Source organism: Drosophila obscura, unplaced genomic scaffold (genome assembly GCF_018151105.1).
Source record: "Drosophila obscura isolate BZ-5 IFL unplaced genomic scaffold, ASM1815110v1 contig_9, whole genome shotgun sequence".
NCBI classification, from domain to species: Eukaryota; Metazoa; Arthropoda; class Insecta; order Diptera; family Drosophilidae; genus Drosophila; species Drosophila obscura.
This window is the reverse complement of record NW_024542883.1, coordinates 4,526,338-4,595,378: the sequence shown is the minus strand read 5'-3', so window position 1 is coordinate 4,595,378 and position 69,041 is coordinate 4,526,338. Positions and strand designations below refer to the sequence as shown.

At 40.2% G+C, this 69,041-nt stretch overlaps 9 protein-coding genes across 15 annotated transcripts; 4 read left to right on the top strand and 5 right to left on the bottom strand.

Moving 5' to 3' along the window:
* Positions 1-7,533: 7,533 nt before the first annotated feature.
* On the bottom strand, positions 7,534-8,050 carry LOC121405296. Its single transcript, XM_041595913.1, has 2 exons — positions 7,961-8,050; positions 7,534-7,902 (listed from the first exon to the last, which is right to left on the bottom strand). Exons 1-2 carry the CDS (start codon positions 8,024-8,026, stop codon positions 7,534-7,536), a joined length of 435 nt encoding a protein of 144 aa, XP_041451847.1. The 5' UTR covers positions 8,027-8,050.
* A 4,257-nt stretch (positions 8,051-12,307) lies between these two features.
* On the top strand, positions 12,308-18,415 carry LOC121403772. The gene is made up of 3 exons (XM_041595912.1): positions 12,308-12,476; positions 12,531-17,834; positions 17,902-18,415. The coding sequence occupies exons 2-3, from the start codon at positions 12,799-12,801 to the stop codon at positions 18,413-18,415; spliced, it is 5,550 nt and encodes a 1,849-aa protein (XP_041451846.1). The 5' UTR covers positions 12,308-12,476; positions 12,531-12,798.
* Positions 18,416-29,781: 11,366 nt separating this feature from the next.
* On the bottom strand, positions 29,782-32,097 carry LOC111069214 (sorting nexin-21). Of its 2 annotated transcripts, XM_041595909.1 has the most exons (5): positions 32,001-32,097; positions 31,672-31,880; positions 31,465-31,605; positions 30,536-31,226; positions 29,782-30,476 (listed from the first exon to the last, which is right to left on the bottom strand). In XM_041595909.1, coding segments are annotated over exons 2-5 (969 nt in total). In that variant the 5' UTR covers positions 31,673-31,880; positions 32,001-32,097; the 3' UTR covers positions 29,782-30,340. The 2 variants fall into 2 exon arrangements, with proteins under 2 accessions (XP_041451843.1, XP_041451844.1); XM_041595910.1 differs by lacking the exon at positions 32,001-32,097 and having other exon boundaries at positions 31,672-31,896.
* Positions 32,098-32,449: 352 nt separating this feature from the next.
* LOC111069232 (gamma-secretase subunit Aph-1) lies at positions 32,450-33,371 on the top strand. The gene is made up of 2 exons (XM_022359204.2): positions 32,450-32,916; positions 32,975-33,371. The coding sequence occupies exons 1-2, from the start codon at positions 32,521-32,523 to the stop codon at positions 33,296-33,298; spliced, it is 720 nt and encodes a 239-aa protein (XP_022214896.2). The 5' UTR covers positions 32,450-32,520; the 3' UTR covers positions 33,299-33,371.
* On the bottom strand, positions 33,328-33,996 carry LOC111069234 (transcription initiation factor TFIID subunit 10b). The gene is made up of 2 exons (XM_022359206.2): positions 33,583-33,996; positions 33,328-33,525 (listed from the first exon to the last, which is right to left on the bottom strand). Exons 1-2 carry the CDS (start codon positions 33,934-33,936, stop codon positions 33,430-33,432), a joined length of 450 nt encoding a protein of 149 aa, XP_022214898.1. The 5' UTR covers positions 33,937-33,996; the 3' UTR covers positions 33,328-33,429.
* Positions 33,997-34,104: 108 nt separating this feature from the next.
* Positions 34,105-34,839, top strand: LOC111069233 (transcription initiation factor TFIID subunit 10). Its single transcript, XM_022359205.2, has 2 exons — positions 34,105-34,438; positions 34,496-34,839. The coding sequence occupies exons 1-2, from the start codon at positions 34,190-34,192 to the stop codon at positions 34,751-34,753; spliced, it is 507 nt and encodes a 168-aa protein (XP_022214897.1). The 5' UTR covers positions 34,105-34,189; the 3' UTR covers positions 34,754-34,839.
* LOC111069236 (histidine triad nucleotide-binding protein 1) lies at positions 34,805-35,514 on the top strand. 2 transcript variants are annotated; one of them, XM_022359207.2, is made up of 3 exons: positions 34,805-34,898; positions 34,951-35,092; positions 35,165-35,514. In XM_022359207.2, exons 1-3 carry the CDS (start codon positions 34,876-34,878, stop codon positions 35,432-35,434), a joined length of 435 nt encoding a protein of 144 aa, XP_022214899.2. In that variant the 5' UTR covers positions 34,805-34,875; the 3' UTR covers positions 35,435-35,514. The 2 variants fall into 2 exon arrangements, with proteins under 2 accessions (XP_022214899.2, XP_022214900.2); XM_022359208.2 differs by lacking the exon at positions 34,805-34,898 and having other exon boundaries at positions 34,905-35,092.
* On the bottom strand, positions 35,222-36,854 carry LOC111069231 (rab-like protein 3). The gene is made up of 2 exons (XM_022359203.2): positions 36,246-36,854; positions 35,222-36,179 (listed from the first exon to the last, which is right to left on the bottom strand). Exons 1-2 carry the CDS (start codon positions 36,331-36,333, stop codon positions 35,530-35,532), a joined length of 738 nt encoding a protein of 245 aa, XP_022214895.1. The 5' UTR covers positions 36,334-36,854; the 3' UTR covers positions 35,222-35,529.
* Positions 36,855-39,704: 2,850 nt separating this feature from the next.
* Positions 39,705-59,526, bottom strand: LOC111069246 (synaptotagmin 1). 5 transcript variants are annotated; one of them, XM_022359218.2, is made up of 11 exons: positions 59,469-59,526; positions 58,011-58,361; positions 52,888-53,148; positions 52,560-52,819; positions 52,407-52,502; positions 51,761-51,955; positions 51,527-51,703; positions 46,096-46,210; positions 44,674-44,807; positions 42,139-42,370; positions 39,705-41,791 (listed from the first exon to the last, which is right to left on the bottom strand). In XM_022359218.2, the coding sequence occupies exons 3-10, from the start codon at positions 53,126-53,128 to the stop codon at positions 42,164-42,166; spliced, it is 1,425 nt and encodes a 474-aa protein (XP_022214910.1). In that variant the 5' UTR covers positions 53,129-53,148; positions 58,011-58,361; positions 59,469-59,526; the 3' UTR covers positions 39,705-41,791; positions 42,139-42,163. The 5 variants fall into 5 exon arrangements, with proteins under 5 accessions (XP_022214910.1, XP_022214911.1, XP_022214914.1 ...); XM_022359219.2 differs by having other exon boundaries at positions 46,096-46,207; XM_022359222.2 differs by having other exon boundaries at positions 46,096-46,204.
* Between the last annotated feature and the right edge of the window lie 9,515 nt (positions 59,527-69,041).

Below are 69,041 nucleotides of genomic sequence, written 5' to 3'. Positions count from 1 at the left end.
AACTGTAACACGAATTCTGTACTCTCACTTCAACGGTCTGTAGCTTGTCTTCTGTTTTATGCATGCTAAAGATCTTAGTCTTGTTTTGTTGGTGAATCATTTAACTAGTTTTTTTTAATCATACGCCGGAAGAAATTTGCCAAACCAAAATGTAAAAATGTATTTTAAACAAATATTTTTATTAATAATTTTTTAATAATGTGTCTACAGCACTTTTAATTTTTTTTATTTCTCCTATGCGATTTGCCATTTTGTGGGTGTAAAGTTGCACCATTGCAGGTTGAATAGCGTACCATACATCCTTTTCCTCTCCCACAACTCCATCATTGCACTTGGAGAGACCGCATATTTCAGCAGCTGCGATTTTAGATGGTTCCATACATTTTAAAATAAGATTTATATCGGGAGATTATGGTGGATACTTCATGGACTTAAATTTTTGCCATGACACCCAATTTTTGAGATTCTGTTGCAGAATGCTTAAATATTGTTCCTTTCATACTATTCCAACAAATAACACCAAGGGACCAACTCCATAATTGAACCGCCACCGTGCTTGACGCTGACTTTAAGTTGGTTTTGGTGACTGGATTGTGGGATAAGTTTATATGGTTCAGATAAAACAAAAATTAATCGTTTTGAGTCAGACACTCCTGGTATTGGACTAGAGATCCCAATAACCAGTCCCCAAGTACTGTGCGGCAAACCGTTAAGCACGGTTGTGGCTCAATCATGGTTTGGGGCTGTATACATAAAAATAGAGTTGGTCCTTTGATTTTAATTAATGGTATAATGCGAAAAGAGCAGTATTTAAACATTCTGCAACAGAATCTGCCAGATGCGATCGGGAACATGGGTCTTGCTGCCGAAAAATGTATGACCCAAAGCACACGTCTATTTTGGTAAAAAATTCGATATTGAAGCAAAACATTTCAATGTATAAAGTGGCCACCACAATCTCCAGACATGAACCCAATTGAACATTTTTGGAGCCATGTCAAATCTCAGCTGGCGAAATATGCGATCCCTCCAACTGGAATGAGAGAGCTGTGGGAGAGGACAAAGGACGTTTGCTACACTATACCCCCTGAATTTGGGCAACGATACACCCAAAGTATGGCAAATCGCATTAAGGAACTCGAAAAATCAAAAGGGATGTGGACACATTACTAAAAAAATGTTAATAAAAATATTCATTTAAAATATAGCTGCAGTGCAAAACTGTAACATTTTTCTTTTTTTACATTTTGGCTTGGCATATTTCTCCCGGCCTATCAAACGGCAAGAAATTTTCAGAAAACATAGTAGACTTAATCACCAACAAAACAAGATTAAGATCTTCAGCATGCATAAAAGAGAACAGAAGATACATACCGTTGAAGTGAGACTACTGACTTCGTGTTACAGTTTTGCTCGTCAGTGTATGTGTAGGTATTTGCATATATTGAGTGAAAGAATTGCGCCTGAGTATTCGCACCAGTTTTGGATGTCTGTGAGAAGGGGGTCAATGTCTGTTTGGGTGTTTTTGTTTAGTTTTTTGAATATATGATAGTGGTCAACGTAGGCACAAAAGTTAAATTATTTGTGTTTGTGGATGATCGTGTTAAGTTTATTGAAAACAATAGGAAATAGGATTACTGAGAGTGGTGAGCCCTAAGGGATGAAAAGGAAAAGTGATTGTTGGCGTAAACTTAAATTTTTCTGTTCGTCATAAAATTCATGCAGTAGTTAATGATTTTAGGTCATATTTTCCACGATGTTAATTCATCTACGATTGAGTGAATGACAATTTTATCGAAGATCTTTGTCAATTGAAATATAGATATATAGATAGGGAGGAAGATATCAGATGGTCTAGGCTCTAGAACCAGTAGACTGTCAGATATTGACATTCCTTTTAGGAAACCTGTTTGCCGACTATCGATTGATCTATTATACATACATATAAAACAAATCACCATAGTCGATTGGCGATGACTTTTTCAAGAGTTTTTGCAAAGCAAGAGTTAAGAGATATGGGTCGGTAAAAGTGAAGAAAAGTTTGGTAAATGTTCAATATACGGGCCTATGCTCCAATAAAAACGAGAAGGAACGTGTGAGTCACTTCTGGGGACGCGACTCTATTTATACCCGTACTTAGTCAGTATATAAATTTTTGAGCTTAAGATTTTTTTAGAATTTTAGAATTAAAAAAAAATCGACTATGTATATTTTACATCTAACATGTAGATTATACATGTACCATTTAGATTCTACATCTCCTCCGCTATAAGGCGCTTGCGTACATAGCGAGGCAAAGTGTGCGAACGAGAAAGAAAACGAGAAGGAACGTGTGAGTCGCTTCTGGGGACGCGACTCTACTTATACCCGTACTCAGTCAGTATATACATTTTTGAGCTTATGATTTTTTAGAATTTTAGAAAAAAAAAAAATTTTACATTTTACATTTTTTTGCTACATCTCTTATCTACATCTACATCTGCAATGTATATTTTACATCTAACATGTAGATTGTACAAGTTCCATTTAGATTCTACATCTCCTCCGCTAGGGGTTGCTCGCGTACTGAACGCGGCGAGTGTGCAAGCGAGAAGGAAAATGAGTGGCGTGTCGTTGGATGGATTGGGCAGGGGAAGCAACTGAAAATGAATTTCTTCATTCTGGCTATAATTATGATCCGATCTTATTCAGATTCGGCAGTCTCGTAGATATGGTCATTCTCTACGATACTGAGTTTTTAGTTTTATCGTATCTTTAAAATTGTGCCTGCCACAGATTTTCGTCCTTTAAGGGGGCGGGGCGAAACTTTGAAATTCACTTGTAGCAGTGTAATATCACATGAGTCTGGAAATCAACTTTGGTTGCCCTAGCTTTTATAGTCTCTGAGAGCTAGGCGCTCATCAAGACGGACAGACGGACGGATGGACGGACACGGCTATATCGACTCGGCTATTGATGCTGATCAAGAATATATATACTTTATGGGGTCGGAAACGTTTCCTTCTCTGCGTTTCACACATCCACTTTTACCACAAATACAATATACCCCTTATCAAGGAAATGATTATGTTTGATTACATGGGGGTGGGGGGGTCTTGGACAATGATTACGTTATCATTTTAAAGAGTTTTTTTTATTTAAAGTATTTATTTAAACATTTATTTCGCGCCGATTATTCCGCCAATAAGTACCAAATGCAACCCTATAATAAAGTCGATATACATATTCTACCATTTGTATATCGAAAATCAGCTGTTCGTTGTGAAAGTATGTGATTCAACGGAATCTATTTTAAAATTTCGGCTGTGACATGTGTGCTCTGGTGTTTCACAATGGAATCTGAACTAAATGCACTCTTTCAAACGTTTTTCAAATCATACAAACTGCGCTATCCAGACAAAGGACCGTCAGTTTGCCAAAAAGAAGCAACTGCAATATGGAAAACAGCAAAAAAAGAACAAAAAGAGTTTCACAAATATATAAGTGACTTAATAAAAAGCTATGAAAAGCAGGTGCAAGAAAAAAAAAAATCAAAACTATGTCCTTTTTTATGAATGCTTCAAAGGTATGTACGATATATTTAATCTATTCAATTTGTTTCGCCATGCATAGTGTTTGTGATATATTGTGACTCCAAGCACATGCTTTGCATTCTGGTGGACATATTACTATACATTTTTTAACTATTTACAGAATATATATACTCCTAAAAACGATATTCCTCAATCAGCGATCGATTCTAATGACCATTCCATCGATCTAACGTCTGAAAATAGTAAGTAACTAATAAACAAAAATATTTTAATATTAGTTAACAGACAAACTAAATCACTTAAATACTTTCATATTGTAGATGAAGAGACAAAAACTAATGTCAGCAGCGAAAGAAGCTACCCAAAGCCTGCGCAACAAAAGACAAAGGAAAATATTATATCTTTAACTCAGAAAGCATCTATCCTAGTGCAGGCAAATAATTCCACAATGTCTAGCGAAATCCAAAAGGAGCTTGCGCAAGCAACAAATTGCAGAAGCTCAACATAAATATAGGCAGAATAAAAAAAAAAAATTGTGCAGCCTATTTGAAAAAATTCCAGATGCTCGAAGTCTCTGGAACCAACGATCTACAGCCGGCAGACCCCCGATTGAAGACGATCAACCGTTTCTCCATAAAACTATTTTGGAGATAGCCATGTTTGGAAGTGGAGCTGATGAAAGGAGGCGCACTAACCTCATCAGAAGTGTAAAAACCTTGTCTGATCTCCATGAAGAGCTTAATAAAGAAGGGTTTAATTTGTCCAGAAGCTCAACCTATCTAAAACTATTGCCCAGAAACTCTTCCTCGATTGAAGGAAGACGCCATGTTAGAACGGTACCGGTAAAGCTTTGTCGAGCCCAGGCAGATTATCACAAGCAGCATGTAGATGGATATTTTGCTACAGCATCCATAAAATATCTTGAAAGCATAGCATCTGTTCTCGGCCCTGCTCAAGTTTTTTTTTTGTCAAAAGACGACAAGGCTTGGGTGCCAATCGGTTTGACTGCTGCAAATAAGCAAGCACCTCTGCTCATGCATCTTGAATACAAGGACAAGGTGCCAGATCACGATTGGGTGGTTGCCCCAAGGCATAAACTAATCCCATCAGTTTATGCTGGGGTAATTATAAGTCCTGAAAAAATGGGAGACCCGAAAGCTGTCGGTTATTCTGGCCCCACATTTATCAGCATAAGGAGTGGGAAGCACTCGTCATCTACCGCAGAAACTCATGCCAAAGATTTCGACAGTATTATTAAGCTAGAGTCCTTTCAATCAATAACAAAGACCGATAAAGGACGAGTCAAGCCTGTGGTTATAATAACTTCCGATGGTGGCCCTGATGAAAATCCCAGATATGGGAAGGTTATTTCCCATGCAGTACAACATTTTAAGGCATACAATTTGGATGCAATTTTTGTTGCCACAAACGCTCCAGGTAACATGTTTTTCTATGTCTAAACTAAATTGTTTTATAAATTCCATTTTTATTTCAGGAAGAAGTGCTTTTAACCGAGTAGAAAGGAGAATGGCCCCATTAAGCCGGGAGTTGTCTGGGTTTTGCCGCATGATAAGTACGGAAGCCATTTGGATAACCAAGGCAAAACAACAGACTTCGACTTGGAGGAAAAAAATTTTGAATTCGCTGGGAGAACATTGGCCGAAGTCTGGGGCAACCTGGTCCTCGATAACTTTCCTGTGACTGCAGAATATGTTGCACCTAACGAAGAAGAGGCAGAACTGGATGACATTGATCAGTACTGGTATCAAGAACATGTTCGAGAAAGCCAATACTTTCTGCAAATTGTTAAATGCCGTTCCGAAAAATGTTGTGGTGAATTTAGAAGTGGATTACTTCAAATTCTACCAGATAGATTTTTCCCCCCTCCTGTACGTGTTATTCAGGGTGTCTCAGAATTAATTGTTTCCGAGGACAACGAGAAGGGAAATTTTCTGGACCTAATGCAACGCAGAGCTCTCGTGATATCAATAAATGATCAAAACAAATATCTGCAGGTAAGGAATTACTACATTTTATTTATTGAATATGCTAATATCACAGTCTCCACTTTCTTTCTAGATTCCCTACGACTTGTATTGTTCGTCGGTACAAAACCAACTTAAAAAGCGCATATGTAAGACGTGTGGTTTGTATTTTGCATCCCAAAAATCAGCAAATCTGCATGCAAAAATCCATAAAAATGTATTTTCAAACTTGGATTGCAAAGCAAAGAAAAATCTTTATCGTGTGGCTGGGCGGCGAAAGGGAGAATGTCTAGTGGTTCAATCACACGAAGGATGCGAACACCTCGAATGGCTTGACGAAGAGTATGTCCGAGATGATATCAGCGCAGATGTACAGAATTTGACATGCCAAATTCCAATAATAAATAATATTAAAGATTGGATTGCATCTCCGTTTGAATCCACAGATTAAAGCAACAAATTTGTTTATATATTTTTTTTTTTCTTGTGATTACGTAATCATGGGGGGGGGGGTCAAAAATCATCGAAAACGTGATTACGTAATATATGGACAGCCCCTTTCGGAAAATAAGAATTGATAAATATTTTGTCGTGCCTGTGTGTACACATATACATTTGCAATTCTCGGCATGCTTTCGCATCTCGTCATGAATCGAACATGTCGAAAAAAGGCCGAACGTCTCAGGCCCACGAACCGAACGTCTCAGCACCACAGCCGAATGGTCACAGAAAACTCAGTTCCGACACGTTCGGTGTATGAACTGGCACATCTATATACTGTATGGTTAGTGGTACGGGTATAAGTAGAGTCGCGTCCCCAGAAGCGACTCACACGTTCCTTCTCGTTCGTTTTGTTTTGAAGGGCTGATGGTAGTGATCTGAGCTGACCTGCCGCAGCATAAATGAGGAATGTGCAGATTTGGTGGGGGTGGGAAATAAATACAACATATAAAAATAAAGGTTGTTATCTCTGCTCATCTCTCCTAAACTAAAATTATCTTGAAAATTAGATTCGCTAAAGCTCTGGAAAATGTTCTAGTAGATGTATACACATATTTTATTCAAAGCGTTCATAAAATATTTTTTAATTTTGCCACCTCTTTTCCCCACTGTAAATCAGGGGTCGGCACACAGACTCACACATTTTTTTGGTGCGTTTGTGTGCGAAAACAACAGACACAAATACGTTACTTATTTCTCTGCCGCTGCGAAAGCCGAAGAATTGTGCATAGGGCACACGAATGCTTCTCTGCCGCTGAGGCAAGCGGGCAGAATATGAAGCCGTTTGTGCATAGGCCGAAGCATGTTTCTCTGCCGCGACGTCAGCAGAGCAGAATAACGAAACTACACGAAGTCTTTACGCTGTACGTGTGCCGACTGCGCTGCCCGAAATTTTTTCCTATGCACAGTGCATACGACGCTGCCGACCTCTGTTTTAAAGTTTAAAACCAAAATCGACCTATTCAGGGCCAGATCAACCCTCAATATGGGGCCCTCTATTTTTTCTCGCCAGCTCCCTTCTTTTTTCATTTGAAATAAAAACTTATAAATTTTATGTTTGTTTGATTAATTTTTATGTTTATCAGTGGCTATTATATTTTTTATTCATTACTTGTAGTTTTGTTTTTTTCAACAAATTTTCCTTTTAGCCCTAGGGGAGCTAATCCGGCCCTGGACCTATTCCCGTCGTCAGACTTCATATTTTGTTGGTGTATTCTGTCGCTCGACTCGACGCGGGCCGAAGCATTGACGAAGCCGAAAGCAGAGGCAAAGACTAACCAAATGCTTCGGCTGCTCTATGTGGGACAAAGCGGCCTCAAAGCGGCCATTCAGGCCTCGGGCATGAATTTTTGGCATTTGTAAAGAGCTGGTCCTCTTGCTTGTTAAAAATTTGCACTGACAAGGTATTCATTGTTGAATGTTTGGAATGGAAGTGAAATTCTAAAATATTTTTTCAACTATATGTCACATACATATGTCAGGTCCTACTCTGATGATTTCAACCAGCACTTAAATCAAACATCAGATGCATCGTGGAGCAAAGCGAGGGAGACTATCATATTTTCTGGACCATGAGATACTAACATTGAAAAGTAATTTTCGACATCGAGCTGGGAGAACTGGTGATAAAAATACCAGTATCCCAGTTCGATGTCAACGTGATTATATTTTTTCAAAATTCTTATCAAATGATCCTGATCCCAGACCACCGGAAAGCCTCTATCAAATGCCGTGTGTAGGGCATGTTGATTAGCATCGTTGCCATCGGAAATGACGCCCAACAAGAGGTTATTCATTTTAAAGGCATGGATTTTATCCAGCACTTTTAAAATAGCGGCCTTCATGGTCCTCCTCCCCATCACCAATCCGACGGATCTGGGCTTCTAATAATTTAGGAGTAGATAATAGATATTGTTATACAAATGGTTAATGATTACTTACTACGACAACATACAAAAAACGGTTAAAATCGACATCGGCTGATTGTGCTGAAACGAAGTATATCATTTTATTTTAATTTTTTTATATATTAGATCTCTTTTCCACACCACCTAGAGGTAGAGATTTTGGCCGTTTTTTTTAAAGTGGTGTCCCCAAGAGGCCTAATCCACTGCTCCACCGTCAAATCCAACCCGCCTGAAAAATAAATTCATAATATATTCATTTATATTTATAGATATACACAAACTATTTACCTAATCAACCACATGGGCCATGTACCTCTCTAAATGGCCCGTTACGGTGGTTGACGCCTTTGAGCTGTCTTTTTGGGCGGGGGCGTTGGAGACCAGCATTTTCTTTTTTGTCCTAATAGCGGAGGCACATTGCCTTGCAGCTTTTTTAAGTTGGCCTTTACTAAGGCTAAGCAGCTGCGGCTGTTGTGTTGCCTTAGTCACAACCACCTGCTGTAAATGTCCGTCCGGTGCTGAAGAGAAGCAACAAAAGGATGTTAGATCTACAAAATAACTGTATAACTTAATCGCTACTTACCAGTTGTCATTGCCACTGTACGCTGCAGTTGTTGTGGCGGTGGCTTCGCTGGCGATACGCCCACCGGTCGCGGTGACATCTGTGGATGCGGTGACATGGTGGGCGGACGTGGCGACATTTGTGGCGATAGTTGGGGGAACGGCGCCCTGTACTGTGGCGAGGAGTTGAGCTGTGCCGCCGCCTGTTGATGCTTGCTCGAGGACATGTAGGGATGCGCAGCCTCGATTTAGTTTTAAATGACTTCTGATTCTTCGAAGAAATTTTATTAAATAAGTTGCGTTTTTACACGATTTTAATGTAAGTTAGTTAGAGAAAAAAAATTTTAGATAAAAAACACCGGCTGTTCAAGTTAAACAAAAGGAAAATGCGGAGCGCAAAACAAAAACACGTCTGGTCACTACGAAAGAGAACGATATTTATGTACATACCTTTCCAAGAAGAACTTGAAAATGTTTATGTCCGAGGAAGTTTTTGTTTGGTCCAGGGTTACTTCAAAGCTCAAAATCTTGTTGACCCTCTTCTTGACCGATGAGGGCATGACATGTATTATCATGCCCTCATCGTCGTTCGCCTCAGGATGGATATATATGTGCTTCATTTTTTTTAAAATTTGATAAAAAATCACAAAAAGGAAATTCAAACACGGTCCCGTTCGTTGCACCAAAAAAAAGCACTTGTCAAATCCTATTTCACTTTGTCATTACAGGACGGTTTTTTTTATACCAAACAAAAAAAAAAATACTTTTACTTTGGTCAGACTAGTTTCAGGATGGTTTTTGTCTTGGGAAAAAATAAAAGAAACGCATTCAAAATTTTTTCTAATATTGTGATTGTTTAGGCCTAAGAGCGCAAATTCACCACTCTTTGGCAACATCTTAGTTAAGGTTCATTTGTAAGAGTTGTAAGGAACATGAATTCAGATGGAAAATATAATTGAAGAAAAGAAGAGTTTTTATTCACCCCCAAAACAGTGATAAAATGGCTAAAATCAAATTATAGAGGCAATATATTATCGCTAAAAGACGAAAGAATATGTGAAATACTAATATGAAATATTGAAATAAAACATATCAGAAAATTAGATTCGCTAAAGCTCTGGAAAATGTTCTAGTAGATGTATACATTTATTTTATTCAAAGCGTTCATAAAATATTTTTTAATTTTGCCACCTCTTTTTCCCCACTGTAAATACACACAGTACAAACAAATAACAACTTTAAATTTTAAAGTTTAAAACCAAAATCGACCTATTCAGGGCCAGATCCACCCTCAACCGGGTCCTGGGCAACCATCAATATGGGGCCCTCCATTTTTTCTCGCCAGCTCCCTTCTTTTTTCATTTGAAATAAAAACTTATAAATTTTATGTTTGATTAATTTGTATGTTTATCAGTGGCTATTATATTTTTTATTCATTACTTGTAGTTTTGTTTTTTCAACAAATTTTCCTTTTAGCCCTAGGGGGCCTAATCCGGCCCTGGACCTATTCCCGTCGTCAGACTTCATATTTTGTTGGTGTATTCTGTCGCTCGACTCGACGCGGGCCGAAGCATTGACGAAGCCGAAAGCAGAGGCAAAGACTAGCCAAATGCTTCGGCCGCTCTATGTGGGACAAAGCGGCCTCAAAAACATGCGGGCATGAATTTTTGGCATTTGTAAAGAGCTGTCCTCTTGCTTGTTAAAAATTTGCACTGACAAGGTATTCATTGTTGAATGTTTGGAATGGAAGTGAAATTCTAAAATATTTTTTCAACTATATGTCACATACATATGTCAGGTCCTACTCTGATGATTTCAACCAGCACTTAAATCAAACATCAGATGCATCGTGGAGCAAAGCGAGGGAGACTATCATATTTTCTGGACCATGAGATACCTAACATTGAAAAGTAATTTTCGACATCGAGCTGGGAGAACTGGTGATAAAAATACCAGTATCCCAGTTCGATGTCAACGTGATTATATTTTTTCAAAATTCTTATCAAATGATCCTGATCCCAGACCACCGGAAAGCCTCTATCAAATGCCGTGTGTGGGCATGTTGATTAGCATCGTTGCCATCGGAAATGACGCCCAACAAGAGGTTATTCATTTTAAAGGCATGGATTTTATCCAGCACTTTTAAAATAGCGGCCTTCATGGTCCTCCTCCCCATCACCAATCCGACGGATCTGGGCTTCTAATAATTTAGGAGTAGATAATCGATATTGTTATACAAATGGTTAATGATTACTCTACCGACAACATACAAAAAACGGTTAAAATCGACATCGGCTGATTGTGCTGAAACGAAGTATATCATTTTATTTTAATTTTTTTATATATTAGATCTCTTTTCCACACCACCTAGAGGTAGAGATTTTGGCGCGTTTTTTTTAAAGTGGTGTCCCCAAGAGGCCTAATCCACTGCTCCACCGTCAAATCCAACCCGCCTGAAAAATAAATTCATAATATATTAATTTATATTTATAGATATACACAAACTATTTACCTAATCAACCACATGGGCCATGTACCTCTCTAAATGGCCCGTTACGGTGGTTGACGCCTTTGAGCTGTCTTTTTTGGGCGGGGGCGTTGGAGACCAGCATTTTCTTTTTTGTCCTAATAGCGGAGGCACATTGCCTTGCAGCTTTTTTAAGTTGGCCTTACTAAGGCTAAGCAGCTGCGGCTGTTGTGTTGCCTTAGTCACAACCACCTGCTGTAAATGTCCGTCCGGTGCTGAAGAGAAGCAACAAAAGGATGTTAGATCTACAAAATAACTGTATAACTTAATCGCTACTTACCAGTTGTCATTGCCACTGTACGCTGCAGTTGTTGTGGCGGTGGCTTCGCTGGCGATACGCCCACCGGTCGCGGTGACATCTGTGGATGCGGTGACATGGTGGGCGGACGTGGCGACATTTGTGGCGATAGTTGGGGGAACGGCGCCCTGTACTGTGGCGAGGAGTTGAGCTGTGCCGCCGCCTGTTGATGCTTGCTCGAGGACATGTAGGGATGCGCAGCCTCGATTTAGTTTTAAATGACTTCTGATTCTTCGAAGAAATTTTATTAAATAAGTTGCGTTTTTACACGATTTTAATGTAAGTTAGTTAGAGAAAAAAAATTTTAGATAAAAAACACCGGCTGTTCAAGTTAAACAAAAGGAAAATGCGGAGCGCAAAACAAAAACACGTCTGGTCACTACGAAAGAGAACGATATTTATGTACATACCTTTCCAAGAAGAACTTGAAAATGTTTATGTCCGAGGAAGTTTTTGTCTTTGGTCCAGGGTATACTTCAAAGCTCAAAATCTTGTTGACCCTCTTCTTGGGCACCGATGAGGGCATGACATGTATTATCATGCCCTCATCGTCGTTCGCCTCAGGATGGATATATATGTGCTTCATTTTTTTTAAAATTTGATAAAAAATCACAAAAAGGAAATTCAAACACGGTCCCGTTCGTTGCACCAAAAAAAAGCACTTGTCAAATCCTATTTCACTTTGTCATTACAGGACGGTTTTTTTTATACCAAAAAAAAAAAAATACTTTTACTTTGGTCAGACTAGTTTCAGGATGGTTTTTGTCTTGGGAAAAAATAAAAGAAACGCATTCAAAATTTTTTCTAATATTGTGATTGTTTAGGCCTAAGAGCGCAAATTCACCACTCTTTGGCAACATCTTAGTTAAGGTTCATTTGTAAGAGTTGTAAGGAACATGAATTCAGATGGAAAATATAATTGAAGAAAAGAAGAGTTTTTATTCACCCCCAAAACAGTGATAAAATGGCTAAAATCAAATTATAGAGGCTGTCGCGGGACGATAGTTTGTATCGATAGGTATTTTTAGTACATCTGGTATATTAAAATGGATGGATTTTGAGCCCTGGAATGAACGGGCATATTTTCGGCCACGATGAATTGCCGCCATATTTTAAGCTGCACTTTTGTATTGTCGCGTGGTTAGAGCAGGAGGAAATACTGCGGTAAGAATATTGTGGGACTTCTAAGAGGTTATGTGACCATCCTTTCTTATCTAGAATAAAACGGGCTTACGAGAAAACCTGCTTCTCTGGGAGTATATCGGCCGTTGAAGGCAACTCCGTGGGACCACCGACATGATCTTTTATTCGCAGTCCTAGGCAAGTCGACTGCAAGGGCAACTTGCGCTTGAGTACAGGCAGTCAGCCACCTCAAGTAAGAGAGTTGCCAGAGACGCGGACAGCGTAGATTGGACGGGCCGCAGACAGCGACCCAGAGTAGACGCAGACAGCGCCGATTAGCTGGAGTACTGGGCAGAATAGAAGGATGCAACATTCTCCCAGACGAAGTAGCCGGTTGAACGAGGAGCAAGCGACTCCAACAACAATGAGCGCGGCTTCCCAACCTGGAAGTAGTGGTGCAGGAAAGAAGCCGCCAAAGCCAAAAGTAACATCGGCGCCGCTGATTCCTAACCCGACCACTGCTGTTACCGTAGTAGCTTCCCAACCTGGAAGTATTACGACCACAGCTGGAGCTTCAGTACCAGGACAGGCCCAGCCACCTCCAACCCAAGATCTCTTGGAGAAAATTGCAGCGTTGGAGAAGGAGCTGGAAAGGGAAAGAGCCCGAAACAACGTGAACACTGCCACCGATACCGTAATATCGAGCGATGTCGGGGTGAGTAGTGCGGCGTCACTGCTGACGCCATCTTGGAGCGATACGCCATTTTCGATTAGTAGCGATCCGATCCCATATAACGGAGTCGGTGCGAGCAGTGCAGCCTGTATGGAACCACCATCATGTAGCGGACCATCGCTGCTTATGAGCAGCAGCTATTTTACGCCATTTTGTGCAACCAGCACCGCCCAGACAGCGCGTGGAGTTGTGCCGCCGGGTATAGGGATCCATAACGTCATAACGCCGACTTCACTAGCGGGGTCCTACGCCTGGACGACACCGAATGGAAGCAGTGGAAACTATATGCCACGCAAGCTTCCAGATCTGCCAGTATTTGGAGGTCAACCAGAAGATTGGCCGATCTTTCTTTGTGCGTTTACGGAAACCACTCACGCGTATAATTGTACTGATCTGGAGAATAACCAACGCTTATTGAAGGCGCTGAAGGATGAAGCTCGTGAGACCGTCAAGTCGCTCCTGATTCATCCAAGTAACGTCAGCGCTGTGATCGAGCAGCTGCGCTTTAGGTATGGCCGACCGGAGCAACTTATACGCAGCCAGCTAAATGGAATTCGAGACGTGCCTTCCATTTCGGAGCACAACCTGGCGAAGATTGTACCCTTCGCAACCCGTGTGAGCAATCTCACTGCCTTCTTGCAGTCAGCGAAGGCAGATCAGCATTTGGGGAACCCAACCCTCATGGAAGACCTTGTGGCCAAGCTCCCTACAAGCAAACGAGTGGAGTGGGCAAGGCATGCCGCTTTAATATTACCCTTTCCAACCATTGTCCATTTTAGTTCGTGGTTGACGGAGTACGCCAACGTGGTATGTACGATCATGGATGTCGAAGGGAAAGAACCAAGGCGTCGTTTGCTGCATGCAAGCATCGACCAAGACCGAGGCGAGCATCAAGACAGTCGATTCAGATGTTGTCCAATATGTGGAGGACAACATGCAGTTAAGGACTGCAGTGATTTCAACGGAGCTACGCCACCAGACAGGTGGAGGCATGTGAGGAGGCATCGACTTTGTTTTTCGTGCCTACGAAGTGGTCACATGACTAGTTCCTGCAACAAGCATGGTGAGTGTCAACTCAACGGATGTCGGAAGAGGCATCACCGTCTGCTGCATGGTGTGGATGACCAGCGAAGAAGGTCACCGCAACGAAGCAGTAACAGAAGTTACAGCCAGCGGAACCAGCAGTCAGCTGTTCCTAGACGTAGCCTGGACAGAGGGGCGCCACAGGCAGTGGATGCGCCAGTACAGAGCAGAGGGGCGCCGCAGGCAGCGGAAGGGCCCGTACAGAGGATTTTAAGTTGTGTCGACGCAGAGCGAGGTCGCCTGCTGTTCCGTATACTGCCAGTAACGCTGTATGGAGCTGGTCGACGGGTGGATACATACGCACTCCTGGATGAAGGATCATCTGTCACGATGATCGACGACGAACTCAGGAAGGAGCTGGGCGTGCAAGGTGAGCGTCGACATCTTAATATCCAGTGGTTTGGCGGTAGATCCACCAGGGAACCTACCAACGTGGTAAGTCTGCAAATCAGTGGAGCAGGCAAGCCAATTCGCCATGCGTTGCGAAACGTGTATTCCGTTTCGAACCTGAGCCTGCCGATGCAGACTCTACACCGACGAGATGTCCAGGGCGTGCACAAGGATGCCCGCCTGCCAATGAGGCCCTACAGCAATGTGGTGCCGAAACTGCTCATTGGACTGGATCACGGACACTCGGGACTTCCACTTCGAACGAGACGGTTTGCCAGACAGGGACCATATGCGGCCGCAACCGAGCTGGGCTGGGTTGTCTTTGGGCCGACAAGTGGACAATCAACTACGCCGAGGTCCTGCTTCCTAGCTGTTTCATTGGATGACACTATTCAGAGAATGGTGGAAGACTATTTTGATGTTGAGAACTTTGGTGTGAAGCTTGCGCCACCAGTCGCCGGCAGCGACGACGTGCGGGCGCAGAAGACATTGGAAGATACCACGGTGAGAGTGGGGCAACGTTACCAGACAGGTTTATTATGGAAGGATGACTACATTGTGCTTCCACAAAGCTATGACATGGCGTACAAGCGGTTGGTCAACGTCGAGAAGAAGATGAAGCGCAACGGGCAGTTCGCGCAGGAATACACTAGGATCATCAATGATTACGTGTCTAAAGGATACGCTCGACGGTTGAAGCCTCATGAGGTCGCAGTGGAAAGTGGCAGGCTATGGTATCTGCCACACTTTGGAGTAGAAAACCCAAACAAGCCGGGAAAGATTAGGCTGGTTTTCGACGCTGCGGCAAGAGTTGGTGGAACATCACTAAATTCGGCACTGGCCAAAGGGCCGCAACATTATAAACCCTTGCCAGCTGTGCTCTTTCATTTTAGAGAAGGTGCCATCGGAGTCTGTGGCGACATCAAGGAGATGTTCCACCAAGTTTTGATCCGACCCGAAGATAGATGCTCCCAACGCTTTTTGTGGAGAGATGGAGATGACAGAAGGGATCCTGACATCTACGAGATGATTGTAATGACCTTTGGAGCAGCCTGCTCGCCAAGCGCTGCGCATTACGTGAAAACTGTAAATGCTGAACAGTTTCGTCATTCGGATCCAAGAGCAGTCAAGGCCATCATCGATTGTCATTATGTGGATGACTATGTGGACAGCTTTGCTACCGAGAGCGAAGCCATCAGTGTATCTACCCGAGTAAAGGAGATACATGCGAACGCTGGATTCGAGCTATGCCAATTTTCATCCAGCTCACCCATTGTGGAGGCTGCATTGGGTCCACCAGGACGAGGCGAGAGCGTCGGATGGGGTGAGGCTGAACAGAAGATTCTGGGAATGTGTTGGCAAGCAGCCACAGATGACTTCAGGTTCAATGTGAAGTATCATCGAGTTCCAAGCAGCGTATTGAACGGCGATCGAGTCCCTACCAAGAGGGAGTATTTGAGCTTGGTCATGTCTACGTTCGATCCCCTGGGATTCTTGTGCTGCCTCATGATAACAGCCAAGTTATTGCTACGAGAGATTTGGAGGCAGACGATCCAGTGGGATGAACCACTTCCGGATGAGATATACAGAGCCTTTGTGAATTGGCGCAAGGAAATGAACACCGTGGGACAGTTCAGAGGCCCTCGCCATTATTTCGGGAATGGACTCGTCCGAGCTATAGAGATGCACGTCTTCGTGGATGCAAGTCAGTCTGCATTTGCGGCTGTGGCCTACTGGAGGGTCACTTATGAAGATGATAACGTGCTGGTGAGCTTCGTATGTGCCAAGACGAAGTGCGCGCCCATGAGAACAATGTCAATCCCACGGCTGGAGCTGCAGGCAGCAGTTCTTGGAACTAGGCTGATGGACACTGTTAAAAAGGAACACAGTGTGGCCATCAGTGACATCGTGTTATGGACCGATTCCAAGACGGTGCTAAGATGGATTGGTAGCACCCACCGCCGATATAAGCAGTTTGTCGGCAATCGTGTGGCGGAGATCTTGGAGTCGACGAAGGTATCCCAATGGAGATGGGTGCCAACAGCCGACAATGCGGCGGATGACGCAACACGTTCGCAATGCCACGTGGACCTCAGCCAGAAGTCACGTTGGCTAGGCGGACCAGCATTTTTGAGGCAGCCAGCGGGCAGCTGGCCACAGCCTGAATCTGGAACTGAACCAGGTCCGGATGGTAATGACGAAGAGGAGATGCCAAGTGAGTTTTCGCTTGTTGGTGCGAACGACTTTTGTATTTCCTTTCAGAGATTCTCGAGCTACAGTAGGCTACTCAGGACAACAGCCTGGGTCTTAAGGTTCACGCGCTGGTGCCGTGGACAAAGGAGCGAGCTCGAGAAGTACGGCCTTACTGCATCAGAGTGTGAGGCCGCGGAGAACCTGTTGGTCAGACAGGCACAACGTGAAGCGTTTCCAAACGAGATGCGGTCGGCAGAAGACGGCAAGATGGTTGCCGGCGGGGGCGACACTCGAGGACTGTCACCCTACATAGATGACCTTGGAGTTCTGCGAGCCTATGGCAGAGTTGATGCCGCATTTTGCATGCCGTACAGTGCGAGGAGGCCGATAATTCTGTCACACAGGCACAGTCTTACGGAGATGATTGTGCATCATTTCCACGTCAAGATGAAGCACCAAAATGTGGATGCTACGATTACGGAGATCCGGACGAGGTTCTGGATTACGAAGCTGAGACGTGTACTACAAAGGGTGATCTCAGCATGCAACGTGTGCAAGTTGCATAGGGCGCGGCCAACGCCGCCAATAATGGGACCCCTGCCGGAAGATCGCTTGGAGGCCCATGGTTGGCCGTTCAAGAATACAGGACTGGATTACTTCGGACCACTGTTGGTGACGGTGGCGCGTCACAAGGAGAAGCGATGGGTCGCCCTGTTCACTTGCTTGACGACCAGGGCGATTCATCTGGAACTGGCGTATGACCTGTCGACGGATTCCTGTATAATTGCGATACGGAATTTCGTCTGTCGTCGAGGGCCAGTACATAGACTACGCAGCGACAACGGCAAGAACTTCGTGGGAGCTGACAGGGAGGCCAGACGATTTGGTGACGTTTTCGAAATGGAGAGAGTCCAGGATGAGCTGTCGAGCAGAGGTATCGAATGGGTATTCAATTGCCCAGTGAATCCATCTGAAGGAGGAGTCTGGGAACGCATGGTGCAGTGCGTCAAGAGAGGTCCTGCGCCACACATTAAAAGAGGTGGCACCGAGGGATCATGTACTGGTGAGTTTCCTGATCGAGGCGGAGAACATCGTGAATTCGCGTCCGCTTACCCACTTGCCGGTGGAGGCGGACCAGGAAGCCCCGCTAACGCCAAATGATCTGCTCAGAGGAGTAGCTAACTTGCCGGACACGCCTGGCGAAGATGTGGAGCTGCCCAAGGAGTGCGCTACACGCAAGCAGTGGCGTATAGCGCGACTAATGAGGGACCGTTTCTGGAAGAGGTGGGTCTTGGAGTACCTGCCTACACTCGTGCGCCGAGAGAAGTGGTGCCAAAGGACGGAGCCGATTCGCCAGGGTGACGTGGTCTTCATCTGCGATCCAGCCTTGCCGCGAAGAGAGTGGCGTAAGGGCATCGTGGAGGAGGTCTACAAAGGAGTTGATGGAGTCATTAGACGCGCTAGTGTGCGCGTGAACGACTGCGGCCTATCCAGGATTATGATGCGTCCCGTCTCCAAACTGGCGGTTTTGGATTTGAGTGAAGCGGTTCTTCACGGGGTCGGGGATGTCGCGGGACGATAGTTTGTATCGATAGGTATTTTTAGTACATCTGGTATATTAAAATGGATGGATTTTGAGCCCTGGAATGAACGGGCATATTTTCGGCCACGATGAATTGCCGCCATATTTTAAGCTGCACTTTTGTATTGTCGCGTGGTTAGAGCAGGAGGAAATACTGCGGTAAGAATATTGTGGGACTTCTAAGAGGTTATGTGACCATCCTTTCTTATCTAGAATAAAACGGGCTTACGAGAAAACCTGCTTCTCTGGGAGTATATCGGCCGTTGAAGGCAACTCCGTGGGACCACCGACAGAGGCAATATATTATCGCTAAAAGACGAAAGAATATGTGAAATACTAATATGAAATATTGAAATAAAACATATCAGAAAATTAGATTCGCTAAAGCTCTGGAAAATGTTCTAGTAGATGTATACATTTATTTTATTCAAAGCGTTCATAAAATATTTTTTAATTTTGCCACCTCTTTTCCCCACTGTAAATACACACAGTACAAACAAATAACAACTTTAAATTTTAAAGTTTAAAACCAAAATCGACCTATTCAGGGCCAGATCCACCCTCAACCGGGTCCTGGGCAACCATCAATATGGGGCCCTCCATTTGCCGAAGCCAATGCCGAAGCATTGACGAAGCCGAAAGCAGAGGCAAAGACTAGCCAAATGCTTCGGCCGCTCTATGTGGGACAAAGCGGCCTCAAAAACATGCGGGCATGAATTTTTGGCATTTGTAAAGAGCTGGTCCTTGCTTGTTAAAAATTTGAATGTTTGGAATGGAAGTGAAATTCTAATATATTGAATATATCAAACATATGTCATATAGATATGTCATGATTCTCTGTCTCTGATGATTGCAACCCTACTCTAATGATTGCCACCAACCATCTCAGTATATTGGCCCATTGTAATAGATAAAAACTCTAATATTTTCACAATGAAACTGAAACGAAATCTATCATTTTATTTTAATTTAAAATATCTGAAATCTCTTTTCCACACCACCTAGAGGTAGAGATTTTGGCGCGTTTTTTTTTAGTGGGGTCCCCAAGAAGCCTAATCCACTGTTCCAACCGTCAAATCCAATCCGCCTGAAAAATAAATTCATAATATATTTATTTATATTTATAGATGTTTATATATACACAAATTATTTACCTAATCAACTACATCGGCCATGTACCTCTCTAAATGGCCCGTTACGGTTGTTGATGCCTTTGAGGAGTCTTTTTTGGGCGGGGGCGTTGGAGACCAACATTTTCGTTTTTTGCCCAAAAGTTTTCTTGCGTCATTGCCATTGCCTTGGACTTCAAGTTTTTTCAAGTTTGGGTGCTGCTGCATTCTGCTGGTGGCCCATCATCCGGAGTGCACCGGCAACAGACGGAGTCTGCAGCAATTGCTCCTGTTGCTGTTGTGTTGCCCCAGTCACAACCACCTGCAAATGGCCATCCGGAGCTGAAGAGAAGCAACAAAAGGATGTTAGATTTACAATCGAATATTGGCTGTGAAATACCTCATAGTGGTGGTGGTGGTGCTGTTGGGCAATCAGCAATCTCCTCCTCGTCCAAGCAAGGAACGGGCGATGCTCCAGCCTCCTGCTTGTTGGGTGGCTTGTACAGCTGCTGAGAAAGAAGCGTGGAACGACCGCTGGGGACAATACAAATTTTATTGTATTATTATTATTTATTATATGCTTTTCAAGCATAATATACAAACCTGTCCAAAAAGAACTTATAAATTTATATTTCAGAGGAGGTGGTGGTCGTGGAGCCTGTATAAACCTCGAAACTTATAATTTTGTTTACAGTTTTCTTAGGCACCGATGAGGGCATGACATGTATTATCATGTCCTCATCGTCCTCCGACTCGGTGTATATATAAATATGCTTCATATTATAAAAAAAACCAAAAACTCTTGTTCGCTTTGTCACTACACCGTTTTGTCATTGTAGCACCGTTTTACACAAAAAAAAAACGAGAAGGAACGTGTGAGTCGCTTCTGGGGACGCTACTCTACTTATAACCGTACTCAATCAGTATATACATTTTTGAGCTTATGATTTTTTAGAATTTTAGAATAAAAAAAAAATGTTACATTTTACATTTTTTTGCTACATCTGTTATCTACATATACAATGTATATTCTACACGCTAAAGCTCTGGAAAATGTTCTAGTAGATGTATACATTTATTTTATTCAAAGCGTTCATAAAATATTTTTTAATTTTGCCACCTCTTTTCCCCACTGTAAATACACACAGTACAAACAAATAACAACTTTAAATTTTAAAGTTTAAAACCAAAATCGACCTATTCAGGGCCAGATCAACCCTCAACCGGGTCCTGGGCAACCATCAATATGGGGCCCTCCATTTTTTCTCTCCAGCTCCCTTCTTTTTTCATTTGAAATAAAAACCTATAAATTTTATGTTTGTTTGATAAATTTGTATGTTTATCAGTGGCTATTATATTTTTTATTCATTACTTGTAGTTTTGTTTTTTCAGCAATTTTTCCTTTTAGCCATAGGGGGGCTAATCCGGCCCTGGACCTATTCCCGTCGTCAGACTTCATATTTTGTTGGTGTATTCTGTCGCTCGACTCGACGCGGGCCGAAGCATTGACGAAGCCGAAAGCCAAATGCTTCGGCCGCTCTATGTGGGACAAAACGGCCTCAAAAACATGTGGGCATGAATTTTTGGCATTTGTAAAGAGCTGGTCCTCTTGCTTGTTAAAAATTTGCACTGACAAGGTATTCATTGTTGAATGTTTGGAATGGAAGTGAAATTCTAAAATATTTTTCCTACTCTGATGATTTCAACCAGCACTTAAATCAAACATCAGATGCATCGTGGAGCAAAGCGAGGGAGACTATCATATTTTCTGTAGCAAATGGTTGTATGATGTCAATCAATATGTTTTTATACCTGAATTTGGTCATTGGATCAGTTTTATGATGTATCGGCGCAACACCATGCAACAAAAAACCAGCCGTCTGCAGACTTTATGAAACTGCTGCCCCTTATCCCTTATTAGATAAAAACTCTAATATTTTCACAATGAAATTGAAACGAAGTATATCATTTTATTTTAATTTAACATATCTTAAATCTCCTTTCCACACCACCTAGAGGTAGAGATTTTGGCGCGTTTTTTTTAAAGTGGTGTCCCCAAGAGGCCTAATCCACTGCTCCACCGTCAAATCCAACCCGCCTGAAAAATAAATTCATAATATATTAATTTATATTTATAGATATACACAAACTATTTACCTAATCAACCACATGGGGCATGTACCTCTCTAAATGGCCCGTTACGGTGGTTGACGCCTTTAAGCTGTCTTTTTTGGGCGGGGGCGTTGGAGACCAGCATTTTCTTTTCTTTCCTAATAGCGTAGGCACATTGCCTTCTAATTTATTTAAATTTGTTCTGCTGAGGCAAAGCACCTGCGGCTGTTTCGCGTCACTGACAACCACCTGCTGTAAATGACCGTCAGGTGCTGAAGAGAAGCAACAAAAGGATGTTAGATCTACAAAATAACTGTATAACTTAATCGCTACTTACCAGTTGTCATTACCACTGTACGCGTCTGTTGTTGTTGCTGCAGTTGTTGTTGTACCTGCTGTATGTTGGTCTGATCCCGCAGCGTGATGGCATCCGTGCCGATGCCCGAGTCGGGACTGGGCAGATCGACGGTGAGTCCCGCCGCCGTGATGGCCTTGGCATAGAGTGGCGTGCCGCTGCCCTTGCCGTCCTGCGGGTGGTGGTGTTGCTGCTGCTGCAGTTGTTTTTGCTGCAGTTGTTGCTGCAGTTGTTGTTGCTGCAGTTGTTGCTGCAGTTGTTGCTGCAGTTGTTGCTGCAGTTGTTTTTGCTGCTGCTGCTCTTTGTATTCAGCAGCCGCTGCCTCCGCAGCAATGGTAGCTGGCTTCTTTTTCCTGCCACGCTTTACCGATGCCACAGGAGCCTTGGCCGGCGGTGCCAACGGCCGGAAGCCTAGGGCTGCTGAAAATACTCATATTTTGGTGGTGGTGGTGTGGGTGCTTTTAACTCCTCGTCGACGCAAGCCTCCTGCTGGACAACCACATTTTTGGATGGTGGTGGTGTTGTTTGGTCCTCGGGTCCACGCTTTACCGGTGCCACACGAGCCTTGGCCGGCGGTGGTGGTGGTGTGGGTGCTTTTAACTCCTCGTCGACGCAAGCCTCCTGCTTCTCTGCTTGCTGCTGAGAACGACCGCTGGGGACAATAAAAATTGTATTATATTATATTTCAAGTATACAGTTGTGTTCAATGAAATAGTAGTGCCGGTTTTCTAATGCTAACAGTCCAGTCTATTTGTTCAATTTGGATACAAGTGTACATACCTTTCCAAGAAGAACTTGAAAATTTTGATGTCTGAGGAAGTTTTGGTCTTACATCCAGGGTAGACTTCGAAGCTTAGAATACTGTTCACCCTCTTCTTGGGCACCGATGAGGGCATGACATGTATTATCACCTCATCGTCCTCCGCCTCCGTATGTATGTATATATGTATGCTTCATATTTCAGAAAATCACAAAACACAAAAAAAAATCGAAACACTTGCTCCCGTTGCACCAAAAAAAAGCACTTGTCAAATCCTATTTCGCTTTGTCGCAGCACCTTTTTTTTGTATACCAAAAAAAAAAATACTTTTCACTTTGGTCAGACTAGTTTCAGGATGGTTTTTGTCTTGGGGAAAAATAATAGAAACGCATTCAAATTTTGTTCTTATATTGTGATAAAACGGCTAAAATCAAATTATAGAGGCAATATATTATCGTGCAGATGCTCCAATTGCGTCTCCGCCGCACCCAAATCCTCTCTTAGTATCAGGCACTCGGCGCGGCACTCCTTGTACTTGGCACCCAAAATCTCTACCTCTAGGTGTGTGGAAAAGAGATTTCAGAGAATATTGAATCAATATATTAGAATTTCACTTCCATTCCAAACATTCAATTCATTCCAAGAAAATGAGACATTGGATGGAGCAGAAGAGGAAGCTTATCAACTAAATGAAAAGTTCCTCCATGGCCGGGCTTGGGGCTCGGCAAGAGTGCTGACTGTAGAACAAGAATAATTGACGACGACACGATAATGAGGGGAGAGCACACACAGCTTAGCTGCAAGGGGAGCGGAGTAGAGTGAAGTGAAGTGGAGCACATGACAAGGCAACGCATCATCAAGTGTATGCAGACGGCTCCTTGCTACGGCTGGCTGGCAGCACTATAATCCTGCGGAAACACTTGAAAATTATGGATGAAAATTATCGTTTTCTGCAACGCATGCAAATGCGCAAAATTACTTTCACATGATTAATGCTCCACCGGGGCAAAAGTGTTCAGCGGCAGCCACAGAAAATGGCTTCAGGCTCTACATATACGTATGTATCCATCTATGCTCCCCCACTTCAATCATCTTCCTGCCATAATTAATCCAGCGCGAGACCAAAAAAAAGGTCCGCGACCCGAACGTCTCAGGTCCAGCAGCCGAAGACCTGGGGACCTGGGACAGAAAACTCAGCTGCGACACGTTCGGCGTATGAACTGGCACATCTATATACTGTATGGTTAGTGACTAGGTTTAAAGGAATATTCAAAGAGCACTTCTCGACATCTTATTCTGCTCGGCTGCCGAGCATATATTTGGCTACTTGGCTACTTGGCCAATGTGTTTATAATTATTTAATATTTACATTTTACGCGTCGTTTCGAAGCTTCGAAGTTGCCAGAATATCGAGTCGACGTGTCATTATCGTAACCTCAGTGTTACCAGACCAGCAAGCGACTCGTAGTTGCCCCTATCAGCTGTTTGCTTGTTTTGTCGCCACGTGGTTTGTCGCCATATTAAATTATACAACTAACTCTTAATTCTCCTTACTCAAAATTGCAAGAATTCCCAGCATCGATTGAAAAGGACACTATTTTGTTGTCAAGATGTCATGAGTTGAGCACCGCTCTCACAACTCAAGAGGACTCGGATGTTAATGGGTTCGAGCTGTATGAAGAGTTAAAACAATTACGGAGTATCACACCTGAAACCATTAAATGGCCATTGGAAACTCTTCAATATATCGTTGAAAAAAAAAAAATACAGATGTATTTCCCAATGTTTGGATATCTCTTAGAATTTTGCTAACTTTGCCAGTAAATGTTGCCAGTAGCGAGCGCAGTTTTTCAGAAGTAAAACTTATAAAGTCGTACCTAAGATCAACGATGTGACAAGATAGTTTGAACTATTTGGCTGTATTGTCTATTGAAAATGAGATACTCAGCTTTACTTATCCAAGACAATAGAAAAATTCGCGCACGCCAAAGCACGAAAAGTAACTTTCTTGTACTATTTTAACAACATTTTTTCACTCTTCTTTTTTTTTTAATACTTTGTTTTTAATGCATTTAAACAGGATCGCAACTTTTATGTTAATTTCCTAGTCACAACGCTACTCAGAACGCTAATCACAACGCTAGTCACAACTACAATAAAATGTCAAAATTTCAAAAAACTTTTGCTGCGTTTGTTTTAATTTGTTCATAACAGAAAAAAAAAATGTTATCAAAATATTCTTATGTTTGTTATTTTCATATAATATGTACACATGAACTTTTAGGCCTGGAAAAAATAATAGAAACGCCCATCTTAAAGCTATGGAAAACAGATTTGTAGCTTCAAAGGCTATTAATTTAGTTTTTTACTTTATTATTTAGTTGTGCCACCGCCATTTTTAATAACTATGGTGCATCGACGTCCCGTGGAATCCACCAAATCGGCACAAATTGATGGTTCAATGGAAAGCCACTCGGGCTTTCCTTTTTCCCACAAATCTTCCCACCAATCCTCTTCTTTAATATCTCACAAAGGTGCTCTATTGGATTTAGGTCTGGTGACTGCGAAGGCCATTCCATCAAGGGCACTTCTTTGTCCATGACCCATTTCTTAGCCAGCTTTGAAGAATGTTTCGGGTCATTATCCTGCTGAAACTCCCATTTTATTCGCATTTCCTCTTTAGCATAAGGTAGCATTATGCTGACGAGTATGTCTACGTGGTGGGTGGCATACATTTTTTCCATTCTCCAATGTATTGGACCTATCGGACCTACCTACCCGAATGGGAAAAGCATACCCACAACATGATGTTACCACCACCATGCTTAACTGTTTTAATATACTACTTTGGGTCGTGGGTAGTATTCTTAGGGCGTCTTACATGTCGTTTCCCATCAGACCCAAACTAATTTGATCTTGGTTTCGACCGACCACAACACATTTTTCCAATGTTTACGCAATAAATGCCTCTTCGCCAAATTTTTCAATTTATTTATTTTCTAACAAGGTGCCTGACTAAGTTCACCGATGTTGCGCGCTTTCTTCCTCGTTTCTCTGAAAACATTTTTTTTGAACATTTTAGAATTGTGGCTATATCTGACATTGCCTTCATATCTAAGAGTTATGAAATTTCAACTTTTAATATCGGTACAATGTAGGCCGCGACCCATTCTGAAACGAATAACAGCAAAAAACAAATCGAGATCCGCAGGAACACTTATTTAACATATCATCATTCTTGTACCATTAGTTTATGAAATGTTACCTGCATAATTCGATTCCAACCGATCCAAAATAAGATAAGAACAAAATTCCAGTGCGTTTCTATTATTTTTACCACCCAAAACGTGGTCTTATCACAAACATGCATACACAGCTTATAATTCTTACGAAAGAAGCCCAAAATAAAGTCCAAAGTAAAGCACCGTTCTCCCGAAAACCAAGTAAAAAATTTACTCCAATTTTACTGATATATTTGGTTTCAAATGTGCATTTGCCTGCCGTTTCTATTATTTTTTTTCATCACTGTATGTTCTTCTGTTCTTGAACCATAGCATCCTTCGAAGGCCCGTCATTTTTACTCCAGTGCTCAGATCTGGCTCTTCTATCCCACAAACCAATGAAACACGGATGTTTTGTATAGCCTCCTTGTTGGCCAAGAAGAAAATTTACCATTTTCAGATCCACACAAATTGGCCACCGGTGTTCGTTGTAATTTATTTTGTCTAAAACCGAGGCAATGGTAGCATTAGTATTTGATTTACTAGAATGGCCAATCGGCAACGTTTGCTATAATCTATAAATAGTCGCCAGTCGTTTGGATCATACTTCTCTAACTCCATCACTGTTAAAAAACCAGGAACATTTGAACAATATACAAATTCATCGTCTTCGATAAAGAATGGAAGTAACTTTTTCTCTCTGTTGCGGTAGTATGAAATTCTTGTATCGTGGGTTAACAGATTTTTGTCTTTAATCGTTAAGCTAGAAGTTCAGATGCTTTTTTAGAAAATCCAAGGTCTCTCACTAAATCACTAAGCTCCTCCTGATTAAATTGCTGGCGTTCAGAAGAAATATCAAAGTGGATCAGATGACTTCCATATAAAGTTCTTAGTGAAGAAGAATTTTGTCGTAAGTAATGATCATTTCGTGTATATGTAGATTGTTGTTGTTCTGAACCATCACTAGGGTACAGGATTGGTCGGGTCATGACCTTTACGAAGATAACAATCATCATCATTCGAAGGTTCCCGCCAGATTATTGGCGTTTGGTATTTGAAATGGGTTGAAAAAAGTTTTAATATCGCTTGATGAGGAGTAAAGTTATGACATTTTGAACATTTATTGATTTTAAAAAGTCAAACATGCTATTAATACCAGTAACTTGAAAACCCGATCTAAATGGAGATCAGATTTGAAATCAGCGACCTTAAAGTAGTAAAAAAAAACTTCAATCCGTTTACAATCACCACACAAAAAGTTTAACTTTGATTCCTTTAGTATTTTGTTCGCTTTACGAAAGTCACTGATCTGTTCTGCCATTAAGCTTTCAAAGGCTTCCGATAGAAGATAGAAGAATTGAAATGGGTCTATAATCTTTGTAAATTGGTTTTGGGGTGGGTATAATATTAGTCATTAGAGCAGTATTTATTATATATATGGATAATTGTCATTATAATACATGTGAGAAAAAGTTTGAGAAATTTGGTGTTTATGTCATTTAGACCAGTTGCGTTAGACTTTATTTTTTTTAAAACAGTCAAGAGCATCTCTCGGATACACGCAGACAAAGTTAAAGCCTGGAAATCTATGACTAGTAGGTAAAGAGCTCAGTCTTGTATTGTTTGTAGTGACAGGTACTGGAGCTTTTAACGAGAAGGAACGTGTGAGTCGCTACTAGGGACGCGACTCTACTTATACCCGTACTGAGTCAGTATATACATTTTTGAGCATATAATTTTTTAAAATGTTAGAATTAAAAAAATATTTTACATTTTACATTTTTTTGCTACATATTTTATCTACATATACATATACATATAAAATGTATATTATACAACTAACATGTTGATTCTACATGTACCATTTAGAGTGTGCGAGCGAGAAGGAAAATGAGTAGGGTGGTCGTTTTCTGGTGAGGGCGGGGGGAAACAACTGAAAACTAATTTCTTCAGTCTGGCTATAATTATGATCAGATTCGGGAATCTGATAGATATGGTCATTCTCTACGATATTGCGTTTTTAGTTTTATCTTTATCTTTAAAATTGTGCCTGCCACAGATTTTCGTCCTTTGTGGGGGCGGGGCGAAATTTTTAAATACACTTGTAGCAGTGTGATATCACATGAGTTTGGAAACAAAATTTGGTTCCTCTAGCTTTTATAGTCTCTGAGATCCAGGCGCTCATCGAGACGGACAGACGGACGGACGGACGGACGGACGGACGGACAGACAGACAGACATGGCTATAACGACTCGGCTATTGATGCTGATCAAGAATATATATACTTTATGGGGTCGGAAAAATTTCCTTCTCTGCGTTACACACATCCACTTTTACCACAAATCTAATATACCCCTTAACTCTTTTTTGAGTACGGGTATAAAAACAATTTGGAATACAAAAATATACTTTTTTTTAAAGTCAAGTCAAAGTTGAAAAACTTCCAAAAATGAGGTCAATATTTTAATGATTCAGACATTAGACTGTGATATCTAAAAATAAATCGAAAAATAGTTCTTCTATAGAAATTTAAAGTATGTGAGATATATGTTACAAAAAAAAATTTTTTTTTAAGTTTTATAAATTTTAAAAAATTATATTTGATTAAAAATAAAATTATTATATGTAGTGATAATAACCATTAAAATTTATTTATCGATGGAAAAAAAAACAAAGCTTAGCACATAATGCACCGCAAAACAGGCAAATATTCACGGGAATCAAAGTTCAGCTTTGACTATTTATTGTAAAGCTTTTAGACATTGTAGCACCATTTTATCTTGAAGACTAAATTCTGAAAGATTTTCCTTTCAAATGCTAATTATTTTATGAAGATATCTTGATTCGTTCAGAATTTATTTATTTAGCAAGATGAAATGGACGAAGGCCCCACTGTGCGTCGGTCAAACCCCACTCTTTTTATACCCGTACTCGAAGAGTTAAGGGGTATATTAGATTTGTGGTGAATGTGTTTAACGCAGAGAAGGACCTTTCGACCTTGATCAGCAACAAAAGCCGGTCGATATAGCCATATCTGTACGTATGTCTGTCCGTCCCGATTTGCGCCTAGATCTCAGAGATTATAAGAGGTACAGCAACCAAATTTTGTTTCCAGACTCATATGATATGCCACACTGCTACAAGAGTATTTCAAAATTTAGCCCCGGCCTCTTCCGTCCCCAGAAAATCAGTGTGCCACCACCATATTAAAGATACGATTAAACTAAAAAAGTCTCGCAAAAGATATCAGAAACGACTCACTAGAAATATCAAAAAAGTCTCACAAAAGATATCAAAAAAGTCTCACAAACGATATCGCAAAAGTCTCTCAAACGATACGTTTGCGAGCTATCATAAATGATAAAATCACTGCCACAAACTCAACGACACAAGTCTCATATTTCTAGTCCAAATGCGAGCGTTTTGTCGGGTTAAGTCTCACATTTGACTCGTATGCGATATCATTTGCGAGCGCTTGGTTTGCTGGGATATCACACGGCCTCAAGTGTATTTCAAAATCTACATTGTGTATGTAGAATCTACATTTTAGACGTGTAATCGACATTGACGATGTAGATAACAGATGTAGCTAAAAAAAAAATTTTAATATGTCCAGCCCGCGCTGCCACCTGCAAAAAAAAGTACAGTCTAAAGTGGGGCCTTTAGTTTCCCAGTTTGTGGCACTCACCACAGATGAGCACAGGTGTGGAGCAGGGGAATATAGAGCGGAAGCAAATCAATGTCGCTTACAGTCTCAAAGCGACTCAGGGCCAATATTTTTAAATATTTTAAAATTCTACAAAAATCATAAGATTACAAATTTATATATTGAGTACGGGTAAAAAAGTAGAGTCGCGTCAACAGAAGCGACTCACACGTTACTTCTCGTTTCATCTGAAATTATCGCCATACATGAATCCTTACGGTCGTTTAAAAAACAATCTCCTCATTGAACGATATAAAAAACACGTCGAATTCTACCTTTTAGGCCAGTGAAGTTCGAAATTTACTTCAAAGGTGTTTTCCGAAATTTACATTACTTTGGAATCCCAGCCATGTAAACATGGCTGGAAACGAGCTAGCAGACACAGCAGCAAAAAATGCCCTGATATGAAGCCACAAGGCTATGGAAGTGTCCTACAATTACAGTTCCCTTATGACTGAATTTTCATCTAGTGGTTAAACGGATTTTAAACTTGCACAACTCCACTTGGGACAACACAACAAAGATACATGTGTATATAGGACATTGACGTGCGAAAACTACGGCTTAACTAATCATTTTACGCTTAATAATAATTGCACAAGTTATCTAATTGCAGCTAGGGGATACCGATCCTGATGTCATACATAATCTGACGTGAGATTTACATGGTTTCGGTGCGCGGATCGATCTTGTGTATAGCCTGCATGAGGCTGGCGGTGTAGGCCGTGTTGATGCCCTGTTTTGACATGTCCGTTAGTCGATCGGTGATGTGCTTTTGGTCCTGCCCGCGCTGCCACCTGCAAAAAAAAGTACACTCTAAAGTGGGGCCTTTAGTTTCCCAGTTTGTGGCACTCACCACAGATGAGCACAGGTGTGGAGCAGGGGAATATAGAGCGGAAGCAAATCAATGTCGCTTACAGTCTCAAAGCGACTCAGGGCCAATAGAGCCCAGCGCTCGGCGGAGTGGTGGGGCACTGGCGATGAAGTGCAGGCTGCCACCAGGCGGCAGATTATCAGAAGTAGTGGGCGTGCGCGATTCATGTAGATCTTGTTCAGCAGAAGAAAACAGTTTTCGAGAATGGGAATGGCTTCGTGGCGACGCTCGTCCAAAAACTGACATGCCCGGCTCAGTTCGTCGTTCTGCAGAAAGTGCAAAAATTCGTCCGAATCGCGCAGTTTGGAGTGACCGGCCACGTACGTAAGGAACTGCTCAAAGGCAGCACTTCGTTCGCCAATCAACTCGGACTTGAAATTACCCAAGAGCACCTTGTTGGGGAAGTACATGTTCGCCATCTCAGCCGGGTGCCGGCGTTTCAGTCCCAGATACAGCTCACGAAAATCCGTATAGCGACGCTCGACCTTTGCTGGCTGGGCATCTTCTTCGGTGCCGTCTTGGCGCACGGTGAGCTCGTAGACCACATAACGCTTGATTTTCACATCCTCCCCGTCTGGGGGCATGATGTGGGCGAGCAGAATGTCAAAGCGCAGCACAGTTCCTTCGCTGGGTGGCTCATATGTGGTGGTCGATGTGGGACGCTCCCAGAAACCTGCGGAAGACTGCGTTAGTCAGACCCACTGCACTGCTTAGTGTGCACCATGATGAAATTATATAAGGTGGTCCCGTTCCTCTCTTTCAGATCATATTCTCACTAATAAAAATCGAATTCATCACTTACACAGCGAGTTTTTTGTTGATTTGCAAAATAAGCTCCGAAAAGAGAGCGCATTGCGGGACGGGACCACCTTGTATAGTTTCATCATGGTGTGAACCATTAAGCGTCAAACCTTTTTGAAGTGCCTTATCTGTTACTTGCGGGGGTATGTCTAGGGCCGCCGCCTCTATGGCTGGGCTGTCGAGTTCATCGGGACCAGGATCGTCGAAGGAGGGTACATGGGGGAGCAGTCGTTTGGCCATCACAGCATGCACTGAAGAAAGATATAAAAGGTGAGCTCTCCTCTGCTACAGTTGTCTGCCAATTGAGGTTTGCTTACTATTTGAAATCCGAACAGAAGAATATTACCAGCAGCTGTGGTGGTGCGAATCGCTTCTCGTTTTGAAATATTACTTGGACTGCATGGTGTGTGCGGGAGAGTGCAGCTGCGTTGTGTTGGTTGACTCAATATTGCAATGACTAATCCCGCCCCAAACAAAATTGATGTCAGAGAGCGGAGAGGAAAGTGGGTCGCCTTTGTCTTAGTGCCTGAAAAAAGCACACAGTCGACTATGAAAACACTCTATCGCGCCAAGACGTTCATTCCAGCTCAAAAATACAATGCAATTCCAATTCGCATATTTTAGCTGTATACGGGAATGTACATACATGGAACTATCTGGCACGTCAAAATTCTTGGCAAAGTCCAGGGGGTCGTAGACGATGGCGAAGCCAGTGGAGCGGCCGCCACCAAAGTTTTTGGAAAGACTCGGGATTCATGGCACTACCCAGCAAACCAACAGACGAGTCTTTTGCGAGAGACTCGCAATATGCTCGCAAAAGAGATGACAAGCGACCAAAAATGTCTCGCAAAACGCCATTTCTTGCGATTATCTTAAACGATACTTTCCCTGCCTCAAAATGAACTACAAAGTATGTATGTATGTGTCATATTCCCATATTATTTGATTCGATCGAGAGTTTTGTCAAGTTAAGTCCCGCATTTGACTCGTTTTCGATATCATTTATTTTGTTTGCTGGGTATTTCAATAGAGGTGTGACAAAATCTGTAAATTGTATCGAAGTTTATACGATATATCGTCATTATCGGCGGAAGGCCATCTCTACTGCCAAAAACAAAAACACCCACGGACTGGAGAAAAAATTCATATAAACAGAAAAATAAAAGATGACTCTGCCCGAGTTTTTTGGCTGCACTTTTATTGCATTTGGTCCTCCGTTCGCGCTGTTCGTCTTCACCATCGCCAATGATCCGGTGCGCATCATCATACTTATTGCAGCGGCATTTTTCTGGCTGCTGTCCCTGTTGCTCTCGTCGCTGCTGTGGTTCGCCATGATTCCGCTGCGCGATGTACTGGCATTCGGAGTGTTTTTCTCGGTGGTCTTTCAGGAATGCTTCAGGTATATAATTTATCGCATTTTACGCAGCACGGAACAGGGCTTGCAAGCCGTTGCCGAGGACACCCGGGTGACGGACAACAAGCATATTCTGTCGTACGTGTCCGGCCTAGGATTCGGAATCATATCCGGCATGTTTGCGCTAGTCAATGTTCTGGCTGATATGGTGAGTTGGCAAGAGAAGGCGGCGATTTTAGTTTGCTAATGAACATATATTCTCACAGAGTGGACCCGGAACCATGGGGCTCAAGAGTGGCACTGAGCTATTCTTTGTCACCTCAGCAGCTCAGGCACTGTCCATCATACTGCTACATACATTCTGGAGCGTAATCTTCTTCAACGCCTGCGACACGAACAACTATCTGCACATTGCCTATGTCGTAGGCAGCCATCTGTTCGTATCCCTCCTGACCCTCCTCAATGCCAATGAGTTGTACACGGCTACTTTGCTGACCAACTACATCATCACCATTCTCACAGGTCTTCTGGCATTCCGAGTGGCAGGCGGAACCTCGCGCAGTTTCAAGAAATTTGTAACATGCCAATGAATAGAGTTTTAGTATTAACAACATAGATGTTAGCGTCTGGATATTATTATTAAAAGAATCATCTTTTCCTCGACTTGTGAATAAACTAAAATAGGTTAGGACATTTATAGAGATCTACTGTACAAAGAGATCTACTGGCTATAGTCCATTTTGCGCACATTGATGCCATAGTCGGCCAGCGCTGGCTGCAGATCATCCATGGTCAAAGTAAACTTGCGATCCTTGGCCTGAATGGGACAGATAAGCTTTGAAAACAAAGATCGTTAGGCAATTTCTTCCCTTACCTTGGATCCACCGGGTGTGTTGGTGGTTTGCATGTGCGTACGAGCTTTGGAGTGCTGCAGAGCATCGTCCATAATCTCCGACATGTATTTCTGGGCTGCAATGCTAATAAGACGCACAATGCGTTTGTCGTCCGCCTGGAATCCACCTAAATTCAGGTAGTGTGCTGACACGGCATCGGGTATCAACGGAGTGTAGTCTTCTAATTGCAACATAAAGTCGCTAAGATGGGCTGCAAGGCGGTCGCGTTCTCCTCCACCAGCAGCCATGCCTGCTCCTCCCTGGCCAGCTGACGAGGCTCCTTGGTTTGCTGGGCCCGTAAGACCATAGATTATACCAAAATTGGATCCGACCATTTTAATATAAATATCAAGAAATACACACAAACAGGGAGACACAATATTGATGAGAAAACACGTTAGAGACGAGACGTCTGGTATTCGGTATTTTCAGAAAATACTTTTGTGCGCTCACATTATATTTAGGTATATTTCTAAGGGCAACCCGCGGTCACACTGCACTCCATTTATCTGCATAAAGTGTGGCAGCGCTGCAGGATTTGTGTAAACACAACACCCAAAATAAAAAATATATACTTAACAATTAATTATGGCTTCCGATGGAGAGGATGTGAGTCTAACACCTGCAGAATCTCTGGCCTCTGCGACTGACACGGAGGATGAGGAGCACCCGTCAAGTCCTAAGCAGCACTCTGACCAGGAATCGGACGAGGAAGACTTGGAAGTTGAAGAGGGGCCAGCCTCGTCCGAAGAGGCTGATGTGGATGAACTGCTACGACAGCTAGAGGATTACACGCCCACTTTACCCGACGCCCTAACGGTCCACATGCTTAAATCTGTAAGTGTTGAAAGAAGGGAGTAATACTATTTCTTGACTCTATTCTTCTGACTGCAGGCTGGGTTCTCAAAGGTTGACCCGCAGATTGTGCGTTTGGTGTCTGTGTCGGCGCAAAAGTTCATATCCGACATTGCCAATGATGCACTGCAGCACTGCAAGACCCGCACCACCAACATTCAACACTCCAGCGGACACAGCTCCAGCAAGGACAAGAAGAACCCCAAGGATCGCAAGTACACATTGGCCATGGAGGATTTGGTTCCAGCTCTGGCCGATCACGGCATAACCATGCGAAAGCCTCAATATTTTGTTTAGTTTATTGTACTGTAATATATATTTAAGTGAAATGTAATAAATTTATGTTTACAACGCATTTGTGAGCGAAACAAAATCCCTAACGCGTTCGTAATTCCTACCAGTTGGCAGTCCGGCTTTCGATGAACTTTGTTCGTGTTTTCAGGTCGGTTTTCAATCAAGTGCAATCAAAAGTTATATTTTCATCATTTTTGCAGTTCTCGCTCTTTTGCCACAACTTTCGCTAGAATGGCTAGCGAGGTAGATAAGGCGCAAACGGCTGCGGCCAGCGAAGATACCATTTTTGGCAAGATTTTACGCAAGGAGATACCATGCAAATTCATCCACGAGGATGACAAGGTATGTTTGGGAACAAAGTGCAATGATGAGTATTAACCGGCATATGTATATACATATAATGTACGACACTAGTGCGTGGCCTTCCATGATGTGGCCCCCCAGGCTCCGACTCATTTTCTGGTGATTCCAAGAAAACCAATTGCTCAGCTCTCCCTGTCGGAAGATGGCGATGGCGAGCTGCTGGGTCACCTCATGCTCGTCGGCCGCAAGGTGGCCAAGGACCTGGGACTGGATAAGGGCTATCGCGTGGTCATCAACAATGGACAACATGGAGCTCAGTCGGTGTACCATTTGCACTTGCATTTCCTCGGCGGTCGTCAAATGCAGTGGCCCCCTGGCTAAGAACTTGTCCCCGTGGGCGATAAAGAGTCAGTCATAAATTTCAATAAATCTAAAATCTACTTAATATATATTATGGCATATGTGATGTAATGTATTCATTTGGGGTTAAATATCTTAAAGTCGACGACTCTGTTCAAGAAATTCTGCACCTTTCCGTGATTGCGGGTTTTTTCATCAAATGAGTGTTGATCCAGGCAATTGAGGAATATCTCCTCAGCCCCCAATTGATGGGCAATGGTTCCATAGCGACGTAGCGGGCGTTTGAGCAGCCTATCCAACATGGTGCCCACGACTAGGATGGGCACATGATGCCGGTCTAATATACGTTTGCGTTTGTTGTGGCGGTGCTGGCTTATCTCGAGCAGTGGACCGTACATCCAGTCGTGCAAATGGTCCTGTGATTGCATGTCTTGCATATTATAAACCAAGACGATTCCGTCTATATTCCTATACAAGGGATTTCTGTCCACTCGACACTTGCTCATTGAGCTGTTCTTATCGTAGAACTCTACGAAGTATATCACTTCTGAAGCGGGTGGCGGTTCTCTCGGGAACATCCATTGGTTTGACCGCTCCGATGAGGAGGGCGACGTCCACTCCGGTGTAAGTGGGAGGTTTTCCGTGATGGGGTACTCATGCAGACGTGCTTGGACGGTCCATTCGCTGTCGGCAACGGTTCGGGAGGAGCGTGTTGGCGTGATCGCGCTGTTAGCCAGCAAGTTAGTCAAACATGTTTTTCCCACACCTAAAGATTTGTTTAAGTGTAAAGGTACTGTTAATGTATCATCGACTATCGCCTATATATTCTCACCTGGATCGCCCAGTATCAGAATCCGAACCGTGCCCACGTCCTCCTCAAGCCGTTGCAATTCCTGCTCCCAATGCTGGAAATGTGTCATTGTAATCCAGTTTTGGCTGTGTTTTAGCACGAACTGTAATTGTGTCGTGTCGTGAATATATGGATCTGTGGTGCCAACCAGGAATTAAATAGTGGCCTACTTCGATTATAATTTTTCCCGCTTAGCCAATGCATTTTCAAAATGACACTTTAGTGAACACTAAATGTTAATTCTCATTTGTTAGATAGGAACTAGGCAGATCTTAGCTTTATATTGTTTTAATAAAGAAAATATTCAATTTGAAAAAATTCAACCCAGTGAGAACGCGAAAATACCTCCGGTCTTCATATTTGATATTTTAATAATAAAAGAAACATTGTGTAAACCGTACTATAAAAGTCCTCGGTTGTCATTAATAAAGAAGGTTAATTAAGAAGCTACACCTACATATAATTACATATTCGCGATTTAAAGCGGTTCCACTGACATGTTAATTTTGAAGTTCACTTGAAGTGACAAACAAAATCGCTGTTTTTATATTTTTTTTGTGTCCAAGCAATACTTTTTGCCACAATAATAAATAAAAAATCATATTTCATGTAAACAATTTAAATTAATGGAAACACAAAACAATTAAGTGGGTAATTTTAAATATTTTTGTTATTTGCATGCTGCTGGGGGCCTATATTATTTTCTTGGAGTACCGATCATTTTTGTAGTATTTTATTAGAATACCATACCAAAATCACTTGAGGTTAGTGGTAGAAATTCGTGTCGTTCGTATCGAATGACGCTTTAAAACTCTATGACCAATGACTTTTGACTTCAAATGGACCCATCAATTCACAACTCAGAATCTCAATATAATCTCAATACGAGATGCAAGAGGCTCTGTTTATCAAAGATTAACATTCCGGGAAGCATAGCCTGCTTCTGCTTATCAGCATAAATGGGACAGATAATGAGAAATTGGTTTGTTTATCACAGTTATACAATTGTACGTGGGCGGCAGCGCAGCAGCGGAACACTTTCCTATGCACATATAGACCCATGGACATCAAAAGATCTTGAACGCTGCTCTGGTTTCCGATACGAAATTGGACGATAATAGGATCGATTAGCCATTGTAATCCCTTAATTAAAAGTATTAGGTAAACCGAAGTATTGAAAAAACGTGATAATACAACAAAAATGGCTTGATAGCTCTGTGACCGATGCCTTTGGCTTAAGCTCATAAACTGACTTCCAGAATTGAGAGCACAATATACGAGTATACAGCAGACCAGAGCGACGCGTTTTATATGTTACTAATGTGTCAGCAAAAAAGACTCCAAGATAGGAAATGCAACCAGATACGACACCGAAGAGGAGAATTTGAATTGCGTTCTGGGAAAAGCTCTGTAGTGAAATAAAGTGAAATTAAAGGCGACTGTTAATAGTTTTCAAACATTTGTTTATTGTTTATAAACATTCCTCGTTTCATTTCACATATGTTAGTTCTTGAGTTTCGTGTGTGGTTTACATTGGTATTTGCAGTGGATCTTGGCACGGCGCGACTTCTGGAACCGTGTTCGATCGATCTGCCGCTTGCCGCTTACCCTATATAGGTGTGTGTATCTATAGGAGTGTGTGTCTTGGGGCGTGTGGCCTGTGTTAAATTCATTTGCCTTTGAAATAAAATGATATACTTGTCTTGCAATACAGTTGCATTATAGTATGTTTATATATGCAGTTTATTCAGTAATATTCATTCGTTCGACGCTTCCCGGAAAGCCTCAATTCAAGATTCGTATTGTATTAGCATTTGAAACATACATACATACATTACTATCATATATGGATTCGCACGTTTTGTTTTTATTTAGGTATTATTTGCCTTTGCCATATGGTAAATATAATTTATTTAAAATTCAAAAAACATCTATAAACAGTTTATCATAAACAACAAAACTCCGGAAAGAGTCATAAAATGATATCCGCGATTGTGGTGCTGAGTGGGTGTAGTAGGTATTATGGATTCTGAACTGAAAGTTGGCTACTCTACTCCCAGGTGGAGTACATACTTGCCATTCATAGTATGTACGTATATCGTTTATTTATGTAATTATTCATATATCGTATGGTATCTTCATACTATGCGGTGCTCTTGATGGTTATGTATAAATGTCTGGGGTACTTCCCTGCTCACCTGGCATACTCGTTTAAAATGATTCTGCTGGGGCTATTCTTCTCATTGGGATTGTACTCGAATTGTATGTACTATGTATACTCGTATATGCATATAATGCGCACGCTATGTGGCCAGATTAACTCATATCAACATTAAACATTGTCCTATATTTTAGGTGGCTTGTACCTATAACGCATATTTCTATATCTTGTATTTGTCGCTATTCACTTCTCTACACAGACAACCTGCCCAGACCCTCTCGATCTTTCGCTCACGTGCGCCCTACATACATATACATATATGTATGTTCGTATGCATGTATGTATAACATTATAGTGAATACCCTTGTAATGAAATCGATTTCTCCTATTCAATTTTTCAGATTCCCGAATCTAATCTTCCCCTGATATACTCGTTCTCGTCGATCGGTTTATGCTCTTGTTTGGTTTTTAAATGCATTTATGCCTGATTTATCGATATAAATTACATACATACATATCCATAAAATAAAGATACATGGACTGCTACATTATCTTTATGGTTTCTTCTTTTTGTTATTGTTACGTTACCTATTTTATGTTATTTTCGTTTTGTTTTGTTTTGTTTTGTTCAGCGTCATTTCGCTTTTTCTACTGATTTGTGCTTTTCGTGATGGCTTTGCGCTGCTTTTGAATGCTGCTTTTAGAACGTTTCTTTCGAATCTCTGCTTTCGAGTTTAGGAAATAATAGTACAAGTACATATACAGATATTGTTGTACATATGTATAACTAACATTATAATACATTTAAGTGTACGACTTGCATTTTGGTCAGTTCGTGTGGTCAGTTTCAGTGTGTCTGCGAATGTGTATCTGTGTTTGCGTCTGTGTCTCTGTGTATGTATGTATGTATGTATGTACATCCGGATTTTAGAGACGGGTACACTTACATTGTCGCACAAGGGTTTGGGTTGTGTGGACCAGTGTAACGCTGTTTAACTAAAGATACTTAAACTGAAGAAAAACACAAAGGAAATTTCTGCTTTTGTCTGGTTTAATATTTATATATATGTATGTATATATATATATATATATATATATATATGTATAGGTGTATATATAATTTGTTTTATTCACTTTCTCAGTTTAAATTTAAATCAATAATCAACATCATTTCATATAATTTTTCATATAATTTGTTAAATACGCAAGTATATATAGTTTGTTTCTCTTTGTTCTTGTTTTTGTGGTTAGGTTATGTTTATTTGTTTAAGATTTATTTCGTGTCTTTGTGTCATTGTTCTTGGGTTTTGAGATAATTTACAGTAACTATTTGGAAAAGCAAAGTACGTTATTTTTTATTGAAGAATACTCGTAATTTCTTATATATCTTGTTTTCCTGTCTTCCATCGAGTCGTCCTTCTTTCGAGTTGTTAAATTTAGATGAATTATATTACATAAATATTTTTGGTATTTTCCTTGCATTTGCATCTCCGCTTTACTCGTTTTTTATGCATCTCTGTTGCTTTGGTGAACATAACTACAACTGTGTAGGTGTGTGTACAGGGGATACACCGATCCCTAACTACGCATTATCATTACCATTATAATATACCATTTACAGGACAAAAAACATCTAATTTATTTGTGGAATTTCATTACTTTCAATAAGGAAAAAATCAGAAAATTATGGCTCATCCTATCCCAGTTCACCTTTTTTTTTTTTAATTTTATACCCGGTCAACTCTGAGACTTTTCTATAGGAAGATAGAAGTTCATTTTGCGGCCCGGTCCGGTCCATATTAAAAATTCCGATTTCTTAGTAGGCTTGTGCAGCAAGAGCACTATGTTATATAAGTATATATAAATGTATATTGTTTAGATGTCGTATATATACTTGAATATAATATAAATAGTAATAACTATTATTGTTCTTAATATTTCTTTTTCTGTTTTAACATTTTGCCATAATCATTTAGTTAGTATGTATATTTTTTTTATTATGTCCTAATATGATTCTAAATTATTGAGTGTGGTAGAGTTCAAAACGAAAACAACGATCAGTAAATACATAGCTGTAGAAACCTCAAGACTTGAGTCGAAGAAGCAACAAAGGGATACTTTCTAGTCGAAAATAATTAAAGAGATAAGGAGGAGACAGACTCCACAAAAAAAAGGTTAAAGTTCGCGTTAACAAATTATGTTTCTGCATGAAAACTTTCGCTAACAGAACTGAGCCGTAATTCTTCTCACATTCTCACATTTATTTGGCCTAAAATTATCCGAAAATAAAAAAAAAGATTCCAATCTGATCCACAGTGCAAAATGTTCGATATTTTGTAAAGTTTAAACTGATGATATATTCCATTGAAATCACGCTTTAAAGTTTAACTTTTGTTATTTGCTTTTGGTTTTGGGGCTTCCTCTCTACTTACGAATATACGACTGATTTTGTTAGGTCTTCAAAACTCAGATCTGTGTATACATACATAACATTAGTCTATGCAAGGGTTACATAATATTTATATATAATATATATAATTTTATGGTTCTGCCGTCTTTCGTTTTGCTTCATATGTTTTTCATGTTTTCCTCGTTTACATATCCTTTATCTATTATCCATATATGTTGATTTATACCTACACAGTTAAGTACATTTTCGTAATGCTCAATAATTTAAACATAATAAATAATTTACATAACAGTTGTGATGCATTTACGTTCATTAATAATATTATTCGCTAGTAATCCTTCAACAGTTGAAAAGCAAAGTGAAAACTGGTTAGATTCAGACATTCTGTCATTGGACTAATTTAAAATCAAATGAAACTTAACTTTTAAAATTATACCACATAACTTCTATTTTTTTGGTATAAATTTGTCCATACGTTGAGTATGTAGAACGTTTCTGTATTCATTTAGCATTGATTTATTTGGAAAAATTGCAATCAGTGACAACAATAAAGTCATAGACCTGGAAATTAACACTCGCATGAATATAAGTGTGTCGAAGCCAAATGTTTTCGGTTTGGTTATTGGAATCATTTAATTGATTTATGTGTGCTCTTTCCATAGTTTTCATTTCAATTTCCTGTTCAACCAATGAGATACTCGTATAACTTATATTTCTAAAGTTATCAATAAATCGGCTTTGATTCTTCTGTGTTTTTGGAATGTGTTGGGATAACTGCATAGATGAACAATTTGCTTTAACTACGATATTTCATTTGATTGTTGTTTGTCGTTCCGGGTGAGGATCAGGAGGATCTGTAAGATCAGTTAGAGCTGATGATGCATCGATTTCTATGTTTGACGGCTTTCTTAGGTGTTCTTTGGTTATTTTCATACGTTTGATAGATGTGCTGTAAGTCTTTAATTAAAAAAAAAAAATAATGCAAGAAGTATTAGTAGTAAAATATTAAATATAAAGTTAGCCTCGAATATACGATGAACGCTAAGATCAATTGAAGCGTAACTGTTAATCTGTAACATTTTCTGTCTATATAAGGTGTCGAAAATTTCGAATGGCTCCTTTGTTGTGCAAATGTGTAAAAACTAGGGAATAGATCGTATAGAAATAGTAGACGGGTATTACAAGATCAACTCTGCTGTTGATTCGGATCGTTTAAGGGATTTGTAGAACTTTTATGCGTCGTAATAATCTCGATAAAATGATATTTTATGTTTTCTCTGGGTATAATATAATGTCTTGCCCACCTGCATTTGTCAGCCATGTAGCGCTTTACTTCATGTTCTTTAGTATCTCGTCGGTCTCTTCGGGGTCCTTGAGTGTGTGCCACTGGGCAATGGGTCGACGCGGGGAGGCCAACATGTCCGACCAGTGGCGCAGCTCAGTTCCGGTTCCCATACAGCCGAGTATGCAGCGTCCGATGGGCTCAGAGGTACCAATACGATCGTAGTCCACAACGGTCACAACGAGACAGATTTTCTATATTCAAGTGTTAGCGGAAAGTGTTCAAGTGGAAAGTGTAGGCATTAGTATAGGGTATTTCGCTTTAAGCTGCTTCAACGGTCTCTTTTTCTGAGGGGAGTGGGGTTTCGCTTTTGATTAGAAGAACTTTTTGTTATTTTCGATATACGTGTTCTGTTTGGTTTGGTTGGTTGGGGCTGGGGAGCAGGGGATCTGTTGTTTGGTTAACAGGCAGACACTACAAATGCTGTTTTGGGAAGCAAGTTATAGACAAAGGTCATATCTACGTGGAGTATTTCTTGGCGATTGAGTGCTGTATATAAGATATAGTGCAGGCTACTTCACAATTGAAGTTTTGTTGAGATCGTTGAGATCATTCGGTGGAGAATTGCTTCATTCGATGGCTTTTGGTTTGCGCAAGCTTTGAACTGTTTGGTAATTTTTTGCAGACACATCTAAAGGCTTTCAAGCATTACAAAAAGCTCCTTGAAACGGAAATTTTTGCTGTGGAGTATATATTTTTTGTATATTTTTTTGTATGGTATTTGGTGGTGAGGTATCAAGCAGAACATGCAAATGTCTAAAGCTAAGGATGAGCAGCATAAAACAACAAATATTTAAAACTCAAAACTAATTCCTATAAGCTTTCGATCAGCGTAAGGTGAGAAGCAAATGAATCGGTTGGTTGTCGAAGATGATCTGTTGGTAGATACATAAGAGTCATATATCTTTTCTTTTTAACCTCGGGGACTAATGAACAAATTACTTTTTTTGAAACTTGATAGCATTTCATTAAAGCTATGGCAAAAAGAAAAATGTTCATTAATACGTGTAAACGAAAATGTATAATATTCAATCCCATTCGTCGTAGTTTCTTTTGTCAGCATGGGGGGTCCTACTTATAGAGGGGGAGTTTCTTGCACTAGCACACGTAACCGAAACAGAGTTCTCCCTCTTGACTTTGCGGATCGTTCCAAATTGTTTGGCAAGATGTGGTTTATGGTGGTTTTTATTTTATGGTGATACGCTATACTTCTCTGTGGTGGCATTTGGTATTTATTGTGTATTCTGTATTTGTACTGTAGCTGTTGTGGTGCGATTGGTATTCGATATTCAAATCAGAAGACAGTGTCAAAATAATGTACCCACTTCGCTTCTGTGGTTTTGTGGTGCATTATTGACGCCGCTGAGTTAGGGAGTTTGCGATAGTTTGTATTATGGAAAGAGTAGTTTAAGTAAGTATTCATTTTGTATGGTATTCTTGTTGTTCTTGGAGTGAGCGTAGTGTGTGGTGGGCTCGTGCACATTCTTGCTTTGCTGCTTGACTGCTGGAATGCTTGAATGCTTGAGTGCTTGAGAATGCTCGACGGCTTGGCTAAGGGCGGCTCTACACGAGTCGTGAGAGCGAAGCGGGCACACTACTTGCTTGCTCTCCATTCAACTGTGTCTAGAACTGTGTGTACGAGTTGGGCGTCTAAAATGCTTTTGGAATAGACCTAGTCCTAGGGCATGCCTTCATTTCATTGCCATTTTTATTATCCTTTACCAGATTGTCTTTCAAAAACACATTTATCAACTAAAACAGAAACCCAATCGTCTGGTCTAAGCACATATCGAAGCTGATACAAATCTAACAAAAAAGTTGTTTTTAAATCATTTTACCAAACTACTCAAATTAAAGCATAACAACAAATTTTTAATCCGATCTTTCTATTTTTTGTTTGTTTTTGGATTGATAATAATTTGTTTTAGTTTTTTTGTTTGTTTGTTAATATTTACAACCGTAAGAAAAGCGTTTAAAAAATAAAAAAGCTTAGAAAATTTTGGTTTAAATTTTAAATTACAACATTTAACATTGAATACGTTTTTGATAGGTCTTATAGAACACAAGGTTTGGTTAAGTTTGTTTTGGGGGGAATTTATAGATATCTTTATTGGTAATACGAAAGATTTGGCACTAAACGTGTTCGGTTTTTTTTGTTTAGAGTTGGTGTTGTTGTCTTTTGGAATACAAGTATTCAATATATGGATATATCGTATATATATATAGTATATACATATAGTATAAGTAACAACAACGATTGCACATAAGAGGCTAGTGTGTGTTGAGAGGGAGGTTGGGTACTCAAAACTCGGTTTGTTTGGTTTTGGTTTGGTTTGGTTTGGTTTGTATGATAGATAGTTCAGAAGAGGACAGCAGTAACAGTAGTAGTAGTAGTAGTAGGTAAGTTTGTATAGGTAGTAGTAGTAGCTGTAGTAGAGTAGTAGTAGTAGTAGTAGTTGTGGTTTTTTATAGGATAGTATAATACATTCTCGCATACTTGTATTTGTTCAAATGGTACTTCAAATGAGAACGACTCATTATAGTAAGGGTTGAGGGTGCATTTTTTGATACTTGTCTTCTTCTTTTTCAAACGTTTGCCATTTTGCATGATTGCAATTTTCACATATGGATCTATAATATAGGAAAGAATTGAAAGAAAGAAAAAGAAAACATTTTTTCGTTTTTATAACAAAGTAAAATTTTTGCAACAATTTGAGGAACACATTTTCTTGATTTCTTGTTTTTGGTATTTGCTTTACACACACATATAAGAAATTTACACAAAAAACTTGGGTTAATTATATACGTGTTATATATAGAATAGGTTTTTGGCAATTTTTTACTTTGCAAACACAAAACAAACGAAAAGAACAACAATAAAACGTACGAGAGGAACAAACCAAAGTTAAAACTTTTAACCCACGGAATTTAGCAAACATTTATTCGTTGTTAAAATTTCATAAACGATAATTGCTCGTCTATTATGGAAGAGTAATCGTTCCGCTTTGGTTTGTTCTCTATAGAAATTAATTCACAAATTTAAAATCATTTACATGTACTGTTTTTTTGAAACGTTTTGGAACACAGCAACTCTTTGAACTCAAAGCATACAAATGTGTTCAATTGTAAATTATATAAAACAAGATCTGTTCTTTACAAATCTCGTTACTAAGAATTTTTGAATCCGATTAATGTCAGAGCATTTAAAAACATACTGGAAAATGTTCTGTTGTTTGTAAAAGCCTAGAAGAACTTTAATTGGATATATTCAGCGGCAACGTTTTTCTTCGGTCTGGAACCACTCAGAGTCAGTCCGAGTGGCCCGAAACCGTGTCGAGTGTTTAGTTGAAAATAATTGTTAGATTACATGCAAAAGTGAAGCTAAAAGCAAGCGAGATTTCGGTCTTGTTTTTTGTTCAGCAAGAGATTTAAGTTGATTTTGGGTTCTATTGTTTGCCAGGCATACAAGTAAGTAAAAATTGTGCTAGATTTCGGTATGGAAACGTTGCCGGGCGAAAATATATCCACTGATTTTGAGTTGAGAGTAAATGAATTTAGTTGAATTTTAGCGTACGCGATTCAAGACAAATACGGGAAAATATGCAAGTCGAGAAAGTTGGCGCTATTTGATAGTTGAAAAGTTGACAAAATATTAGTTGGAATAAAATTGGTTGGACTTTGCTTTTAGAGCACTTTATCTGCGAGCAAACGTTGCCTTGGCGTTTGCATTGCCTTGGACGTTTGAAAATCAAAAGGAAATCATTAACTCAAAAGTAAAATCAAACGAGGAACAACTCCACACATCTAAGTAATTACACAAACAGCAATAAAAACGCTGTCAGAACCGCCGGGAAGCCAACAAAAACATCTTTGGCCCTGGTTCCAGTCCTGACAGCGTATCGGTAGCACTCCATATTACCAGACAGTCCGCCCACGTCCATCTTCTTCAGGTTTTTGGCCTCCAGTATGACGACGGTTAGCTTGCCAGCAGTCGGGACGTAGCGCAGCGAGAAGCAGATGTCTCCCAGCTTTTCCTGTGTGACGAGATCCGAAGAAGAGTTAGGAGAAACGAGAGTTGGGTGTGATTAGTAAGTTTCATTCAGGGCTGATACCGTTTGCAACAAGCAACATGTCACATAAAGACTAGAGGTACAGTTACATACATATCCACATAAAAGTATATTAAAGTATATAGTTTCTATATTCGTTTGGGTCAGCACTATAGCAGGGTTCAAACAGAGGGACTTGTGGTCTTAGTTATTAGATTGAATGCGGATCTGCAAGGTTTTCCTTCCTATTCAGATACGAAATGATGCATTATAGCATTAAAGATGAATACAAAGATTAAACTCAGTTTGGTGTATAGAAAAATTGAGTGAAACCTATCCAGATCGTATAGGATCGTAATACCTGGGTATTTATATAAACCCAAGAAATAGGATGCATGAACCGTTCATATACAGATCATATCTGTTCAATTTATCGTTGATATATAGGTGTATTTTCTTGTCACACATTCAGAGTTTACCAACTAATGTAAAATCGATTTATACAGTAACACAATATCAAGTATATATAAGAATAACCAAGGATATCATGTACAAAACATTAAGACAGTTCATAAACACGAAAATCAAGATAAATCAAACACACTTCGTATACCATCAAGTGATGTGGATTTAGGGGCAGGGTGAACAGTACAGTACAGTATATTAAATTAGTTTATTTGATTGGTAAGCAATTTGTACGTAAGGTTTACGGATAGTTCATGGTTATATCGACACAAAAAGAAAACGCCACAAACAATTACATTTAAAACATTTACTGCACGTTATAGAGCTTCGATTCTGGTAAGTGTAAAAATATATCTATATACACACGTGTACGAGTATATATAGGGGTATCGCGAGATATATATGTAAGTATAAGATATGTAAGTATATCCAAAGGAAGAGTTAAAGAACCAAGGAAAATGATTCAACCGAAAGAAAACTAATTGATATTGTTCAAGTGTTGTTGTATCATTATTCTGGGGATTTATTATTGATGTTTTTTTGTTATAAGAGCGTATATGTATTTTTTTTCACCATACTAAAACTTACAGTTTTAATTTTTGTTATAGTTTAATCAAGATTCTTGAGTTTCGTATGTCGTTGGTCTCGATAAATTGTTTAATAACACCCAGCTCAAAACCGACTGCACAAAATGCAAAAATATATGGTTTCAAAAATTTTCTTAGACATTATTGATATGAGATTAGGAGAAGATAGATAGAGAAGATAAAATAGTTGAAGTCAAGCATAGTTGAACCGATTTTTTATGTACAATAGAAACTAATTTGGGGTTCTAATGGACCCGTTTCGGAGGCATATCAAAAAGAGTTTAAATATATATATATATATGTATATAGAGAAATAGAGATGTGGATTCTTATGTACATGAAGAGGCATACCATACTCTCATATCTTACAAATGAAAGTTCTAGCTAGATTATTCAGAGTTCTACGATTATATAAACATATATAAGACCCTAGGCTGGTTCGAACCGCTTGCAGTAGTAGGTATTAATAATTTTCTTGCTTCTTTTCTTTCGACTTGAAACACAAACCAATCCGACTGCCAATTCCTCGTACACCTCTCCAAGGTCCAAACTAGCCCGGGCAATAAAAATGCTAGTTGCTGGACTATAGTATTTATTTTTTAGCTATACGGTTGTGGTATGTGGTTGAGTGTTGTTTGGATTACGAGTATTTAAAAAAGTTTCAAGACAGAGAGCGAGCGAGCGAGACAGACAGAGAGCGAGCGAGCGTTGAAGTGAAGTTATAGATTTTATATCGGAGTCACTTACCGCAACTGTTTAGGGTTTTAAATAGTTAAAGTCTTGGAATTGGAGTCATGTTGAAGTCTGATTATTTTTCTTTTCGACTTGATTTGTTTTCTGGCATTTTCCAAATACGAGTTGTTGAATTGTTAAATGTTGGGTGAATGTTCAATGTAAACGAAAAATGTACATATGTAATCATAATTGAAACAAATCATAAGTACAACTGGAAAAACATTGTCGAGCATTTGTTGTTGAGGTATTTGACTGTCATCGAAGCTCTGCTTAAACATTACGCACACAAACAAGTCAAAATGCAACCGAAAACATAATTACATTATACACATATCGGGCGAGACAGTGACAGAGAGCTAAGCACAAGAGTTTAAGGTTCAAAGAAGCGTATTATATATCCTTCTTCAGAAGAAGCAATCAGGATCCTGATTTGGATACCGGTAAATTTCAGATACTTTTGCTGGTCGAACAGACTTGTAACACAAACACAACGAACAGAACAGGTAACACATTTATGACGACAACAACCAAAGCAAATAACGATAATAATGATTTTTTTCTCTCCATTCGTATACTTACATGTTTCGGACCGATTTAGGTTTCGGATTGATATCCCCATGGCATGAGTCAGAAATTTCGAGTTCGAGTACAGTTTGGGAATTTCAAGTAATCGAATTTTGTGATAACAGATTTTGATTTGGATTTGTTTTGGTTTGTTTGGTTTTTAGCGATACGTTCAAAAATAATTAAAGAGAAAAATGAAGAGCATATTAAAAATTTTTGAATTCCATTTCCATCACAATTTTGATAAGTACGAGTATTTCTTGTGGTTATTGGAAAATGTAAAAAAGTAATGGTTTTCGTATTTTCTGTAACCAATTGATGGTCGCGTGTCCGTGTTCTGGGTGTGTGGAGTATTCGATTCTAATACTTAGTGTGATTCATATATTAGTATTATTTAGTCGTAAGCGAAAGGAAAACATGCAGTAGGGTAATAAATGGTTCGAAAGGTATTTTGCAGTGTTGCTAATCTAGTTGAATTGTAGGTAAGTTTTTTTTTTATTAACATAGAGAAAAAATTATTATAGCTGTCTCTGTTCAGTAAAGCTGAAAATTGTTTTCCTTGCATCGCAAAATGCACTGAGAATTGACTTTATTATACAGGTTTATTCACTTGCTGGATTGGCAAATAGATCGAGGATTGGACTTTGCTAATTACATATGTACATTTATAAATATTCGGACAAGACTAAGATTTATTTTCATTCCATTACTAAACAGAGGTGAAAATGTTCAATATTTCGAGGACTTCTTGAATTCTAATGCAATCCAGTAAGAGTATATTAGTGACGGTTTTCCGAAAACAACCTTTTTTTCTTGGTTCTCTCATTAATTTAAATTTTATTTTCCTGTCTGGCATTCACAGGCGAAAACTTCAAGCTTTTGCTGAAGCTGTGTTTGTATCTGTGTGTATGTGTGTGTGCTTATTGAGTTATGTATCTTTATTTGTGTTTGAATTCGTATTTGTGTTCTGGCTGTGTATTTGTGTGGCAGTGTTTAGTGGTCGATCTTTTTAAAGCATTAATTTCATCACTAGACCAATTCAATTAAATCAATGCAAATATTTTACAACATTTTAATTTAATTATTTATTTCGAAGATTTTTTTGTGCGTGGCTGTGTGTGTGTTAGATAGAGAAATAGAGGGTGTCTGAGTGTATGTATCAGTGTAATAAAAGTTTGACGGACTTTATGCAAAGAACGGGGGGTGCAAAAGTTGATACTACTTTAAGAAAGATATGCAAAAGTTTCCAGTATTTTCGGCGTTAAATTGTTCCAATCAAAGTGCAAACAAAAATGATGTGATTAGTGTTCGAGGATATTTTCAGATAGTTTCAAATTAGATCAGCGTTGCAATGATTATAGAACTTGGGCCCCAATGAAGGCAAAAATATTTGGGAGAATGAAGGAAGATAGAGGGGTTTTGGGGAAAGAAGTTGGGTGGCTTAGCCACGCTGATTTTCGTTCTTATGCCACAGATTTTCTCAGCAAAATAATATTGCAGTGTGATTATTTGCAGATGGAAATGTGAAAACATTTATTAGAAAATGCCTTTCTATTCGTTAGTATTTCGTTGCAAACAAGACAGCTCAAACATAGATAAATTGCTTATATCAATACAAAAATTCAACTACAATATTAATAATGCGCGAAAGAATGCAGACATAACAATATATCAGGATATATAAGTATGTATGTATGTATATATGTATATATATAGATATATAGAGGGAGGGAGAGAGATAGAAAAGTCGAAGAACAATCGCTCAAGACGAAAGTGATTGATTATGATGATCAGAGAAAGAAGTTTGGAAGATTTATTAATAGCTTTAGTATTATAGAAAAAAGTATTCGAGTTTGTTTCGATAGAATGGTTATTACGATTGAGTATTGTTATAGACAGATTTCATGTACAAGAGCGACAGTTCAGAGAGAGAGAGAGAGCAGGTTATACAGAGGGAAAAAATGATAAAGTCAAATCAAGTATGCAAAAGTGTAATAGAGTTCTCTTTTGTTAGGTTTTTTTTGTAAGATTTGTAATCATGTTTCGTATTTACCTTCTACAAAAGTTCAAGAAAACAAGAGATTATATGTTTCGAAAACAATTATTGTTTGTTTTGGAGTGGGGATTGGAGAAAGAGAAATTTAGAGTTTTATTTTTTGTTGTAGTTGTGTTGACGTAAAAAGGTAGAGAGGGAAATCATAATGCTGTCAGAGAGTTGGGGAGAAGCAAATTCAGTTCTGAATTGGATTTTCCCTCTGTTTTCTGTGGATTTTTTGTTGTTGCGTTGATATTGAATATTTCATCTTTACGAGTAAATGGTAGATTTTATTTTCTTTTATTCATGTTTTTATATTTGCATTTTGAACTGGGTGTGTAAAAGTTTCATAAGAGATTCGAAAAACTTTTGCTTGTCTGTTCCGCGAAGTTTTCATTGTTTTGTTAATATTGTTTCTGTTCTGGAAAGTTTTCTTTGTAATTGTCTTTGTTCCATGTACTTTAACAAGGGCGGGACGGGTTGGAAATACTTGGATCGTCGACTTGAAGACTTAAAAAACAAACAGCAAGTGGGTATCACAAATTCTTTAATTGCATTTTGCTGTACTAGTATGTTTCGATATTCTATGTCAGCTTGGTCCATGAAATTGCAATCAAAATACGTATACACACAAAACACAATCGTCTTAAGAACAAAAGTCAATAAGTATCACACGACTTCACCGTTTGCTAAGTCGTCAGTTTCGAGAAGACTTGCATAACTTAGAGAAAAAAAATAACAAACCCAATAAATCATAAAACACAGATAACATCGTTATTTTAGTTGGACAAAAATAACTTAGAGGCACACTGAGTGTTATACATAGACAGAGAGAGAGAGTTACAGATAGTCTGGATAGATGTGGCATAGCACCTCGACTGCCCGAGAATTGGTTGCGAGCCTAGCTTTACATACCTGTCCACCTTCACCCTCAACGCTGACCAGGTCGCGCCACTCTTCAATGGTTTGAGCCAGATCGATCGTGCAGAGAGGGACCTTCACCTCGCCGATCTGGTCGTGCTTGGAGAAGCGATCAAAGTCAAAAATGGCAAACACGAGCGTTTTGTTCATGGCATCGGCATAGGGTAAACTCTGGAATAAACCATTGAATACACACATCATGTCCAAGAATTATTGTTTTCTACCCACCTTAAAGGTGAACGTCTCATTGAAGACCGGACTCAACGTTTTGCGATGCACTTTGGTCTCGAACTTCTTTTTCTTGTCCGGCAGCAGGTAAACTTTGACATAGGGATCCGAAGTACCGCCCATGTCCAGGGCGGGCAGCTCCTCGGCCTGAATGACCGTAACAGCCAAGCTATTTGAATTGAAATCGTATTCCAGCTGCAAGATAAAAATTCGAAAGGGGGTCGCAACAGGGGGAGACATGGGGAGAGAGTAAAAACGAGATTATATTAGTTAATGATTTTGGTATTTCGTATTTATTTCATATGTGTAGTTTCAGTCGAATTTAAAGCTTGTTCACACTGAGAGGCATTCCCAAAAGCTGGATATGCTCTGCTCAGAAATATGTACATCATGGTGTAAACATATAATTTTGATCTAATCTAATGTTGTTTCGTGGGTGAGTTGAGTGTGATTGAAACATAAAGATATACTTGTAGGAAGCAAGAGTTACAAGAGTGATAGATAAAGGGTATTTCTGGTCCTTGTTCTTTTGTGTGAGTGTTCCTGTACACACATTTACACCTATCTGAGTTTGGCGTTGGTTAGTTTTGTATTCTTGGGGTTAGTTAAGAGTGGTGTGCTCTGGGGAATGATCAATAAAACCCACCTTGAAGTTGAGACGACCGAGCTTCTGTTCACTCTGCTTGTCCTCCTCGTCTCCCTCTTCGGCATTTTCGGTGAGTTCCTCCATATCAGGCTGAACCTATGGCATACCAGAACCCAATAACTACTAATATTTGATGGCACCTCAGATACTTACTTTCTCCTTGTATGCCGATCCTAACAACTGTACCGATTTCATATCGACACCCTTCTTACCCTTACCATCTTTGGTTCTTCGCTTTTTCAGGAACCTCCGCACACAGAAGAATATAATACCAAAGACGACGAGGAATACGAGTATTATGATGGCCACCACGCCCCATGTTGGCAGACCCGTACGCTCCGCAATCGCCTCGGTGACAACTTCGCCGGCATGCTCAATCTTTTTGATGACCGGCAAGGAGGTGGTAGTTGATTCTGTAATATAGTCCATATATCTCTGGCTCCATAAGTATCGGATCTCTCCGGAGTACCGGAGAACTCACCCTGAGCCTCTGTGGTTGCGCTCCTTGTTGTTATCTCCACCTGTGCGATTCGTTGACTTTCGGCGGCTGCTGCCGCTGCCTCCTCGGCAGCTGACTCCTGTTCCTGCTTATCCAGCTCGCGGAACCTGGAGTGATGTGTTTCTTCCAGCTTCTGGTCCACGGACTCTATCTCTGTTGTCGATTCAGGCGCTGGCTCTTCGTCCGGTTTGGCGTCCGCTTCCGATTTTGCATTTGGCGGCATTTTGTTGTGTGTTGTGGTTGCTGGAAATACAATACAATAAAATACGATAATTTAACTGGTATATGATTTGCTAAAGGATTTGTGAATTTTCTTTGCCCTAGACGAACTGATTCCGTTTCTTTAATTTACTTCAATTGTTTCAAACAACAATTAGATTCTTCCCTGTTACTAATTATTTAATTACTCAACTTATGGAACTTAAAGACTATTTTTATTGAGATTCTTTAAACTTTGACAATTATTTATATTATGTGTTTTCAGTGTATCCGTTTTAAGAATAGCCGGGAATGACGATGTTTTCTACAAAGAAATCCCGCAAATGTCGTTACGAACTTTTCCTACACTGGTGTCCTTGAAACACTAGAAATGCGCTGACGACGTCTACTCGGTGGGGTGGGAGAAAGCTGGGTATAACTCACACAGTAAAAGTGCTTATCCTTAGCATGCCAAGGGCACGCACTCAGTCCCACACAGCGACATATGTATGTAGATATATGCATATATACATATACATACATATATACATATGTACTGGTGTATATCCACAACGGAAAACCTCATAAAAAGCTTACATTCGTGGAGTTCTACACAATGTTCTTATTTCCTCTTTTTTCCTTTCTAATTTTTCCCTCCATTTCTAATTGAATTCATTAATATTAATCTGCTTTGTAGTCCCTCGAATTTGAATTTTTCCATATTTTATTCTTTGGTTCTTTTGGCATGTAATTTACTTTAACAATATATGAAGAGAGCTTGCTTGATTTGGGTCCTTCGCTCCTCCGCAATTTTTATTGTTGTCTGACATTCTTTGACCCTAAGCTACCATTGTTGGAAATCCTCGGAACCTCGAGAATTTCGGTTTTTACTTATTAAAAATATATGTAGTCATATTTTCTTGATTGACAATAAGCTGTCACTGCTTTTTCTGTTGGAAAATTGCTGGAAAATCTTACTCGTAAGTTGAATGACACCCGTCGGGCTGGGGGTTTGATGAACCCTATTAAAAATATATTAGAAATTAGTGGAGCTCCCGAACTTTGAGCTTTTAGAACAGGTTCTTTTTCATAACCTATTTGGTCAAATTTTGTATTCGTTTCTTGCATGTTTATCGAAATGTAAAAAAAAATTCGAAAGATCTAGAATTCATAATAGTTACAGTATTAAAACATTATGATCGAGAAAAATGAAGATATACGTCGTATACGTATGGCAGTGATGAAGTGGTGAAGTTACTCTGAGACTTCGAGCTAGAGAAAAGTTACGCGTACTATAAATATGTATATTTTATTGATGTGACAGATACTTAAATGATAGTTCCAAAACTATCGAATCAAGTAGTCAAGATGGATTAAACTCAGCGAAACAATATGAGTAACACTGAACTAAACTATGTGTACAAATATTGGGTAAGATTTAGAACAACATAAGTTTAAACTTGAAAACGAATCACCGAAAGAAATATGCTGTCTGTCAAAAGGAATTTCAACTAAAACTAATTAAAGAAGTTCCGACATCATTGGCGTACGTATGTACATTGATAATAAGATGAGTGCCACTCCAAACCCTACTACTGCCCGTACTGATTTCTGCTGGACCGGCTGCACCTTTTTTGTTTAAACAAAAGAAGCATCAGTCGTTTTACAACATCACTAGCACTCAAGGTTATAGTCACTGCTAGAGGCTGCTATCCACATCCACCGAACCTATTTTCTAGGAAAAGTAGCTTTAGTTTTCCATAAAGCTTCCTCTGCACAAGATAAATTATAATGGCCACCCACTTAGCCCCCCACTAGGAGAATAAATGAGGAAACCAACAACAAACTGGCATAAGAGCAATTTAGGAGCAAAGTGACTTCAAATTGCTGGCAACCGCTGCTGCTGTTGTTGCGGCCCGACAATTGTTTACTTGGCAAATGACGTCAAAGGACATATATACCCTTGCAAAGCCCCTGACAACCGTCACACACACAGATGCACGTACTGTACACTAGAAAAACTCCGAGAAAGCTTCTGAAATGGAAATGCCCGAAGCATCTTTGCTCATCCGACCCCATAAATATGTTTAAAATTCAAATGTGACCACGTAGAAAATTTAACTACGGGTGGAAAAGCTGTGTTTATTTAACAAGAACTTCCCCTAAAAGGCACCCCTCGAAATGGGCGCGACTAAACGCAATTCGCATTGAAAAATATGCGAAATTAAGCTGTTTGCGCTTCTAATATAATTTATGAAAATGTTTTCTAAAAGGGTGACATAAATATGCTGCTCAAAGGAGATACTGACCACGCCTTTAAGCTGTGCGAAGAGGAAGTACTTCTTTCCTGGAAGGACCCTGAGAAGTGTCGGGAGAAGGCCAATCAGTGAAAAAATATGACAACAAAACCAGGGCATTTTTTAGCGTCATATATTATTAATGCACCAAAATCTGAGGTTAAATACTGTCCTGCCATAAACCCAAAAGTACTAGCCTGAAATTGCAGGTTAATAAGAACCAAGAAGTGTAAGTAGAGGAGCAGAAAAGAAGGCCAACAACATCCCGGCTCACACACATTGCATTCCCTCTGCGGAACAGGCAAAAATTTTGTCATTCTGCCAGGTCTCGTTCCACTCGCTTCCCACAGGTCAAATAGGTGTATAGTATATGAGTATGTATTACTTTTCGGTGCCCATTTGTCTGGGGCCCGAGCGGAACTGGCGAAAACCTTCCAGCGAAAGGCTCTTTTCGGGCTCCTACAGCTGCTCTCGTACTTTGATGCTATTGTAAGTCCTCGTTATGAGGACCAGTAAAAGAGCTTAAATGTCCACTGAGTTCATTGCTGAGCACAAAATTGATGGGAAAACATTTCGAAATTGGGTCATCAAAGCAAACTGCAAAATTTACAATATGCTAAGGGAATTCTTATTTGTAATCAATATCGTCCAGACGATTACCAGTCTTTATTGTTGTGAACCTGGGGATATTCCCATTGGTAGAAGGCGAGGATTTACCTCCAAAGGAGCAAGTCAATAGAAACTTAAGCTGACCTTATCCAGGCATTATATTGTATTGTAATGTTATATGAATGTATATGAGTCATGAATTACGAATTATTCTTTGTTATCGGGTTCTTTCAATTTAAAATCTCTTTTTTTGCTCCTGTTGTGTGTTATCAAAGCCAATTATTTCAGAGTGTTATTCTATTACTATGCATAATAATTTCTGCGCTTTGACCTTTTTCGGCGGACCAAAATAGAATAGCTGTCTGCTCCATCGATAGTAGGTGGAACAGTCATATGATGGATGTGTTGAGGGTGGGGGAGGACAGTGCAGTAAAAAGGGTACGAATACAAGCACTGCAGTGTCACAAAGACACACAGAAATATACAAAATTGGCTGTTATTTTACGAGTAGATTAGGGACAAATTCGTTTAACGATAAGATAATTTGGCCTCATCAAAAATGCAGTAGATAAACGAGTCAGGTCAGAACACAGAATGAGAGAGATATGTATGCCAAGAGCTGACAGTCAAGCTGTCAAAACAAATTAGAGAGCACTGACAGGATAGACAGCCGGCCATTACCTGCAATGTATAAACAAAAACCAGGAAGAGACCCAACATGAAAAAAAGGATTTACATCTATGGGTAACATCTGTGGAACCCACGCATGTAGCATTCGCACAAAAGAACAAAATGAACCAGAACCAAACGGAAGGAGACCCTCGTTCTAAGCTTCTCTCGAAGTCATTTGGATGAGCTTATGAGCAGGAATCGGTTAAACTTTTTTGACGAGTCAGAGCGCGTAGAGAGGCCACTCTCCGTGCCATTGTGCGCTCTTCTCTCTCCCTGCCTCTCTCTCTTTCACCTCTACTGCGCACATAACCCAGAGAAGGCAACAAAATAAAAACTCTGCAAAAAAAATAGGGGAAAATGGCAAAAAAAAGGATGAAACCCAAACGAGACGGAGAAGAAGGAGAAGCTTATAGTCGGGAGAATAGCTGAGACATGAAGAATGCCCGAAGAGAAAAACCAATTTTCCACATCATTATGTTTTTCGCTTTCATTGAACAATCGCTTTTCCTTTGATTGACAAAAAATTGATTTTCAAAATCAAAAATGCTTTGCAATCATATTCTAAGAATATGAAAAAAGTACTCTTTGTACTCATGGGCGGAATCCTAACAGCCGAAATCTCTCCGTAAAGGGTCAAAAGAGCGCTACCTCCCCCATAACGTCTCCTACTATGTCTGCGTTAGAGTGGGGGATTGGCTCAACTTGATTATTAGCTATTATTTGCGGTTTCTATACTTCGCTGTAGCATTTTTATTGCGAGGTTCAGCCATCAGCCATTGTCTCCTTCAGCTACATGTCTTAAAATCTTGCTTCCTCTCCGTCAGTCTGTCTGTCAAAGCTAATTAGTGAAAGAGATGCTTAATCAAGTTTAGCTGGCATTAGACCGAGATAAGAGGAACATAATGAAAAGATACGGGTATCTTCGGGCATGAACGTTGGTGGGGATTTGAGAGGTTGTGTTTTGGTCTGAGAAAAATTTAATGGAAAATTCCCAACGCTAAGTACAGGGAATGAAACTCATTCAAATCCTGGCTAATCTTTCTCAACATTTATTTATTACATACCTCAACGCTTAATATAATTTAAGATAATATGCATAACTCTTTACCAACATGAATGTACGTTTTTTGGTTCAACTTCATATCCAAAAGTTATCTTTATACTATCTTTAAAAGTTTATTTTCAGATTATATATTCTTATGCGTTGCATTATACCATTCTCTATTTCTGCATATTTTTCAGTAACAACATATTGGCCTACTCTTTATTCGTTCTTACTAAATGCGTTCTTGTCTGATTTTTGTTAAGCATAAATTTATTATTACCTACCTTCTAATCAGACAATGATGCCGCTCTTTCCAATGATTCCTCTCCCCAATCAGAGTCTGGACTAATGTTTACAATTTCCCGTCGCTTTTCTTTTTACTTAATGTGCCTGTTTATAGTCAGCTTGTTTAGATGGTTAGATGATGGGTTTTGAGCAGCGTCTATCGAATTGTGACTCCGGGGCAAGGGCGGCAGCAGTGGCGACGACTTGGCTGGAAAGATGGTGATGCGGGTCCTGGTGTCCTTTGTTGTGTGTGTGGGTGCGTTATGCTTCTCCTGCTGCTGCTCCTTTTAACGTGGCTAGCTTTGGCTAGAGGCCGCGGCTCGCTAGTCTCACATGAATTTAGTATAACTCTAATTTGTATTTGACACGATTTGTATTGAATTGGTTGTAAGTTTATTTTGTTAATTTATGACAATTTTGTGTATTTTGCACCAAACATTTGGAGAGGACCGAACAGTGCGAGAGAGAGATAAATGGAGAAATAGAGAGAGAAAGGCAGACAATGTAAGTACGAGTGCGGGAGAGTAACGGAGCGAATACGTAATATCAAAATACAATGGTATGCGTAAATATTGATAGAGCGAATCTGGCATGTAGATGTGTGTGTGTGTGTGTGTGGGCGGGTGTGTATTTTGTCTCTTTTCACAAAAAGGTTATTTGTGTGAGTGTATGTCTGTATGTGTATGGTTAAATGAGAGAGAGAGAGAGGCTAAGTTGGCAAATACGCTTTTCCTTCAAAGACGACGTTGAAAGGAAATTCAGGATAGAGATTTTCTTAGAGCCGTAACGCCTGAGCTTTCCTCTTTTCTTTCTCTCGCACAGTAACACACATACACTTGAAATAAATAAGGAACGCTCTTCCTTTTATTTATTTTCCTTAATTTATTTAATATTTATTATTTATATTATTGTCGAAAATGCTTTCCACTAACAGCGATTACATTTTTATTTAATGTCATCTCTTTTCTTATTAAGACCACACTGCCACAGAAATTATCTGGAAAAATCAATAACCCAGCAAGTGGCTCACATGCGTTTTCACTTTCAATGATACCCCATTTTTTATGTCTCCCACATTTTTGCATTGCACATTGGAATTTTCAATTATAATCTATTTTACACAGCTCCTACACTATTTTATTCTCGTCAGTTAACTCGAGGCTTTTGCTTAAACAGCACCGAAAAATACTGATACACAAAAATTGTTCTTCTTTTTCGTCAGCGCGTGCAAACACACACACATTCACATACACATGCACACACACACGCGCACCACACTTTTCGGGGCTTTCGATGGAACTTCCTTTTATATAACCGTCGAAAATCACTTATCAGTCTTTTTATTAATTTTGTACCAGTTATTCCATAAAATTTCTTGATTATTTCATCATTTATTTCAATTTTTCCGTCCGATTTTGTAAGCGTTTGTCTTGTAGAATTTTTTTTTTCTCATTCACCTTCAGCCTAGCGCTTTGTACTGTTGCAGTCAACTTCCACGGTCGATGTTCATTCGCGTTTTGGCACAAACGTTCAAGGAACAGCGAGGAAAAAGCTGCTGGCCATCGGTCCACAAACCAAGCCGGAGAGAGCGAACCGGTTCGGCATCGATTTTGGGTTGTCGGCTAGCGGGTGGTCGGGGCTCTGTGGCGGAAGAAGAACTTTTGGCGACTGGAGACTTTAGAGGAGAAAGTTTGGGCAAGGTATTTGTTTTAGATCCCTTACAATGAGTGAATAAAAATAAAATGAGTTGAACGAATGCTTTAAATATATGAAAGTATCAAGTCAAAGATCATTCTGTTGCACTTTTATTGTTTTTCTTTTATAAATAACATAAAGTCATAAAGTATGTGTCTTTATAAGTATTTGATTCTGCCATTTGTGTAAACAATTATTTAGAGTATGATATTAAATACAATTATTTATATTTTTCTTTGTATAAACCTGCGCAAATACTTTTCATTCCGAAAGTCTTCTCATCCTCGTCCTTAGGTGAACATATGACAGGCAGCCACATGTTACGGCAAAAGCTTCCTCAAAACCTGCGCGTAGAGTCCCGTCCCTGTCAGTGCATGCGTACTGGAAAGGAAACTTGTCAATGACAATATTATACAGGTTTCTGCATGGCCCAGCAAGGACATTACAAGGGTCGTGGGGGTTGACTGAAGAACAAATTAAATGAAAAGCTCACTTACTATAATTAAGCTTATGTGATAAAAGCTGCAGAGTAAAGTTTAACTATAGCTTTTACTGCGACAGCTTCGATAACCGTTAGGCGGGAATGCGGAATAGTACCGCCAATGGCTGTGCAGGGGGACCCAGAGTGCAAAGCCGCCCGCAGCCCGCAGTCTAAATATCTAATCAAAATCAAAATGCATGGCCAGCATCATTAATGGCCACTCTGCACTTCCGGTGCGCAATTACGCATGGCAAACAGAAATCAAAAACCGAATTTGTGATAGGAAAATCATGTTGGTAGTCCGTCCGGTAGCCAGGCACGTGATCCTCCCCTAAGGATAAGCGTCAATTATAAATTGCGTAATCAAATAAATTTCCCAAAATTATTTAACTTATTTATAAACCAAACACAAACCGAACTGGACGGAGCCGGACTGAACTGGACCGGACGCATTTTCAGGCTAAAACTTTTTGTCAAACAAAATGGCAGGACACTCAGACACGCGTGCACAAAATACTTGTACATCTATGCAGAATATTTACATTTTATGAGCAGGGCATTTGCGTTCTGTCAACAAAATTCAAATCAAATAAACTATAAATGTCCGTGGGACTGGGACACATCGCCCTAGCTTGAGCCTGGCAAAAGGAATTGATATTCCCTTTGCTGTTCCTGCTGTTGCTGCTGCTGTGTTTGGGTTCGTGCTGAAATCGTTATCCTGTTACTTGTCATTAATTCGAACCTCCATACATATTGTTGTTCCTGTCATTATTGTTGTGATTCTTGTTCCTCCTGTTGTTGCTGTTGTTATTGTAGCTCTGTTCGTCGAGCCGTTAAATTAGCCGCTTATCAATTATGTATTTGAATTTAATTGCTCAACTAAAAAGCTCCTGGGACCCCGAGCTCCTGGGATCCGCTGCCCATTCAGGCTAGCTTCTGACACTGATTTGTCTTACTTGCTTTTATTTGAAAAATGATTTATTTTGTCTAAAAGAAGTAAAGCTTATGGAAGTCAGGAGTTATGCATAGTTTCTTATTATGATTACAAATGAATTTATTAAAATTGGCTTTAAATTTAATAAAATATTAAATATTTACAAAATATTGAATGTTTTAATTTCCTTAAGGTATTTATCATTTTACGGTCCTTAAATATTCTCTCTATAGGTGCTTTAAATCTGAGGCACGGGGTTTTTAGGGTTTTTGTGCAGGTCTTTTTTTTCGCTCATTCTATCACATCAAATTTATATTTATATTCATATTTGATTATAAGATCAATGTGTATGTATGTATGTATGTACGTAGGTATGATACCTTATTTCGCCCGTCATGATTGGTTGGTATCTTTGAATTTGAATTCATGTATTACCTTGTTACTGAGTGCTGAGATCTTCACATTGGATTTGTGAGGGTGTTGAAGATCATAGAACACTACCATGGCTCAGGTGGACTGTACCAGAGTCATTACTAGGGGTCTGACTACACTGTATTGCTGTTTGGTCGCTGTAACTATTGGTCGCTAGCTGCCCAAATTGATGACCAGGCATTTCCCCAAAACATTTGCAGAGGCCACTCGCACTAATAGGTAAGTACTAATGCGGTGGTAATACATGGGAGAACTTAGCTGGGCTAAGAGCTGGAAGATATTCAATAAAGATTCACATGCTAGGATTTTCACTGAACGGACCAATGTTACTAGAAAATTTAGTGGTCATGTAGACGAACAATATAAAGTGCATTAATCTCAAAGAGTGTATAAACCTGGTTTTTGTGTAAAGAATCTTCTAACACCATATTAGTTAAGATTGGTTTTAGGTGTATCCCTTTCCGGATATAATATTATCAGGACTGCCACTCTAATACTTTCAACTAATAATTAACGTCAGATTATTGTTACTGCAAAAATGGTGTTAAAATCAAGTTAAAAAGCGCCTGCCGTCTGTCTGTGTGAACACCTGGCTTTCGAAAACTATCAAGTTGCAGCCGAAGACTCAAAAATTCAAGAGATCAATAACAGGACAGGTATATAGACGATCGAAAGAGATGGAAGACACCGCTTCTCTGAAATTAAACCGATAACTCTGTCATAGTTTTAGCTTGATGGATTAAATATTAAAAAAATTAAATTTCCAGTCCAGGATAGAACCAGACTGCACTTGAATTGAATTTGATGGGAATGCGATTTGAAGAACAGCTCAAAACCTGATCTTGATGGCTTGGTTAGTGTTTTGTGTGTGGCGTGCAGCAATTGAAATTTGTGTGATTTTGGTTATTTGTCGTGGTTATTTGCCCGCTACAGGGCCCGGCAATGTGATTTATTCATTAAATAATGTGCAGGGGGAAGCCCAAGGCCCATTTGGTTGGGCCCTGCTCCCTCATGCGTCATGATTTTCTACAAATAAATTGATTTCAGTTTTCAACATTAATTTAATAGTTGTTGTTATGGCCTGACCGACTGGTTTGGCAGTTTTTATTGTTACGGCCGCTGCCATTGTTGCTGGATCTGTGTCTGTTGCTGTTTCAGTTGCTGTTGATAGTTACATTTTGTAATTTCATTTCTCATGTATGCACGGATCCGCGGATTCCGGCAATTGGGCATTATGCAATACATTTGCATTTCCATATATGAACGAGTATGCATGCAATCGTTTAATTGCAATTCAGGGGTTTTTCTTTTCTGATTTGGCTTTTAATATTTGTATTGTTTGCGACCAATTTGAAATTGCATTCTGTCATTTGCATTTCTTTCCTCATTTGAACGGCTTGAATCCTGGCATCCCTGATCATAATCGTGAACCGAGTTGCATTTCCATTTATGAGTTGTACGGTTTCGTTGTTAATAAAGCATAATATGTTGACCAAAGAACTGCCACAGTCTAGGCCATGGCTTTCATCCCAGTTTTGCAACGGCTTCTGTGGTTTGTGGCCCTCCATAAGGACCGAGAGCGGTTCTCGACTCCCGTTTTGTTTCCCAACCACAGAAAGCAATTTGCATTTGCATTTGCACTTTTCGCATTTCGCTTGTTTATGGCCATTTTGGATACTATGGGGTACTTGACGAGTCCTTAGTGAAATGGAGCGGGAGGGATTATGGCTTTTAAGGGGCTTATTCGGGCTAGCGAAAGAGCAGAGGATGGATCTATGCAGATACTGATAAATTAAGTTATTGAAAGTTTGTCCAATTCATTGATAAACTCTTTGAGGTTTTGGCGTAACCAATTGACATTACCATGTAACTTAACTCTCCTAGCCCCCGCTCCAACCACTGACTTCCAAACGTTTCACTGCCTTTTGGCATTAGCAAATTTGTTTTGTATTCGTACTCGAATACCTTGAGGGCCTTGTCAGTACGCACAAAAGCCAAGAAACAATTTAATCAATCACTAGGGCTGCGAATGTGAACCAAAAATCTGGAACCTGTTTGACTTCCGAAAGTTCCATTGCGCAAATTGATAGATCCTTTAATGTTTCCCCGGAACACACGAGACCTAGTAAAATGCGAATGGCAAAGGGCTCAGCAGGGGCCTGACACAGTGACACACAAATATACAGAGAAATCAACTTTCGATTTCGCCGAAATAAATCCACTTTACAGATTGAGACGACCCTGGAGGACCGAGACGTGTGGGACTTGGAGGAATTTCTGTTCCTTCCAGAACGAGAAAACGTGCGCCGTGAGAGAGACAGCCATATGCAGGACGATGGACCCGACAGAGACGGGAATATGTTGTGCTCAAATAATTGAATTCATCAAAGTTAACTCGCACAATTGTTAACTGGTTGGCCTGGAAGCACTGCCACGCCACAGCCGCCAATGCCTCAAGCCCCTCTGTGCTGCGGATCCAGCATTTGTTCGAGTTTAGTTCTGAAAACTTTGTGTGTGTGTGTGGGCTCGGCCTTTGATGATGGCACGGGAGGCACGGGAGGCACGGCGGCACGGCTAAACTCGCTAAAAAGAATGGCTTCTAAAAAGATTTGCGAATTGACAAAGTGCAAGTAGGACTTGGGGCACGAACACGCCAAATGAACGGGTGGAGTGCGGCCCGGATAGGCAACAGACAGCCCCACATACGATTGTGTGGGGTGAGCGGAGTGTGCGCGCGGAAGGATGCCCCTAAGGACATCCGCAGGCACGCAACGAAAGACACACAACGACAAACATCTTGAAAATCCATGTCAGTGTCACGTAGCTGAGTGTGCCCCCCTCCCCGACAAGAAGAACAATACGAGTCGCAACACCCGCCGCAACAACAAAGCAAGAGCATCCAAAGTGTGCTCAAGACAATATAGAAACGGATAAAGTCAATATGACAAATCTCGGATACTCTAATAGATAGATCAAAGGGCTAAAAATGTATCTGATAGGGTCGTCCTGCGCAGCCAGTCGAATCCCTTTTTTGCTTAATCGGAATACGATTAGTTATCATTCGAATAAGTTGATCTAAACTGCAATCATTTTCAGTTGTCGAATAAGTCCTGTCGATATAGTTCTGACCTTTATATATTCGTAAATATTGCGAACAAAAAATTACTGATTTCAGTTGCTTGCGGTAAAAGGAACCGACAATACAATACTGACTTCATTCCTTTTTTTCAAGAATTGAGTATTAGAAATATAATACCTGATTGCATTCATATGGTATTAATTGTACAAACCTCATCCATTTATCCATATACCTTTCTGCCGAGCGTATCTTCTACCTCTATTAAGGCTCTAACTTTATGTGCTGCCCCTTCCCCCTTGCGATTTCATGGCCTTCATTGTTTTTGTCTGCTGATTGGTGTCTTTGTGTTTTTCCTGTTGTGTATCTGACGCCCCTGCTCATCACATCATCTCAGGCTTCATTGGCGTGCCACCCGCCTCGAAGATTCTCGTACAAATTTTGTGCTCACATTGCCTATACGCCACGTTGCACGCTCCCTTGATTAAGTCGTTCGTTTGGCGTGTTTAATCAATTATGCGACGTTTGCATATTCACGGAGCTCCTCGAGTTATTTTCGCTAATCACTGGAATACAATAAACATAAGCTGGCTCCCTCAGAGGTAATGCCCCGAGAGATGCCGCATTTGAGTCAAAGGCCCCTTGGCTTACGGCGTCTTCAAGAGGTTTATGAACGCCGGACCACTTCTGCAGCCCCCCGTCCAAGTCATTTTTCATTCTGATGAAAATATTGATTTCCATTCACTTCCGCTCTTCTCGCTCGTCGTTGCTCGCTGCTCGCACCGCTCCTGGCCACGCTCGATGTGATGTTGATGTCTGTTTGTCAGTCTAACGATTGCTTCAATGGTTACCTAGTAGGGAGCACCCGTCAATTCTTGGTGCTCCAACCCCCAATGAAAAAGAGAAACTTTCCCCGATTACATTCGTTTGCCCATCGACTGGGAGGTCCGCGCGAAGATTTATGAGTTGTCCGCCTCGGAGTCGGGCCAGGCAAATGAAATATCGCCAGTGGGCAAATATTTGCGATGCGGAAGGCGCGTGATTCGATTCTGAAGCCAAACGCAACCAGGTGAGCTCCGCTCCACTGCTTCCACTTGAAGCAAACCAAATCAAGGACCAACCAGCTTCTGCACCTGGGTGGCACAGTGGTTCATGGGGTATTTGTTATTCAATTAACAATAATTTTGCAGGCAGAAGCGAGTTAAATTATAAATTTAGCGATGGCTTCAATAAGGATTTCAAAGGGATTCTTTTGGGCTATTTTTATTTTCATCAGCTAGAATCTAGATTAAACGGAGAAGCATTCAATCTAAAGATATGTTAAAAACTGGCAGACCTGACACTGTCACGTTCGTAACGAATTTATTATGGAATCAGGGACGTTCAGGGATGTTCTTGTTCATGACAGTCCAAAAGAACCTGCTTAAAAGTAAAATTTTAACCGTGTAGCGTAAATGTTTAAGATTCGAAAAGCTCTACTGAAATTTCATCATTACTTTTAAGAGTACTTAATCATTAAAAAAATTTACAGAACTACTTCACAGAACTAAATTATAGAAAGCTAAATCCAACCACATATCGGAGATGGTTTTTCATAATGATATGCATATAATTATTATTTGGATTCTAATAATTATTTAGGATTCTTTTCATAAAGATTCGTTCGTTTAAATTGAAAATTAATTTATTCTTGCGAGTTATGTCCGCAATAAATAAATTCAATTTTTTCATCGGAATTCAATGAATCTTGGAATCGATCCACTTTATCTATTACATAGAACTTCCCCAAGAAACTAATGAAATTTGTTTCCCTAATAATTCCAACGTTGCGCCACGGTGCATCGTTTAAATATTTACCATTGCTTAGCTCCTGGAATTGCGACTGTTGGATGACAAGTAATAAGGTCATCAAAACGCCAACGTTCGATGCGGGTCTGTCGACTGATTTATGAAGTTGTGTGGTCAGCATACAGCTCGGTGATAGAGGAGAGCCCAGGGACACAGGGGCCTGGGGCACAGAACACAGAGGGGAAGGAGCAGAGTGCAACCAGCCAGCCATGACAACTCAATTGAGGACATCGAGCATACGCCACGTTGTTCGCAGCTACCTTTTGGGGGCAAGGATGTGTCGCTTGGTCAGTCACAGATTTGCTTTGTGCTTGTGCTCGGAGCTTCCTCTTGTCGGTGGCTTTTTTGGAAAGCGATTTATAAACGTTGCCAGCATAAATAAACCAACAGATGTTCGGGGAAAACCCATAGGAAACTGTCCGGAAACATGTGCTCGGACTCGGCCTTCTTTTTTCTCGCTGTATTTATTTACTTTTGCTCCTTTATAAAATATTTTTTTAATGCAGCCACAGTGTTGCCAATTTGTGCAGATTTATAGAGGCTGCCAACGTCATCGTCGTGGGAGTAGCCAACAAAGAAAAAAAAGAAAACACCAACGGTCTGTTGACAATCGCTACAGGATGTGGGCAAGCAAACTGCAAGGATGGCTCCCATGTAGCCTGGATCGTGCTTTGTTGCTGCCCTTGCCTTGAAAGGGTCATAACTGATTGCTGCGAACACTTATGCGGTGGGGCTGGTGGGGAAACACACGTCGGTTGGCTGGACAACACGCAGCGGCCAGACAGCTAGCAGGAAGCAGACCCCTGGGAGCAGTCGATGGGAGGACAATGCCGCGCATCGAATGAGCATTTGATGGGTGTTCTTTGCAACAACTCTTTTCATTAGGGCTACTCATGAGTGGCCAGACAGAAAAATATTTGTTGGTGCAAAAAAAATGTATTGATATTTCTGAAAAGGAGCGTTTTTGACCCCATTTTAATAGTTTTATTACAAATTGAAAATAAGTGACATAATATTGCAATATTAGAAAAGGACGCGAACATTAACTGCACATACTTAATGAGACATATCAAAATTTCAGTTGATCAACCCACCAAATAATTTGTGTTGTTCCGTTAAGTGAATACCCGTAGTGTGGCAGCAATGGGTCTGGTGGCTTGATGGGACGGGGGGGCAAATAAAGAATCGAGTTTGTCCATTTGAGGAGATAATAGATTTAGTATGTTATGCCTGGCATTTACAAAGTTGTCAGCCACTGGTTGTTGTTTCTCATGGTTTATGCTTGTGGTTGTTTCTGTTGCTGTTGCATCGTGGAGACTGCAATTGAATTGCTCTTCGTCCGTCGCCTGGTCATCATCATCATCCTCATCCTCATCCTCATCATCGTCATCATCATCGACATCGTCGCCGTCGTGGCAGGATGTGGTTCAATTTGCACTGTTGCTGCTGTTGTGTAAGTGGGCGTGACTGTCTGCCAAATATGAGCACCGGAAATTAGCACACAACAGCCACGCCCTCGTGGCCGCCCCCGGTCCCTTTTCTCTCCGGAACGATGGCGCAAATTGAATGGACATGAGGACAAACCCTAACCGTATAATTACTTCTGTCCCAGAAATGGGACAGGCCCATTGCTTTTAGAGGCAGCGGAGCTGGCGTGCGGCTGTCCATCTCCAATGACCCGGCCGGATCACCGGATCTAAATTAACAAAAGGACTCAAATTAAAGGCTAATCAGCCACTTGACCACTTTGTCCACTTGACCCAAGCGCAGCTCTGGGCCCGCCTCTGCGCCTGCGTTCACAAATGGATTTATGATGCATAGCAAACAAACGTGGAACTACTTGAAAACTTCACACACATTTCAGCCAAAGCCACCATTCTCACAAGCAGAGGGCGAATGGCTTTGCCAGCACAACTGCAATTCAGGCGAGTTCAACTTCAACTCAAACTTTTACAATGATTCGGTTTCGGAATGCATCTGGCACGAGGAAACTCTCATATTGGGAGCGGGCATGTCATGATTATGTTGGCGTATGATTTGCGTTAGCTGCTCAAAGGCAGAATGATTTCCTCTGAGATGCTGTGGTTACTTTATGTTAACTGCTCATTTTTCTAAATGACACCGATTTGAGATTAGTTATTGGACATACTACCTACAGAGTCAGATCCAACGGTGACGAACTATAATCGCTTATTAAAAACTAAGTGTGCCACTTCAAATAATTTTAGACATTTTACCTTTTATGTTAAACTAGAAGTTAATGTTTTGGTTTATTTAAAGTGTGATGGAAAAGCTCTTGAAGGAGAAGTAAAGTTAAAAGTACTTGTATGATTGTGTTAATTGTACGGAAATTACGGTATCTAATTTGGGTTTATACTATTCCTGTTTAAAAAGTATTATCCAAATTTTGGAGGATCCAAAAGCACTCGGTGGCGCAGTGACGTATGTTCATATACTCGTATTCATGTTATACAAGTAATAATAAAAAAATATAATACTATACATATAAGATTTATATAGGAACATCTGGCTTTTGAGAAATTTTTACATATTTTGCGATCTGA

What these genes read in the sequence shown, in the direction of transcription:
- LOC111069214 (XM_041595909.1), bottom strand. An exon ending in AGATAAGGCACTTCAAAAAG is followed by an intron (nt 31,227 to 31,464) that starts GTTTGACGCTTA and finishes AGTCTTCCGCAG; the next exon opens with GTTTCTGGGAGCGTCCCACA. An exon ending in CACACCTGTGCTCATCTGTG is followed by an intron (nt 30,477 to 30,535) that starts GTGAGTGCCACA and finishes TTTTTTTTGCAG; the next exon opens with GTGGCAGCGCGGGCAGGACC.
- LOC111069234 (XM_022359206.2), bottom strand. Translation starts at nt 33,936, where the DNA reads ATGGTCGGATCCAATTTTGGTATAATCTATGGTCTTACGGGCCCAGCA. An exon ending in ACACACCCGGTGGATCCAAG is followed by an intron (nt 33,526 to 33,582) that starts GTAAGGGAAGAA and finishes TGTCCCATTCAG; the next exon opens with GCCAAGGATCGCAAGTTTAC.
- LOC111069236 (XM_022359207.2), top strand. Translation starts at nt 34,876, where the DNA reads ATGAACTTTGTTCGTGTTTTCAG. An exon ending in AACTTTGTTCGTGTTTTCAG is followed by an intron (nt 34,899 to 34,950) that starts GTCGGTTTTCAA and finishes TCATTTTTGCAG; the next exon opens with TTCTCGCTCTTTTGCCACAA. An exon ending in TCATCCACGAGGATGACAAG is followed by an intron (nt 35,093 to 35,164) that starts GTATGTTTGGGA and finishes GTACGACACTAG; the next exon opens with TGCGTGGCCTTCCATGATGT.
- LOC121403772 (XM_041595912.1), top strand. Translation starts at nt 12,799, where the DNA reads ATGCAACATTCTCCCAGACGAAGTAGCCGGTTGAACGAGGAGCAAGCG. An exon ending in GTCTGGGAACGCATGGTGCA is followed by an intron (nt 17,835 to 17,901) that starts GTGCGTCAAGAG and finishes TGTACTGGTGAG; the next exon opens with TTTCCTGATCGAGGCGGAGA.
- LOC111069246 (XM_022359218.2), bottom strand. Translation starts at nt 53,128, where the DNA reads ATGCCGCCAAATGCAAAATCGGAAGCGGACGCCAAACCGGACGAAGAG. An exon ending in GATCGGCATACAAGGAGAAA is followed by an intron (nt 52,503 to 52,559) that starts GTAAGTATCTGA and finishes GGTATGCCATAG; the next exon opens with GTTCAGCCTGATATGGAGGA. An exon ending in GGACGTGGGCGGACTGTCTG is followed by an intron (nt 44,808 to 46,095) that starts GTAATATGGAGT and finishes CCTATATTATAG; the next exon opens with ATCCATATGTGAAAATTGCA.
- LOC111069232 (XM_022359204.2), top strand. Translation starts at nt 32,521, where the DNA reads ATGACTCTGCCCGAGTTTTTTGGCTGCACTTTTATTGCATTTGGTCCT. An exon ending in TCAATGTTCTGGCTGATATG is followed by an intron (nt 32,917 to 32,974) that starts GTGAGTTGGCAA and finishes ATATTCTCACAG; the next exon opens with AGTGGACCCGGAACCATGGG.
- LOC111069231 (XM_022359203.2), bottom strand. Translation starts at nt 36,333, where the DNA reads ATGACACATTTCCAGCATTGGGAGCAGGAATTGCAACGGCTTGAGGAG. An exon ending in TCTGATACTGGGCGATCCAG is followed by an intron (nt 36,180 to 36,245) that starts GTGAGAATATAT and finishes ACAAATCTTTAG; the next exon opens with GTGTGGGAAAAACATGTTTG.
- LOC121405296 (XM_041595913.1), bottom strand. Translation starts at nt 8,026, where the DNA reads ATGATATACTTCGTTTCAGCACAATCAGCCGATGTCGATTTTAACCGT. An exon ending in GTTTTTTGTATGTTGTCGTA is followed by an intron (nt 7,903 to 7,960) that starts GTAAGTAATCAT and finishes CTAAATTATTAG; the next exon opens with AAGCCCAGATCCGTCGGATT.
- LOC111069233 (XM_022359205.2), top strand. Translation starts at nt 34,190, where the DNA reads ATGGCTTCCGATGGAGAGGATGTGAGTCTAACACCTGCAGAATCTCTG. An exon ending in CGGTCCACATGCTTAAATCT is followed by an intron (nt 34,439 to 34,495) that starts GTAAGTGTTGAA and finishes TTCTGACTGCAG; the next exon opens with GCTGGGTTCTCAAAGGTTGA.